At 33.0% G+C, this 72,089-nt stretch overlaps 2 protein-coding genes across 3 annotated transcripts; one reads left to right on the plus strand and one right to left on the minus strand.

Moving 5' to 3' along the window:
* Positions 1-1,519: 1,519 nt before the first annotated feature.
* Positions 1,520-33,706, minus strand: LOC140063595 (uncharacterized). Of its 2 annotated transcripts, none has more exons than XM_072109996.1 (11): positions 33,644-33,706; positions 13,940-14,124; positions 11,856-11,990; positions 11,468-11,673; positions 11,270-11,372; positions 9,614-10,526; positions 8,826-9,401; positions 6,699-6,937; positions 5,931-6,050; positions 4,541-4,675; positions 1,520-3,381 (listed from the first exon to the last, which is right to left on the minus strand). In XM_072109996.1, the coding sequence occupies exons 2-11, from the start codon at positions 14,068-14,070 to the stop codon at positions 3,363-3,365; spliced, it is 2,577 nt and encodes an 858-aa protein (XP_071966097.1). In that variant the 5' UTR covers positions 14,071-14,124; positions 33,644-33,706; the 3' UTR covers positions 1,520-3,362. The 2 variants fall into 2 exon arrangements, with proteins under 2 accessions (XP_071966097.1, XP_071966099.1); XM_072109998.1 differs by lacking the exon at positions 33,644-33,706 and adding an exon at positions 17,776-19,223.
* An 8,168-nt stretch (positions 33,707-41,874) lies between these two features.
* LOC140048603 (transmembrane protein 145-like) lies at positions 41,875-57,602 on the plus strand. The gene is made up of 13 exons (XM_072093357.1): positions 41,875-42,006; positions 46,827-46,904; positions 47,293-47,373; positions 47,534-47,641; positions 52,621-52,786; positions 53,991-54,062; positions 54,150-54,293; positions 54,680-54,758; positions 54,958-55,121; positions 55,314-55,467; positions 55,778-55,880; positions 56,080-56,160; positions 56,512-57,602. The coding sequence occupies exons 1-13, from the start codon at positions 41,902-41,904 to the stop codon at positions 56,587-56,589; spliced, it is 1,413 nt and encodes a 470-aa protein (XP_071949458.1). The 5' UTR covers positions 41,875-41,901; the 3' UTR covers positions 56,590-57,602.
* The last annotated feature ends 14,487 nt before the right edge of the window (positions 57,603-72,089 follow it).

Consider the following 72,089-nt stretch of genomic DNA (forward strand, 5'->3'; position numbering starts at 1 on the left):
CTCGAAAGTATGCAAATTAGTACAAGTTAAATTAAATATGCAAATAAGGGGATGAAATTACAGTCGTCCCATATCTCAAAAACCACTGATGCTAAAGACTTTTTTTTCACAGACGTATTCAGAATGTACATATTCTTATTTGCTCAAATAAAACATAATGACCAAAACTACTACATTTGACCCTCGACCTCAATTTTCAATATTGCATATTTAATGATTATAATGTCTGTAGAGACTTTTTTCGCCCTCAAATGACTAGGATACAGGATTCTAATAGTCAACATATGACTGTTAAGTAAAACTCAAAATCATATCTGTATCACTCACCTTGAAAGCATGCAAATTACTAGTACAAGTTACATGAAATATGTAAATTAAGGGTGTTAGGGGTTCCCATATATCGAAAATATTTTTCAAAAACTTGCTCAGAATGTACATATTTGTATTTGCTCTAATGAAACATTTTACGAAAAAATGAATGGAAGTAAAATTTGACCCTCGACTCCATTTCTCAATGTTGCATACATAATGCGACTAAAATGTCTGTAGATTGGCCTCAAATGACTCGAATACAGGTTTCCTATAGGCAGCGTAGGACTGAAAAAGGAAGGACTCAAAATAACACCTTCGAGGGTGCAAATTACAACGTACAACGGGTGAAAGTTGCTATATCTCTATCATTAGCATTTTTCGAGATGGCAACACTGTAATTTGCATATTTCATACAACTGGTACTAATTTGCATACTTTCGCGATGCGTGGAAAATGTGTGATTTTGGAATTAGAAAGCGGTCATATTCTGGCTTTAGGAAAACAGTATCCGATTCATTTAAGGCAAAAACGAAATCTCTAAAGATAATTAGTCACATAAATGCAAATATTGAGAAATGGGGTCAAATATTGTACTTTCTGTCATTTTTTTTAGAGCAAATACAATGTGTATACTTTTTGCATACTTTTTTCGAGGTGCGTGACAAAGGCGTGATTTTGGGAATTCCTAAACGGTCCTATGTTGGCCAAACCTGTATCCGAGTCATTTAAAGCCGAAACAAAGCTTGTGCAGACATTTTAATCGCATTATATATGCAAATATTGGGTCGAAGGTCATATGTAATTTCAGTCATTTTTTCGTAAAATGTTTTATTAGAGCAAATATAAATATGTACATTCTGTAAACTATTTGAAAAAATCACCTCTATAGCATTATCGGTTTTCGATATGCTGTATGGCAGCCTGCAATTTCAACCCTAATTTGCATATTTCATGTAACTTGTTACAGTCCTATATTGGCTATTAGAAACCTGTATCCCAGAAAATGAAATGGGATCGAGGGTCAAATGCTGTACTTCCGGTTATATTTTCGTAAAATGTTTCATTAATAATAATAATAATAATAATAATATTTATTCGGCAAAAGTTCTTAAAAGTACGTTTTACAATTCATCTTGCCAGGAGCAAATAATATTAGGGCAAATATAAATATATACATTCTGAATAAATACAATAATCAAACAAAATCTGCAGAATCTTAATTTATTTGAAAACAAAAATGATCATATGATTACTTACACAAGCAATACTAATATTAATAACTAACTTTATTATATCAAAACATACGTTTCTCCCATTATGGAGTACCTAGAATAAATCCCGTTTTAAGTAGTAAGTATTATCGTGTTTGATACAAACACACATTTTATCCTTAAAGCATATACTTCTTGCTTTTACATTTTTTATTAAACTAATAATTATTAAACTATTTATACTAATTATTATCTGCCCTGAAATGACGTGCTCTAAAAAAGAAAAAGTATTGTAAGTAAAAAGTATATTGTAATTTGTATATAGAAGCAATTTTATTGAAATAAAAACAATACAATAGTAGAAAAATGTATTTAAAAAAAAAGAATAGAAAAATTAATTAATTAACACATAAGCCTATCACTTGTAATTTTGCTAAAAAAGGCGATAAATACGATAAAAAGTTTGTTATAGTTTTAGGGCAATAGTGGAATTGCCATTTATGATTTATTTACATACTTACATGAATAAACTTTGATAAAACAAGCCTACAACTGACGGTACTACAGGAAAAGTGTCAGCACCAACATTTTATGATAATATACAATGCCAAAAAAAGAAAGTGTTTTAATTATTATGACGATCGTTTTTAATTAATAACCTGAATAGGGGTGTCCCCTTAATAATTTATGGTTTGGCCGTAGTGATAACACATATATTGCTCCTTGTTTCGCAGGAAAGTGTCCCCTTTAATATGTTGTTTCCTGAATTGGTATGTATTAACATAAATCCATGTCACACCAAACGTTTCCTAATAACAAATACAAAACTTAGACAATTGTATTATTAAATTCTAGTGTTAAATTGATGCTTTAAAACATAATAATATATATTTTAATGTTATAGTCATAATACCACAAGTACACTAATATTTATAATAGAAACTCATTCTTATACATTTCAATATTGTTTATGATTTAGAGAGTTCAAAGAACATTCACTTAATGTTTTTATGCTTTATTCTCTTTTAAAATATAATTATTTCAAATTAACTTCTTTTGTTTGGGATTAATCAATATTTATTTTTCTCTAAGGGTATATAATTAATCATAGCTTCATCTAATAAAATGAATAAGATTTTTTTAACTTTGTGATAATACATGCTAATTTCATCAATAAAAAATATTCATTCTGAGAAACCCACACAAATTCAGACAAATTAAGTGTAATATAAAGACTAAAAACCAGTTTCCCATGAAACTGAAATGAATAATAACAAAAAATATGCCTTTGTATATACACTTTCAATAATTTAGGCCTAGTATGTAAACAAGCCTGATTGTAGATTCAGTTTCTATTCAACACTTCACTTGTCAACTATTAAATATTTCAGAAATATAGGCTCATCATAATGTCAAAAATAAATATAAAAAAGTAGTTCATAATTTTATTGTAGCTGGAAGTGTGGGGTGTGCGCTGAATCCGTTCCTGAACTAACACATTGGTCAGATGTTTTATCCTACTCTGCAGTAGTTCAAAATCAAGTTATTACAGTTACACACACTGCTTCCCTGGGCATCAGCTCAAGAGTCCTATCCCACCTGAGAATTACTTTCAAATTTATTTGCAAAGTGTTCTCAATGTACGGAGTACAGAAAATGGTAGAATTACATCAGAGAGGCCAACAAATCTTACCAAATAAAATATAGACCTTATTCAAAATAGAATAATAGAAACACAAATCCATGGAACTGTACAGGCACAAAATATCATATAATATACATATAATGTTCTTCAGAATAGTTATATACACTGCCACCTTGTAAAATCTGTAGTACTACTTAGGTGTTTATTTCTTTTCTGTTGAAAAAAAAAAAGAGGAGATTTATTAAAACGATGAATGCTTATTTTAGAAAAAGCCTATGTTACAGTAAGACAGAAAAGTGATCTGAATATGCTAGACATGATATGTATTCACTATTAAGCTCAATAAGTACAACTGTGAGGAACCTAACCTTCTCTTACATCAAGTGGTTTTAATCAGTACTGAAAGTATGAACCACCTTTATATACCATCAATAAAACATTCTACAAGTTACTGAATTTTGCCCTTGCGTAAATTTATATATAGATACCGTGAAAATATGGGTTTTATACCTAATTTGCATATTTAATGCTCATTTGCATATGGAGGCGGTGGATGACGGAGGGTTGATTTGTTGTATGTGGTTTGACAACATATACATTCATTTAAAACCGAAAAACCTTTTCCTACAATTTTTTCCCATGTTCACCATATTTTTTAGCTAGATTCAGTAGACTATATATCTTTACTGTGTGTTATTGTATGAATGTCATATTTATTTACTTTGTATTATATGAAGATATCAATAAAATGAATTCTGAACAATTATTTGCATTCTATTTGGAAATTTTATAAAGTTTTATCTGTGATACAAGTAAAAATAATGACGATGAATATTGGATTGAAAACATAACTTAGTGTGGGAGCTGCATCAATGCCCAACTCAACAAATATGAATTGTTTGTTGTTTAAACCAATGAAATTAGCTAAAGGGCGGACTTAAATGTTATCACAGTGATTCGTCATGGAGACTGGCTAACAATGCAAACATTTGGTATGCCAGTCATGCACTACTACGTCTGTGTGTGTTGAGTGTATCAATGCCTAAACATATTATAGACGATCCTTGTTAATTAAAAAAAACTTCACTGTACTGTGATTTATATTATTATTTTAGATTACTATCTATATATAAATAATTATTTGAACAAATATGGCAGCAATTTCATTAGACAACCTCCTGTTGTAATCACTTTGCTTTCAGGATTTCGGCCTCAAAATTGCAGATATACAGGAAATCTAACTGTTATTGTACTATTTTAAGAATGGTTTTAAAAAATATTTTATTAGGTATTTGTTTTAGAAATACCTTGTGTATCCATACAATAAAAATATGTAGACTGTGAACTATAACCAAAAGTCATTTGTTATTACCTGTGACCAGACCTGTTTTGCAGACTGCAAATAAGTTGCCATAGTTCATTACCAGATACTTCCGTTAGATAATCTGTACGCAGTTCCCAATCAACAGCATGGGCTAATTCTTCTGTTGCCATGTTGTTACAATTCCTAGAATAAAAATATTTTAAAATAAACTTACTGTAGCTATGTGTAATAAACAAATTATAAATTGTACCACAGAGTTAAACAGCTTTGTTTGTACATGATTAATATTAGTTTAAAGTTTACATCCCATTCGAAGGATGGGAGACAATGGGAGTAAAGCATCATTCCTATATGGAAAAGACAGGCCTCAGACACATGCCTAATAAAATTCCTTTATTACTCCATACTTCTCTCTACCTGTGTGCCCAGCTGCTTCTGACCCATGATTTCCTGTTTACAAAAAGTGGGGTTTATGCAATTAAAAAAAAAACAAGGTTTTTAGTATGGATAAAATGATTAATACTTTGCTATTACATAGACATGTCTTGTGGCATGAATTATAATACTGTTTTAAAATCATATATGAAAATTAACTATTACACTAGATATTTCATAGTCTATTTCATTATATAATAATGTCTGCTAAAAACAAATGCTATGGCCAATATTTTTGCTGGCTTAGTAAATTTTCGTGATCTTACATTTCCAACTATTTCTCGACCTTTTAATTTCGCGATTTGAGTTTCTTGTCTTCTACAATTTGGAGAACCAAATTGCAAATGTATTTCGCCTCCGCGATGAATGTCAAACAATTGAATAGCGTCAGTAAAATGACTCAATTGTAAATTTAGGGATCTAAATAAATAAACATTTTGGCTACACAATATGCTCTTAGATAGTGAAAACCCCCATAAATAAATAAACAACGCCGACCGGATCATGAAGTGAGCAATCTCCACAAACATTACAGCGTATTAAATGATTTAAGTCAAGTAAGTACAGTATACATTTAATACAAAATTACCTAAGAAATGTCGTAAGCTTTTTTTTTTCAATTCAAACATAATTTTAGCGATCAATCCTCCACGGCGCAATGTTTCTTGATCGCTAAGAAATTTTTCATTTTGAGAGAGGCACAGGTTGAGTGGGGCCTAGAATTTTCGGTCGGTTCTAATTTATTAGTTATCTGCACATTGGCTTTACGGTATTAGTGATAAACTACACCAGATTCAGCTTTTATCTAAATCTGTCTATCTAAGTGGCTATACATTTAAAGAAGTTGATAAAAAGTTAACAAAATTGATGTGTTCAATTATTGTGGTTGAAATGATGTCATTCTTGGCCATCACGTAAAGTTACATTTTACTGTTGGTACACCACAGTATATTGTAACATAATATAGTAATTACTTTATTTCAAAATATAAATAGTGACTTACTTATCTCTTAAATCTGGTGTTTGGGAAACTAATCGTGAACACTGCGATATGACCCATACATCACAATCTTGTTGACTTTGCACTTCATCAACTTTTGGTCCATAAAGCATCATAGAGGTCCTAAAGAAAATAAATTTAAAAAGAATAATTCATATTAAGGTACTGAATTACAATTCAAAAGAATTCATTAAATACAGAAAAGTTATAGTAACTATTTAACTTATCATATTGTTATATATACTGGGTTAGATGTATACGCAAGTTAACGATCGGTGAAACACTGATTTTATTATTGATAAAATTAAGTAAATTAAAAGTATTTCAAGATTTATTTATCTCTTTGGCAATTCGGCTTCAAGAAAAATTAGTTAGAATTGGTATTATTAGGCCTATAAAGTATAGAATTATTGATGGAAATTCTTTTGTTAATGTACAAGGCCTAATTAAAAGTGAATATGTTATTGCCAAGGAATCATTAATATCAGTAATTATTTGCCTTTATCAATCATTAAGTAAAAAGATCTCCAAAACTTTAAATGAGTAAAATATACAAAATGAGTTGCTGACACACAGTGATAGGGTTACAGAATCTATTGTCAGAAAATCGGTAGAGTTTCATCTGAGATTATTTGCCTAATGGAAAATATGCTATAGATATGTTAATAGTTTAGATATTATAGGACTAATGCTCAATGTAAATTAAAGGCGTTAAAACATTGTTCTGAGATTTCTATCTATGTCAAGCTAATTCTATTCAATAATGTATACCTAAGTATTGCTTCTTTCACTGTAGGTCTATTCTGTGATTCCTTGGCAAACATTTCCTGTAGAAGATCAGTGAAAGTTTTGGAATATCCTCTTGGCACAACCCTCCAATCTGACATTAAACATGGATTGATCATATTTGGTGTAGACTGAGGTGCATGCATTTCTTGTTTCATCAGACTGAATATCAATCTTCCAAAGTTATAGATATCTGAGCTTTCATAAACTTGGCTTAACATTATCTGAGAAAACAGAAAAATTAATAACTTGATAGATATTGATTTTGTCCTGAATATGAGAACTGTTTCTATAATTTTACAGTAAGATTAATATTTAATTAACACAGTGCTACGCAACACAATTGATTTATATATTATATAAATTTGCCTTTGGATTTATATATATATATATATAATAAATAAATCCAAAGGCAAATATATATATATATATATAAATCCAAAGGCAAAATACTGAAAAAATGACAATGCTGTGGGTATCAGTAGCTAGATCTCAATGGTGATATAAAAAAAAGCGAAAAGCTAAATCAAAACAAAAGTAAAACAGCCAGAAATGTTAGTAGAGCTTTCGGGCAACACTAGCCCTTCATCAGTGCAAGTGAAGATACTTGGACAAGATAGATAGATATTGTCAGGCAAGCACTGCATGAGTGGACAGGAATAAAAGAAATAAAACAAAAGAGGCATAAGCCTGGTGAGTAGAGGGTGGAGATAGTATAGTAGAAAACAAAGAAGATAGTTTGACATAAACATTTTTGGAATAAAACTAAAAAAAAACAGCTTAAATGGTGGTTAATATTGAAACTTTTAAAAATGTTGGTAGTCAATGGAGTAATTTTACCGATCTGGGAGTATGTTCCTAATGTTAAGTCCAAAAGGTTTTGTGGATTTAAGTAGTAATTCCCAGTGGTTTTCTTTGTCTTGCGAGTTTTGGCACTCCATTTGACATCGTGGTCTATTGCAATAACTCTGAAATTTGCAATCGAGTGACCAGCTGAATTAAAATGTTCGGCTACAGGTTGATCAAGCTTTAATGTTTTGATATCTGATCAGTGTCATTCTCATACGGAGCAAGTTTTTTTGTTTCCCCGACGTACTGTTTAACACAAATATTACAGTATATGAGATGATGTTTTTCAGTTTGGTTTCTCTTAAATTTTTCAGTAGAGTCAACCAATGAACAAGTCAAAGGTGACTGCCCAAATTGTGGCTGTCATGAGAGTTAATTTCATTAATTTAAAATCATCATCACCAGGATTGCCTGCTTTGTGGATTTTAGGTAAGAAGTAAAAATCTGCCTGGAACTGGATTAACCTGTGCCAAATGAGGTCCAATCTTATGATCGATAGTGTTTTTTTACCATCACAGAAACAGACCTTATCCACAATTTCCAGGGTGGGATCTGTTGTAAGTTTACGATAATGAAGAGGATTGTTTAGCCGTCTTAAGGACTCCTCTTCGTAAAATTTGCGACAGTGGCAGAACCTTTATCAGCGGGCTTAATGATGATATCATTACGCTGATGCAATTTGGCAATGACCTGCCTCTCTTGTTTTTCAAGAGATTGTCACGTTGGTCTGGACCATGGGATGTAGTTTTGTATATTTTCCTCAATAGCTTGAATAAATGATTTTAAAGCTGGACAACAATTTTCAGGTTGATTCCAGGAACTTTTTGGTTTAAATTTATTAACGTTGCCCTCGTTTTGCGTGGTGTTGCTGTCTGAATCAGCAAAAAATGTATTCATGTAATCATATATATATAGCATTAAAGACAATCTAAATTACAAAATAAAGCTAATGAATCAACAGGAACATTCAAATGTAATAGAAATAGATGTTCGACGTTTTACGTTTCATGTTCAAACAAAATAGTAGGACCTTCTGGTAATCATTATTACAATTAATAATAATAATAGTAATTATTACAGATCATAGTACATGCACAACTAGAAATCTAGTTTATTGTATCTCGTATACTAAATGTAATATATATATAACACCTTGACATTTTTTACAATATAAATGGTGTATGTATGGTATGTTTCAAAATGTTTTTATTTTCAATTTTGATTTTATCGATAATAAGCCCTATGTTTTTTAATGAAATTTACCTTTCTTTCCCATGTTTTTGGTGGACCTTCTTTCTCCCACTTTTTAAGCTCTGGTGTCCAAGCCAGTGGGTTACCTGCACCAATTTGACTTCTATTAGTAAATTGAATGGGTTGTCCATTTTGTTCCGTTAATTTCATTGCCATTCGAAAACCACCAAGTACAACTTGTAAACTTTCAGTAATGTAAACGCAATCTGGTTTGATGTCTCTATGTGCAATATCATGATCTTGGAGATGTGACAGGGCTTTTAAAATCTGCAGAAGCACCTGTTGAAAGAATGTCTCGCAAAGTGCAAATGCTATGGAAGGATTCTGGTTCTGGACTTTCATTAGCTTGCACAATGTCATAAGATATTCAGGCATTAATGCCATCGTTGCTCTCTGATCTCTCAAATTACTGAGGTTTGGATCAAGATATCGTAGAGGCAATTCAAAGTAGTGAAGTACAGTAACAAGATTTGAATGTGCAGGAACATTTAAAAGCACTTCTCGTTCATTCTTTACTGCATTGAAAGAGTTTTTAGAACCATTACCAAGAAAATTTATATTTGGTATATCTGGCTGGATTGGCATTACCTAGAAAAAAAAATTTATATGAGCAACAACAAAAAAAGCAGGAAAGAAAATCTCTGCAATTAAATATAATTAAGATGCATTTTGTAGAATGTAAGTAACAACTTGTGTACCTACAGAAAGAAATTGGTACTTTACTATTAAATGATTTTGCACAGCAACAATAAATCAATTAAATCAATGAATGGTATTACTAAAATATAGACTATACAAACCTTCATTATATATTTTTTATCCTGATGAAGAATTTCAAATGCTACAGATATATGTCGAGTTAAAAGATAATTGACTGTTTTGGTAAATTGTGATTTCTGTACAAGTTTATACTGATGACCCATATTCCAAACCTGTCCTGGTCTGTCTAATCGGCAAGTGCGCCATTTTTTAAAGTTACACTTAACATTATTCAAATGATCTAATAGTTTCTTTTGATTTTGCTGTAGAGTCACAGAAGATATATCTGCCAATGTGTTGCTCATTATTGGGAATAAACTAGTGTCCCTTTCATTAAACATTTTTCCAATTTCAGAAATTGCTTTAATAAGCTGTAATCCAAAGTCTGGATGTTTTATTGCACTGGCTATGTTTCGTGGAGTTCGTGCATGATCAAAAGTAACACCTGACAGATTGTTCATAGGTGTTTGCATACTTGCCCTTTGACCTGAGATAGCATTTTCAAGTTGCTTATTTCTTTGTTCAAGATTACATAAAGCTTGTTTTGTTAGAGCAAGCTCACTTTTCACACGTTGTATCGAGCTGTCCTCTATACTTGCAGTTGATAATGAACTATCTTCAAAATATCTTTTTTCTGCAACCTTTTCAATCTTAGATTTGAGGGCATCTTTCTCAGATTCTGCCATAGCTAACTTTAATTGAAGATCATCAATGATTCCTTTTGCATCCTGACTTGCTAGTTGCATTGCATACACATAATTTCCAGGTGAACCGCCCTCTTTTGGTTTATATAAGTTTGATTTTTCTGATGGAGAGGGGGGTGCTGAAAATGTCTTGTGAACTGGTTGATTTCTTGAAGATATTGTGGGAAAAATATCCCTGGTGTCTCCAAATACAGGATCTGTTCTCGTTGGGACATCGCCCACACTCACTCCATACCGCTTTTTATCGGGCCTAACAAATACAAACATTTCAAAATTATTATGGTTGATGAATATAATGAAAGTACAAGCAAAAAATTATCATTATTTGACCATAAGAATTTTATGTTTTGTACAGCTGCAGGATGCAAACTGATAAAATAAATTGTTACAAATAAATACAAAAATATATAGGTCACAACACAATAGACTCATTGTGCTATTAGTTAATAGACACTACAGACACTGGAAATTTTTTTTTCCGATACTGTTGAACCTCCGTGAACGGCCACCTTCCGTAAACGGCCACCTCGCGTAAACAACCACCTCCCTTAACAGCCGCACTTTCAAAAGCCTTCTTTCTATCTAATTAGTGCATTTTGTAACTTCCATAAGCGGCCACCTCCCGTAAATGGGCGCGGCCACCTCCCGTAAATGGGTGCGGCCACCTCCCTAAAAATTAGATTTTTTGTATGGTAAATATGATATGTTGATATAGCTTTTCTTTTCCATAGCACATATGCCAGTGTTTAGATTCTGTTTTTATTTCATTTTTCCCACTCTATAGTATGCAACAAGCCCTCCCACTCTATAGTATGCAACAAGCCCTCCCTCTATAGTATGCAACAAGCCCTTTTTGGCCTTCACGTCAGATTTCACTTTTTTTTTTGCTTCTATACAGTATCTTCTGAAATCTATGATCTTCATCAACAAACATCATATTTGCTAGTTTATTCAGAAAGAATTTCCAACATTAACTACAGTATTTGAGCTTACATGATATTATACTTTTTCAATTCCTGATCACTACTGGAATACCCATTTGAAGGTTGTCTTTTCATATTTGGTTGGTACCGAGGATAAGATGCAGGCAGTCGGCCTAAAACAAATATAATAATACAATACAATTATAACAATGAAAATACATATTGCATTTATATGATTTGTTAGCAAACATGACAAATTAGTACAGACCTTTGGATTTTTCTTCAAGCATTTTAGCAAGTTCAAAGTGTTGTCCTGCCTGAGCCTCCTGCTTGGCATTCTTGCCTCCTTTATTTGGAATGGTAAGGTCGACATCAAAATCTAAGAGAATTAGACATGCTCTCTCATGGCCCCTGAATGCAGCAAGGTGAAGAGGAGTATCTCCATTTTGATTTTGGATATTTGGATTAGCATTGCTACAAATAGAAAACAGAATGGCATTATAAAATCTACAATATTCATATTAGAATTATTAGAGTAAGTTTTGTGTATCAGAGATTTCAGTTCCTAAAAGCTACTTCACCATTGTTACAGTTACAGTAGTTCAATTACCATAATACTACTCTGAAAAGTTTGAACATAATAAACTGTGTCTTACTGCTCAAGAAGTAACTTCATGCATTTTGTGTGTCCCCTGTCAGCTGCTGCGTGCAGTGCAGTTGACCCCCAGTTGACAGTTTGATTAACATTCGCTGCATACTCAAGAAGTATAGATACAACTGAAGAGTGACCACTAAAAAATGTATAACAACTTAAATTAGGGTTTGATGTTAAAATTATTGTTAAAGAAAAAGAAACTAAGGTTTAGAGAATCATGTACACCTTTCACATCAAACTTCGTAGTGATACGCTGGAAGAATCCAAGAGAATATCTGAGGTCGAACAACGAGAAACCCTGGGGGGAGACCCAACTCACATCGACCTAGTAACCCAGAGTAGTAAAGTAAAGTAAATACCGCTATTCTGTGTTTACATTGCAACAATCATTTGAATATTTCATTCAACACTAGCGGTTACACATGCTCCGCACAGTCTTTTTCTGCTTTAATACTGTATGTGGTTATATACTAATTCACATGGGAGGAGTAAGTACAATAAAAGCGCACTCTTCCCTGATAAAAGTACTTTGACAAATTAAAAAAAAAAACAATTTTATCAAAAATAAAATTCAGAACTATTTACGGCCATTGATTTTGTTATACACAAAGTATTTCTTCACTTTGAAATATGTAAGAAATGAAAGCAATACTGGACGCAATGTCCCCGAAACCACCGGTAGGTGGCACTGTACACGACTAAAGTTTTCATGGGACACACTTAATACTTTTGTAGAGAGAAATCAGGTAATGACCTAAAATGATACGTATGTTGTAGCCAACATTTTGACATTGTATCACATGGTTTTAAGAGGGTTGGGAACGCTGAAAACATACAAAACAGTATCTGAGCCAAAAAGTACCTGTGACGTCACAAAGAACGTCATCTTCGGCATGTCTTCGGAAGCAACGTCTTCGGAAGCAACGTCTTCGGAAGCAACGTCTTCGGAAGCATTGGGATGTTTGAAAATATCACCCAAACAAAGTTCTAAATGATCATGCTGATTGGTCAGTTAAAATGCTTACGTATATATTTTATTCATTCATATACAAAATAAAATCCGATTGAATCGACGAGCTGGATGGCTCAGTGAGCTTATATTTAGGGTATTGCCCAAGGCGTTGCAATAATTCTCTACTGGATAATCTTTCAAAATATTTTTTTAGTTTAAGAGAGATTATTAAAAGGGTTAGGTTTGAGGACAAGTTTTATTACTTATGTTTTTATAAAGAAAAGTTTATAGTTGATAAAACTAAGCCGTCAGACAGATAGATGCACTATTAGACTAAACAACGATGCCACATCCAATGTGAGTACAGACACAAAATCACAAAATCATAAATATTTTTTTTTTTTTGATAATTTGTCAGGGGCCGGGAAGAGTGCTACTTAGTCATTCTATGCGAATTACTATTATGGCAAACAAGACCGTGCGGAGCACAGGTTACTGCTAGACCACAATTTAATTTTAAAATAGCAAATAGGTAAAACTATCATATTATAACTATAAAAATAAAAATGAACACATACAAACAAAATGACTCCAAATGGTTTGATTGTTAAACATGAAAACAATTTTTTTAAAGTTGTTTTCATGTTTAACAATCAAACCATTTGGAAATTAAAATTTCGTGTTTCCACAGCAATGTGTTTTTCATTCGATTTATGTCCATTTTTTATTTATCTACAGTATATGTATCAAATAATTAATACACCAACACAAATACCAAAAAAAATATAGTTTGGCTATTTATACTTTCGAAAAGTGTTTACAAACATCATCTGATTTACACAGCACAATTTTTAGTCGCGACTGAACAGCTCACTATGTCGGTCGGTTGGTAAACACTAACTTAAATTTTAGCACGCGACTGCAGCCATTATGGCCTTGTTCTTTAGTGTTTTTTATTTTCGTAAAGTCTGAACAGTCAAAAGTTCCATATTCAATTTTTTTCTTGATACAAATTGTTTTTATTTTAAAAACTTGTCAAAGTACTTTTATCAGAGTGTGCTTTTATTATATTAAGGCATGAAAAGACCATGCAGAGCATGGGTTACTGCTAGTCTAACTAAAAAAGGTAGTACCTGCATGCTGCCCAGTAAAGAGCAGTGGCACCATCCTTTGAGTCGCAATGGTTCACATCAACTCCAAGTCCTAGTTGTTGTTTAACCTTCTCTAATAAACCATTCTTGGCACCAAATATCAGATCTGCCATCCTGACATTGTTCACTCATCTCCAATATTCCCTCTAAAGATAACATTAGGTATACTGAAGAGAAAAGAAATTATAAAATATTAAAGTTAAGAATAATTCACAGTAAAACCACAATTTAGAGAAAACAACAGAACAATATTACTTGGAAATATTTTTAACAATTTTGTGGATGATAAAAAAAACAGGAATAAACATTTTTATAACGAACAATACAATATGCTTATAACAATACAATATGCTTATAACTACACGGCTGTTTGTTGCATTTCAGCAACAAATTATCGCAATGATATTTATGATTAAATACAAAATCTTTAAAAAATTGGACAATTTTGATAAAAAGGTATTACCACTTTTAACAGATGTTATTTTGCCTTGGAAATGACGTGCATAGAATGAAAAGTCATTTCTGAGGCAAAACAACGTAACTGGAATATTCTGTGTTTTTCACGTGGTACTACAGTATCTCTAAAAATAAAGATCTTTGAAACCTGAAATGTTTACAGATTGTTCATAAATTTGCAATAATTCCCCAAATGTAAAAATCTCAAAAACATAAAATGCAAGTTACATGGTCTTGCCTTGGAATGGCTGCACAATACTATAATTATATATCAAGTACTACTAAATATATTGTTGGAAAAGGAAATACAAAATCATTATACTATTTATTCAAAATATATTGTATGCAGACATGCTATATCCTGAACTTGAGGACAACCAGATTAAATACTGAATTCATTTTGCAATTTAGTTATGTCCATTGTCCTTTACTTGCCAATAATGAATCCTTAAGAATTTAAACCAAAATCCTGAACTACACAAAAATATATAATTGATTCACTCAATTTTCACCATTTTTATATTTTGTTTATTTTTGTTGAGTTCGGGTTATCCGCGCAAATGTAACATGCGCATACGTTAAGATATGAACGGCAACAAATATTATGCCATCCTATGACATGAACTAAATATGTTTCCATGAGTGCTGAATTGTACCTATTTTGTGTCATAAAGCATAACAGTATTTACAGAATACACTGTACAGTATATGTAATATAGTGTAGCATAGATGAAATTACGAGACCCATCTTTTAATCCAATTTTTAACATGATGATGCCATCAAAATGTAACATAAAGATAGCAATTTTGGAAGATAATTATCTAAATTAAATTAATGAAAATTTGAAGAATTTTGGTCAGGAAAAACGCGGTGAATTTTTAAAAAAGAGATGAAAATCAAACTTTTTGAATTTAACTGGCCATATGATGACGTCATGACATCTGATAGACAAAATTTTTATATGAATTCATATCTGCAATCCAACAGCTTCCATAATAAATTTTAAAACCGAGGAGCTATAAAAGATTGAAATATACTGTATAGATGAAATTAAGCAAGTCACGTTATTCTAATTTTTTTATATTATATGATGATGTAATAAATATACAAATTTTTGTAACACATGTGAAAGAAAATTGATTGAGAAAGAACATATTAAAATCTAGGGCGAAATAGTGATGAGCATAAGCGCAATGCACTCTATTAAATGGGACTAAAGCGAAAAAAATCCTATTAAAAAAATTTGAGTGGCCATATGGTGACGTCAAAACATCCAGTAGATATACATTTTAAATGCAATGATATCTACAACTCATCGGTTTCCATAAAAAAGATAAAAGAGGGGTCACCTTTGATCCTATAAGGAGCTACAATCGATTCAAATCAATTATTTTGCAATAAAAATTTATAAAAAGTAATTAAATTGATCAGAGAAGGTATGAAGGTATGCATTTATGCTAAATTTGTGCTCTTAAATAACCTTAAATCAATCAGTTTGGTATTGGTAAACTTTCATCACACAATTCAAATCACATCACATGCAAATATAGCGGTGTAACAGTTAGGTCTACACGCCAGAGTTTCGTTTCGTCTTTCTAACTCTCAATGTAATTTTAAAAAGTGTTGTCTGTAGGCCTACATTATTTAAAGCTCTATTTTCTATTACACAACACAAATTCTAAAAATACATTGCAAGTCATGCAAGACCATATTTTTATTTTGTTCTGCTCATTATTAAGTATACTACTTTAACTAACTATTTTTATAAACTAAATAACTATCTATCTATAACAATCTCGTTTTGTTTTACAACTCCCTGGTTGAAACCAACCATGCAGGGAACTTGATACCGGAAATTACTTCTACCGCGCGTAGAGTTAAAATTTACCGATTGAAATCATAACATTTCTTATAAACCCTTTATAATAATATCTTCCTAAGATAGAAATATGGAACAATATCGTAATAGTGGAAACTAATGTTATCAAATCTACGTTTCACGGTACATCCGAGATAGATAAGGTACTGTACAGTAGGTATCCGAGGCGGAGATTAGTACCGAAGTTTTTCCATTGTGCTCGCTTATGTCAGAATTAACCATAATTTATATATAGATATGCAATTAATGATGATGTAATCCACTTTTTTTTCTCCTAATTTCATAATAAAAATCATAAATATAATACATACACTTGAAAATGAAATGAAAAATTGGGTTCACCGAGCATTCTGACGATCTATATTTATTTTTTAAATTAAGTGTATATTCATAATTGTTTTAGCTTACACGTGCATAGCCTGTCACTTTTGACGTGCTAGAATAATGTGAAAAGTGAATAAAATATGATAAAATTGCTAAAGAAAGGTTGTAAACATTTAATGCACAAAAATTTAATTTCATCATAAATAAATGTTGACAATTTTGAAAATTTCAAGTGCGCATATGAATGTATTATATTATACAGATATTGACTGCTTAGAGGTTAAATATAAGATTTGACATCCCCGAGGGAATGATATTATGTTCGAGGGAATATATATTTCCCAAAGCGCCAGCTTAGGGATATATAATTCCCCGAGAACATAATATCATCCCGAGAGGATGTTAAATATTATATTTTATCGATATAAAAGGCAATATCTGTTATACATAGCCAACAACAAGTAGAATATCTGCTGGGTCGTCGGGTAGCTAGGCTAGGCCTCCTTTTTGTATTTTGAATGTAAACAAGCTGCCCAGACACTTTACCTTGCGAAGAATAATATACAGATAATTACTAATTAATGATTCCTTGGCAATAAAATATTCACTAGCCTAGGTCGTTTAAATAATAACAGAAGAATTTCCATCACTAAGGCTACATTAATATTATCAGGTAGGCCGAATAAATAATAATTTGTCTACTTCGAGCCGTTCCGAATCACCGGATGTTCACCGGTTACTGCTTGTATATATGCACTGATGAAGGGCTAGTGTTGCCCGAAATCTCTGTTAACTTTTCTGGCTGTTTCACTTTATTGTTTTAATTTAGTTTTTTGCTTTTTTTTTTCGTATCTCCATTGAGATCCAGCCACTGATACCCACAGCAGTGTAATTTTTTCAGTAATATATATTTATAAATCCAAAGGCAAATTACTGGAAAAATGACAATGCTGTGAAATAGCGAAAAGCTATTAAATCAAAACAATAACGTAAAACAGCCAGAAAAGTTAACAGAGCTTTCGGGCAACACTAGCCCTTCATCAGTGCATATATATATATATATATATATATGTATACAAGCAGCAGCTTTTAAAGTTAATTAATTAAATTATTAAAAAATTAAGATTAATAACAACCTTCTAATTAAAAATTACTTACCAATGGTAATGGTACAACTAGCTACAGTGTAAGTGGCAACTATGTACAGCACATATTAGTATGTAACTACCAGTGCAGTGTAAGTGGTAACTTCCAACAGTGTTGGATAACAGAATTTGATGTACCTTGTGTAAAGTCCACACTTGTCACTGTGTGCAACTCAGCTAATTTTCTGGCTATAAACTATACAATATTGCTTGTGCACAACAAACAATGCTGTTTGTATGGCCTGATAAAACTGCCATGTGTGGTTACATCTATTAAAAGTTGCAAACCTTTTACAGTATAAACATGAATACTGTGTTGAGTGTTTGCTATACAAAGACATACTTATAAGGAAATATACAACAAAGAATTCATAGCAAACACAACAAAAGACTAAACAGCAACAACCCAATAATGGGCATAGACAGTTTTGAATAAAAGGAAATACTACTTTCATTAACAGAAAATATTTTAGAAAATTCCACTTTCAATCACAACAAATTTGGTGATTGTTTGTCACTCGAAAGTATACAGGTGTGGCAAACAGCACACTTTGTACATTTACAGTAGCACTTTTTGATTTCAAGTTCATTCAACACAGAACACTTAAAGACACCTTCCCTACAATTTGTGACGTTTTGTAAAAATAATACATATATATTACTTTAAAAACATTAAACCATTCCTTGTCTTAAATGTACGTTTTATGGTAAATTTTGCCAGACTCCGTTGATAAAAATTGGGGAAAACCCGGTATTTTCGCTGAAAAGTTAGGTTTCCATTTGTTTTAGCCTCACGATCGATCGAAAAGTGGATGAATTACCGAAGAAAAACAGAAATATCAATCCGCGCGCAATGCATTTTGGGATTTATAGCGGGCCGCTATAATTATTAGAATCAACTTATTTTTCACATTTTAACCATTTAAAGACGAAAAAAGTTATCACAATAGGATCATATAGTATTATTTTTACATTAAATATAGTTTGTGATCTTAAATAGATCTAAAAAACGTAGGGAAGGTGTCTCTAAATATCATAGATCATAATATTAATAGCTTTTGATTTTTTTTAAATAGTAAATAAATTATTATATTTATCTCATGTTATATTGTTTTGGCCGTATTTTGCATTTTAAATTTTACTTTTGCTGGAACTGTACGGTATTTTTTTTGCCATATTTTATTTTTTTAGTTTACTAGTGAAAGTATTATACCCTTTTACACTGCCAAGCTTAGAACAAACCTGTGTCATGTCCAGATAAATTTCCATTTCACACCTGATTCATTAAACCTGGAAATTACACTGGTTGCATGTATTTACACTGCAAAATACCCCAACCAGTGTCAATGTTCTAGATTCATCAAAACATCACCATCTCACGACGCATGAAGAGACACCCTTAAATGGTCTGCTTAAGAGACACCCTTAAATGGTCTGCTTAAGAGACACCCTTAAATGGTCTGCTTAAGAGACACCCTTAAATGGTCTGCTTAAGAGACACCCTTAAATGGTCTGCTTAAGAGACACCCTTAAATGGTCTGCTTAAGAGACACCCTTAAATGGTCTGCTTATTCCTAATTTTGTATTTATGGCTATACAAACAATTTGAGTCTACTCATGAAGACTAATATTTCTTTACAAAATGGATAACCAATAACCATACATTTTATTTATTAAATAAGCGAATAAACAACATCTTAAGTGTTATCTTAATTGTATAAATTAAATACTATAATGAGAGAGGATAACAACCAACCGGCGAAACATATGCAAGACTGTTTACACCACGGACAGGCAACTACACACAGGTTTGTCCCGGGTTGACTTTCTGCATTAATTACCCAGGTGGTTCATCAACCCGGGTAACTTTTTACATCTACACTGACATACATTACCGTATTCGGGGTACAACTCGAGTTACACAATTCCAAATCAACTCCGCATAATTGATGGCAGTGTAAAAAGGGTACTATTCTCAATTTCCTCACAATAAATAAAAAACAAAGAATTAAGTTTAGTTTAAGTTTAATCATTTTATTATTACCGATACTGTACATTGCAAAATGCCACAATGTAAAAACTGTAGTGTAATAAATAATTATTTATTGTCAATTAGTATCATTCTGTTTGCATACATATTTCTGAAATTGTAGTACTACAACAACTATTTAAATAAAGCTGCATTTTAAGGTTGAGAATCTTTCAATTGAGCATTTAAGCTCAATATCTATAAATATAAAGTATTTTGTTTATGTTTAATTTTAGCATTGCAATATGGATTGTGCATTTAAAGCATTGTCTTTAATCTTAATTTATCTACAATACTGGATAGTAATATTGCTATATGATGCTAGATTAGTAAATTATAATTACTGTCCTCATTATCACTGGTTCCATTTATGGAAAAGTATACATTAAAAATAGTTGATATTCCATTGGGACTTGGGAGGTTGCCCTTTTCAACCGTTAAAAAGTCGTTCACAGTCATGTTACTACAGTAGTCATGATTTTCTAAGTTTTGATTGAAAATGGATGATTAATTGTGCCCTCATTCTGCTGGCAATATTACAGTATGAATCCTGATAATGACAACAGTGATGCAATAAGTTTTATAATAACATCATAAAAATTTAATGTAATGTTCTTTTTTGCCATTAGGTCAATCTGCAATGTTTTTTAAAAAAGGAAATAAATCATAATTTAGGCTTTAAGCGTGAGAATGAATTAAATGCGTAACACTTTATTCTATTCTACCGGGTATACTAGATTTCATTTCTCCATATGTACAGTAGTACACTAACATTATTCATCAAGAAGTACAGTACTGTATTCCAGTACTATTTTTATAAAACTGCCCTGGAGAAGATGTCAAATGTCATCCGTGAAATGATTGAATACAATCAATTAAAATATTAATCCGAACCAAAAACAAAGCCTTTTTCATTACAGTACATCAGGCCTATAATCTTATAATCTTATACCTTAAACAAAACAATAACAATATTTTTACTAAACAAGGAAGCATGAGGTAATTTGGCTTCACACAATTAACATGCTTTACATAAAGAAAAGAATAGGGGAATTCCCTTTATATCTCCCTTTGACATCATTTGTCTATAAAGCTGCTGATATTTTACTTTTTATTACAACTCAAAGGGAAGCTTTCCAGGGATACTTAAAGTCTTTTACAGAAACACATTATTGCTGGTCTGGGAATCTATTTATAAAAGGAATTTGAATTTTTTTTTTCAAATAAATGTACGTACATATCAGATACACTTGTCTTGTGTTGTATAACAAATAAGTATTGAAATAGTTACTGAAGTTACTATTACAAACTCATCAATGAAAACACAAATATGTATATGGTTATTCACTTATTTATGAAAACGCATACAGTACTACAAAGTTTCCTCTGTAAAATTATGTAATCAAGCTGTTTACAGGAGTAATTAAAAAGCAAATTGTAGTTAGAGAAAAGAAACTATGAAGCATGTTTATGTTATGTTGTGTGCCGTTATGTTTTCACCATTGACACGACAGCCATTTGGAGTGTAGCTGTATCATGGAGGTTGGTGTTTGCCTTTTAATCCCAAGGTCCGGGGTTCAATCCTGACTTAGTGCCATATATGGTTATAACTCACACTCTTTCAACTGCACTCCCTAAGCCTGAAGTGAGACTGCATGTTTTAATTGTCAATAACTAATTATCGAACTCAATTTAATTAGTAAACAGGATTACATCAGGTGGTTAAAATTAGTACCAAAAATATGAACCAACTTTATATACCATTGAGTAAATATTCTAGAAATAACGCGCGATTTACCGAATTTTGCACTTACGTAAATTTATATATAGACACAGTATGCATTGATTTAAATAAAGATAATTGATTTTTTAAAAGATATATTGATTTTGTCATGATATTTAATTAATTTAAAAAAAGCAGAAGCCAGTATCACTGCACATCAAGTCACTTGAATAAAAACAACCCGCTCAAAGATCCCTCGGCGAATATATGTCATAACCACCCTTGTTACATAATAATAAATACATAAGTTTCACTAGATTTCATTATAAATCAGGCGTATAATTAATTAATACATTAAGAAATAAAATTTAACAAACAAATAGGAAAATTTTAAAACAGTCGTCATTCGTTTCGTTTCACAAGGCAAAAATCCTATATTTTACATTTGTGTGGCCATAACAATGATGTCACAACATCTGAGTGGTAAAGATTCTACATGAATTCATATCTACAACATATCTGCTTACATATTAAGTTTCAAAAATTGGGGGTCATCACCATTGTATAATAGATTCAAAATAGGCATAATTTTGAAGATAATTTGTAACTTTTGCAACTAAAACGCACGCAAATAGTCTAAAAATCAACGTGTTCATATGACATAATTTTAATTTAAAATGATGTCAATCTTTTTATAATTGAATAGGAAAGGCTGGAAATAACAATTCATGAGAAAAAACAAGATTTTTATGCTCTGTGCGCACTGTATGCGTAAAATTGTTTGCTCGCAAAGGCATTTTTGAAAAAATGTCATGAATCGCATAGAAAGTTGATTAGAAATTAATTTTGCGCAATTTGAAACTTTAAAACGGCGTGACCCTTTACTGTAGAAGTGCAGTACAAAAGTTGAATCAAATCCACAATGGCTCCAACCTTTATGAAATTGTAGCTATTTAATATGTAAGTCTACAGCATCATAATGTTGAAGATAAACCAAATTGCTTTAAAAAATACTATTTTGATAGATTTAATCAATTCCTATACGTTAATATACAAACGTAATGCTTGGCGATGAATGAATATTCTGTCTCCCTGTAAAGCAAATAGGTAAATTCATGGGCCCTTGGGGAATAAACTTAAAACCTTTAAATATAGTATATTGCAATACTGTAGTTAGTTATAAGTATTGTGTATAACCATGGAAGAAAACATTTTTTTCCTCCATAGTATAACATAATTTAAACAATACTGTAAATACATGTATTAACCATTTTGATCGCCATTTACTGTACGTGTGGGTACTGTTAGATATCATATATATAAACACATATACAAATAAACTTTATTACTGACAGTTGCTTCTCAACGTTTGTATTAATTAATAATGACAACAAATATAAACTTCGTAGTGGTGTATCGTGACAGTGACAGTTTCGACAAAGTATTAAATCGCAAATGTTTTATTAGTGGTAATGGTATATTATTTTATAAAACATGAAAACAAATATTTCAATACTGAGTGGATAAAAGAACACATTTAAAATGTGTTCCTCTTTGCACCCATCATCTTCTCCATCCCTCAACCATAATGTTACATACAAAACACAAATTGGGTTTATTTAAATTTGACTCAAAAATTAGTTTTTTTCGAAAGTAATTCCCAGGGTGCTATTATTTTAGTTGAATACATATGAATCATCGTGTCTATCTATTCGTTCCTGTAAACGACATGTCTTGTGGTACATACATTTGAAATAGCCTTTTTTTTTTACGCAGAAATTACTAAGTGTATCCAGGAATTATCTGTTATCTTATTCGCTCACGTACCATCTATTTTAAATTAATTCAACTAAAAGTAGGTTTACATATTTTAATACATGTTTACACTGACTAAATTACATTTTTCTGTAAAAAAAAAAATTCTTAGATAGAACATAGTTCACTGGACAATTTATAGTACTAACGATTACCCATGAATTCCCCCCATTAATGTTTCTTAAAGATGTATTGTCCCTTTGACTATTCCAAAAAAAATAAAAAATAAAATGTTTCGAAAAAAAGTGGGTCATTTTGAAGTATCATAATACCGTATATTTCGGTGTATAAGTCGCACTTTTGACACGCAAATTTGACCTCTAAATTAAGGGTGCGTCTTATACACCGAACATAAATGCCTCACCACACAGATTGTACATAGGCCTAGGCTATCGTCACCTCGTTTTCTAGGCCTGAGTAGGCTAGGCCTAGCTACAGTAACTAACTAACGTAACGGCAACCTGCTTCTGCCTAGGCCTAGTTTTCAAGTCATTTTAGCATGATTTTATACTAAATATGATGAAAAGATTTGTTCATTATGGCGCTCCGATAAAATATCATTTGTAAACGTTTACGTCGTACGATTGGAATAGTATTTATTTATACAGTAGTTATACGCACGATCGCCGTACCCCAAGCGCAAGCCCTTCTTTTGGTGGCACATGGTGTTTACGGTATTCGACTAGTATATTCTCCAGGTGATTATAGCATGGACCATGGAGAAATCAGTTAGCTAACTGATTTCTCCATGCATGGACCTAGCGTACACACTTCTCGGATACATAGATACTAATCGAATACGATTGTCCGTGAAAACGTGCGCCTTCTCGAAATGATCGAGCGAGGCTAGCCCACACACGTGCGTGTTACACACACGGTCATGCACTCGATGTTGCGGCGAAACTCATGAATAACAAGTTAGAAAGAACTTGTTGAGGCTGGGCGCGGCCGAGCCTAGGTAAGAAAAAACCTAAATAAAGGACGCCGTTGTAGATATAACAAAATATATTATTACAATAATATTGATTACAATTTAAAAAAACATTGTTTTGATGAAATATAAGGTGCGTCTTATACATCGACGATATAAAAAATACCAATATTTTACTCTCAGTTGGGGGTGCGTCTTATACACAGGTGCGACTTATACACCGAAATATACGGTAGTTATTAACTTTCAACAAAAATTAGTCGAAAAAAAAATCATTTAACTGAAATACAGACGTTTTTTTGTTCAAAAAATAACTTTGACTTCCAGTCAAAGTTTTCGATCAAAACATAAATGCAACGCGCTTGTTTGGCTAATCTGTATGCATAATCATAAAACTTCCTCGCAATCTGTGTGAGAACACCTTCTCAACTGTGACGAGTTGTAAACAATCCTAATTAGCATCATGCATAATGCATACTCGTGGTTTGAAATCTTTGTTTACCTTCGTTCGCGACAATTTTCAGACGAAATGTAATCAAATTATTATTTACCTGTTAATTACAGTACGTAAACTTGTTGTTTTTGGCTCAAATTTTCGACTTAAAGTGAATAACTTTAATATTACATTGATATGGTCAATTTAGATTTAGAATATTTTGACTTTCATTTTTGTGTGTTTCAAGGGACAATACATCTTTAAGTACAGTATTTTGGTCATCTCTTTTTATAACAAGAGTTTAAATATTAGATATTTAACATTCTATCGAAGTTGAACATATGATTATTTTTGGTTTCTTCTTGTCTAGTATACTGTAGTTCATATATTCTTAAACTATACCCTTACAGTAAACATTTACCCTTTAATACGGTTATTGTATATGAAAATAAAACACTAAATTCTTGACTACTCACAAAATTTAACAAAAGTTACGATGGAATAGCCCATTTGCCAAAATATAGCCTTTACCAGTGCTGTACTACATTTTCCACATTTTTCCATAAATTTCATACATTTTCCCTTCAAACAGTTGTTTTTATTATATCACAAACCATTATAAAAACACAATTATGTTGATTCTTGGGAATTTCCCCAGCAAACACCCAAACAATACATGACATTGTTCTTTTGATTATGATTTCCAGGTGTGTTCTATATATAAATTATGGTTAATTCTGACATAGGCGAGCACAATGCAAAAACTTTGGTACAAATCTCCGCCTTGGATACCTACCTTATCTATCTCAGATGTACCGCGAAACGTAGATTTGATAACATTAGTTTTCACATCGACGCTATTGTTCCATTTTTGTCTTTTATAACGACAAAATTTAGCGTTACCTATCGAAATTTGTGGATATCACAGGGTTATTTTCACACACTCGCGCTGTTGTTTAACTGGCTTACGGGTCCGTCACTTCCGGCAAAATGGCCGTTGGTGGCACCATTCAATATTACTAAATACAACAAAATTTTAGTGGTTCAACGTATAGTGAACTAGGCCTACTGCAATTACAGTAATTTGTTTTAGATATTCAACTAATCAATTAAATTGATTAATACAGGCATTTACTTTACGTGAACTACAATTTGTTTTAGTAATTTAACTATTATTGAAGGCCTTTACTTTTACGTGCTAAAATGTGGTTTTAGTGATTCAACTGAATCGTGAACTACAATTTATTTGTTTTAGATATTCAACTATCAATTATAAAGGCCTTTACTTTACGTGAAATACAATTTGTTTTAGTAATTTAACTAATTAATTAATAATAATGCTATTTATTAATCATTTTATCAAATTTAGGTGCGATTCAATGTTACTATAGGAGGCTAATTGAACTAATTATTTATGCTATTTATTAATCATTTAATCAAATTTAGGTGCGATTCAATGTTGGTGTCCACTACGCTACGAAAGTTGTTATTTGATCATTTTGTTCAAAAATTTAACAAAATGCTGTTGTCATGATATTATTGTGATAAAAATGCCCCGCTCACTGTCACCCACTTTGATAAACTATGCTTTTGGTCTCTTGGTACAGTCAAGTTAGAGACTGTTTCGGTGATTTATGACCCCTATTAACGGTTTCCTCCTGTGTGTAACATTCAGATAATATATATATTACTATAATATGTATATTATATTACTATAATATGTATATTATATTACTATAATATGTATATTATATTACTATAATATGTATATTATATTACTATAATATGTATATATATATTACTATAATATGTATATATATATTACTATAATATGTATATTATATTACTATAATATGTATATTATATTACTATAATATGTATATTATATTACTATAATATGTATATTATATATACTATATTATGTATATTATATTACTATAATATGTATATTATATATACTATATTATGTATATTATATTACTATAATATGTATATTATATACTATATTATGTATATTATATTACTATAATATGTATAGTATATATACTATATTATGTATATTATATTACTATAATATGTATATTATATATACTATATTATGTATATTATATTACTATAATATGTATATTATATATACTATAATATGTATATTATATTACTATAATATGTATATTATACGTATACTGTTTACAACTATTATTATTTGCATCTTACGTTCTTATGATTAGTACCAATTATTCATCAGTCTATGCATAGGTGTCAACCGGGCCTCAATTTTCAGAGGCGTTGGTCATGTTTTCGAGGACCAGTCGGGTACACCCACTAGAGGGTGCGCGAGCGAAGCGAGCGAATCCTCTAGTTGTAAGAATTGAAGGAATTGCCAACAATCCATTGATTGTTAAATGCTAAATTCTACTATGGCCTTTAGTCGAACGTGAAAAGTAGCCTAGAACAACATCCCGTGCCTCATCAAAGATAATACTTTTTGACACCATAGGCTGTTAATAGAAATACCATAATGCTAAAATGATAGAGTTCCACGAAAAATACAAACATTTGGTGAAAAAATAGCCTCTAAATCAGTAAACTTTCTAACGTTTGTTTAAAATTTTAAGCCAGAAGGATGACTGAGGGCGTCTATCATATATTTTTTTATCAGAGAGGGCTATGCAATACATCATACCATCAAATTATTGTCTATATTAACCCTTTCACTGCGTATACCCGGTACAACCGGTGTCACATCACCTTCACCTCAGTGAAAGCGAGGGAAAATCGGACCTAAGAAGAGAAGGAGAATAGCAAATACTATTTGGGAGAAGTTTGAGGAGCAAGTAGAGCCACAATCGAATTTCTGTGTCTCAAGAATGTATCTTCAGAAACTAAAACAACAACCGGGTGAGTCGATTGATGACTACATTGCTAAACTTAAATTCCATGCAGAAAAATGTGCATTTACAGCCGCAGAAAAAGAATCAAGAATCATAGAACAAATGACCATAGGAACCATATTTAAAGATCTCCAAAAAAAAACCAAGAATACAGACTTGAGGAGGCCATAACCCTTGCTAGGGGACATGAGGCATCCCTCATGCATCACAAGCAATTAGATGAATTTGATACACAGCATGCAAAAATAAGCTACAGTGTACGTGTCACATGCCAAAAACAAATGTAAAGCATGTGGACAAATGCATCGCCCTCGAGAATGTCCAGCATATGGCTCGACTTGCCACAACTGTGGTAAATTAGACCATTGGGCTAAAATGTGTAGATCATGAAAAAAAATTATGAATCCTCATAATGATCATAGTACAGACCGTCATCAACAAAAACGAAAATCAAAAAGGCATGGAAAAGGCAAACTAAAATCTAGAGGTGGAATACACTCAATGAATCAATATGAATCTGACTCGGATGACTTACTTGAGCACAATATGGAAAAATTGACATTTGGTTCAGTGCGCATGAGCAGCATCAACGCTTTTATTCCCCATCTCACTGACTTGACAGAACCTTTTCGTCAACTGCTAAAAAGGATACGCAATACAGTTGGACACCTGCACATACAAATGCCTACCAACAGACAAAACAGGCAATCTGCAGTGAAATCCTACTTTCATATTTCGACCCGAAAAAAACCTGTAATATTATAGGTGGACGCAAGTAAAATTGGACTCGGAGCAGTGTTGCTCCAACCAAATGACAAAAATGAAGAAATGCCAGTAGCGTTTGCCAGCAAGGCACTTACAGACACTGAGAAACGATACGCAAACATCGAACGCTAACTACTTGAAGCAGTTTTCACACCTACGTTTATGGAGGAAAATTCATAATATACACAGACCATAAGCTGCTCGAAAGAAGGGGAATGATGATGGACAACAACACTTGAACTATAGAATAATAATTAATAACTAGATTTGAACTCGTCACTACGGATGAGTTAGGTTATCCGCAGCGTAAACGCCACATGCACGTCATACGTTAGAATATTGCGCACAGAAAAACACTTATGACATTGGAAAAATGTTAGTGCGCTCCCTATTTTGTGTCACGTCTAAGTATATACGGTTTACACTATATACTGTATACGTACTACATACAGTGCAGAATAGGTGAAAATAAGTGACCCAAGTTATTGACGCTTTTGGACATGACGACGTCATCACAATTTTTAAAATGGTATATATATTCCCAAGGCAGCATGTAAATTAATGAACAAATACACCTTGTACTAAAAAGGAGGGATGTCACATCACCTTCACCTCGGTAAAAGCTAGGGCAAATCCGACCACTGGACAGCAACACCTGTTTATAACAGGTAACTCTCATTAGAAATCCCAATAGAGCAATTATAAATTCCACAATATACTAACTCAGTGAACAGTTAATAGATTATCATATTCTATCCAGTCTTCGAACAAGCAACATTAGTTCAATTCAATAGCTCATATACTCAACAGTATAAGTGTATTACTTGTTTTAATGTAAAATTTTATAGTTGTATTATTGTCTTGAAAATCATGCACCCTCTATAAAGTTTTCTATCGCTCGACTAGTTATTTCTATCTTGGAAATTTGTATTGAGTAGCGAAATGGTGCAACAAAGGCTATACGATGTTAGTGAAGTTTTGAATCAGATATTTGCTGATTCAGACAGTGAGGATGACTTTGATGTCAATGATTCAAGTCAATCGTTCCCGTCTGATGACTATAGTTCCGATGATAGTGATTCTAAGATGAGTGTTGATTGTTCGTTGGATGTGGATAACAAACCTGTAGGCCATGGATCACAGGATGAAACTATAAATATGTCTGTGGACAGTGATGGTGAAGCGGGCGTGGACAGTGACGATGAATCGGTGAGTTCTGATCGTTTATCAGTTGATGATGATGAGCCAGTGCCAGTTGTGCGTGGTCGTGGTAGAGGAAGACGTGGTGCACATGTTCTTGATGACAATATAGATCGACGTGGTGTATGCAGTGGCAATAGAGGAGGCAGACGTGGGCCATGTGTTCGTGGTGGTATACGTGGAAGAGGAGGTCAGGCAAGAGGTCAGAGGGGCCGGACTCGTGCTAGAGGACAGGGGCCTGCAAGAGATCAGAACCCAAAGATAAATTGGGACATTGATCCAAATGATAGTTTTCAACCAAAGCAAATTCCATTCTCTGGTGGTGAACGACTCAAAGTTAGAATTGGTAGACGTTTTTCGGTTTACTTGGACTGATGGGTATTATTCACAAGCCTAGGCTAGAAATGTATTGGAGCACTAATGATTTGATAGAAATACCTATATTTGGCCAAATAATGAACAGAGATAGGTTTTTCCTGATAATGAAATTTCTACATTTTGCAAACAATGAAGACCCTGCACATGACCCCACGGATGTCAATAGGGACAGACTCTACAAAATTAGGCCTCTCATCAGAATGGTTCGAGAATGAATGCAGCGTGTTTATTCGCCATCTAAAGAACTCTGCGTAGATGAATCCTTGCTTTTCTTCAAGGGGAGACTGCTGTTCAAACAATGTATTCGAACAAAACGTGCATGTTTTGAAATCAAGTTTTATGAACTATGTACATCCGATGGTATATGTCTTGATTTTATTGTATATTCAGCCGAGAATATTTTCAGAGACCATCCAGACCCTCATCCTCAAATGCTTGTTACTGAGCGTATTCCTAAACATGATGCAGCCTTTTCTCGACCGAGGCCACACACTGTATGTTGATAATTTGTATACATCATCTCCAGCTCTGGCTACGTACCTTCTTGATCACGATACATACCTTTGTGGCACTGTCAACCCAAAGCGTTCCGATTATCCCAGTGATCTACGGACAAAGGCACTTGACAAGGGAATATCATGTTTTATGAAGTCGCAAACAGGAAACATGTTAGTGGTAAAGTTCCGGGAGCTAAAAAACAAATCTAACAACAAACCAAAAGAAGTGTGCATGCTGACCACAGAAGGCAGGGCCGCTATGATCCCAACTACAAAACGTGACAACAATCTTATTCACAAGCCATCATGTATAATTGCGTATAATTACAACATAAGAGGAGTTGATATGGTGGACCAACAGCTGCACAGCGCGCCGTGAGCATTGTAAGAAAAACATACAAGTGGTATAAGAAAATACAGTAGCTCTCAGAATGTTCATGCAGTGTGCTCTAAGTGCCCACAAACTCCATCAGAAGTTCACACCATCTACCAAAGATTTTTTGGCTGATGTTAAAGATCTTTAACAGTACTTGTGTGTTCAAGCCCTAGATTGAACAAAGATGTAACACGTCATGAAGTAGTACAAAGGTTAATTGGAAAGCACTTTCCCGTGAAAAGAGAAAGTAAAGACGGCAACACAAAAAACAAGAAAGACAAAATGTGTCGGGTGTGCTGGGCTCGTGGTCACCGCACAAGTACTGGAAAAGAGATCAAGACAGTGTGGATTTGCAAAGAGTGCCCAAGTAACCCATGTTTGCATGCCGATAAAGATTGTTTCAGGGCCTACCACACAAAATTGGACTATTCTAAAGAGGATGATGAGTATTAGAGAAAACCAAAAAACCATGACGTCATGCCGGCCATTTTGAAAGTAACAAAATTCACCCGCCCCAATAGAACAACATCGTGTATCACAACACGCAAAAAAAAAAATTTCAAAACAATAGTTAGTTTTTGTACTATAATAGTAGTATATTTTTGCAAAAAGTTCATTATTTCCTCAATTTTACCCCAAAACTTACATAGAAAGTTGGATAGAATTAAGTTTGAGCATTTTCAAATTAAGTGCGTGTGCGCATAACTTAGGTGTGAAACATGCCTTTTTTAATCCACAGAATTAAATTTTTAAAGTGTCAATACAAAATGACTTTATCTGGTTTTTAATCTATGATAAATTATTGAAATTCATAAAATTGCGTGTAAGTCATTGCGTTATTCTGACGTTTTTCAAAAATACTGTCAATATGTTGACAAACTTACAAAATGTTATGTTTATATGTTTTAGAGAAATGCGAAGCACAAAAATAGGGTGGAAAGAAAGAAGAATAATACAGAAAAAAAAGTTGATGATGATCTCATACAATCACAAGGAGTTATCTGCGGATAACTAATAAAAAATATACTGCTTTAAAAAACAACATCCTGCAAGCATAAAATTCTAAGGAATCGATTATTTTTTATTTATAACTATTTTTAATCAATTATTATTGAGCACCCTTCAGAAATCCATCGTCAACTTAGCTTCGTGAATATCATCGCTAGGCCTGACGATAAAACTACGGAGGCCTCACAGGACATTAACATTGATAGAGTAAATTATTGCGCTCTATAGAGGGCGTAGTTACTAATGTTTAAAACACGCACTAAATAATAATTTGCAATAGTCCGACATGAGTTTTGTATTTTTAATAAAGAAATAATAATATTGTATTGTTGTATTCATCATTGTGTGTGTATCAACATCATGTTAATTTTTAATTTGTTCTTTCATTTTAATAGTAGAATTTTACACAGGAAAGAAGATAAATGGGACTGATGACTCTTGAAGATATAAGTACTTCTTACTGACCAATTTTCTTCTGTTCTACTTTATTTTACTATGGTTTGTAAGTCAAATAAACAAATGAAATGAACTAAAAAGAATTGAAATGTACCATAAATGTATACAGTACTTTGTTCAGTCCTGATATACAGTACATTGTTATAACACAATAAACAAGAAGCTTTTGACAACATCATTGCTTTAGTAATGTTATCACTGTACTAGAAACGCTCATGTTATGGTTTCCCAATTTTAAGATTTGTATAGCATATATATAAATTACCATTTTTTATTCAACTATGAAAGTACTCACATGGAATTACAAATGGAACAAAAACAGAAAGATATAATTTATTGAAATGAAATGTACGTATCAATGGATATATTTATAATAAAAACGTGATATGAAGCATTCTCCATCTATTACTAGAATAATCAATTTATTTTACTTATGATGACACTGAATACACCATTTCATGTCTTTCATTTTTTCTTTTTGTTTATCTTCTCTCCTTTTGTGTAAATCTACTATTTATTAACATAAAAACAAATAAAATACCTGTATAACATTAAATAATGATTCATCTATTCATTTATTTATTTCAACAATATTTACGAGGGTGGTCCATCCAGCCGAAGCTGATCATTGGGACCCTCACAAAAATACAATTTGACAAGACAAAAACATACACCAATTATTTACCTTAAATTAAAATAAATAGAATTTATAAAAATTAAAAAAACTAATTAAACACAAAAATATTTCTTTATAAAAATTTTTTTATTCATTTCACGACGAATATGTAAACAATATTATTTGTTATGGCCACATAATATGACCATACCAGCGTCCTCTATAGATTGCCAACATTCTTGATGCCCTGTGAGGCCTCCGTATTTTTATGGGCAGGCCAAGCAAAGATATTCACGAAGCTAAGCTGGCGATGGATTTTTAAAGGGTGCTAAATATTACCGTAATTGATTAAAAATAGTTATAAATAAAAAATGATCGATGTTTTACAATGTTATGCTTGTAGAATTTGTAGACAACTCGTGAGACAGTAGGTTAGATGAAGTATTGAAACAATTTTGAGTAATTTTAAGGGGTGGGTACAAAACTGCATTAGCGCCAAGTTGTAATTAATAGGTATTTGCAACATTCTGAGTCTCGTTTGTTTCCGTTTTGTAGTACGTAGGACCAGTAGTCTAGCTAGGCCCCTAGTGTATAGTCTAGTGTAGTGGGACTATACTAATACTATTACTATACTTTATAGGAGGTCTAATAAATAGGCGCATAGTCTTTCTACAACCAAGGTAAAGGTAGCTAGATGGAGTAACTGACAGGTGATATTACTTAAATATAGGCACACAAAGAAGGAATAGAAATCACCAACCTTATAAAGCCATCCGCGTTTCCACAACACACAGTATGGATAGATTCCTGGTTGATACAAAACAATGCCTCAGCTCTCAATATTAATTCCGGTTTCGAAAATTATCGGGGATTCCCCCTTTGGTTATACAGATATTAGAGGGCGCTGTTTTGAAATAATAAAAAATGGAATTTCTATTATAAACAATCAACAAGATGATTTAATATAGGTAGATTTTTTGGGAATTTTGCGCCTCTTATTTTAATCAAATTATTGTTAATTTTTATTTATTATGAACTTATAAGGGAAATAAATGTTACTTTGATTGATTGTTGATTGATTAAAACAGCCCAAAGTGACAAATTGCAAACAGACATTTTTCTTTTTTAAATGTTCACATATGAGACCGACAAAAACATAGCTGAATATGGTTTCCAAACAGAGGATCGTCCAAAAAGAAGAAAATAAAATTGCAAATACAACTATTAGTTCTTTCATCGTAATAGACACACCATTAATTCCCAAAACAAACAGCTTTCAAACTCTACAAGAACTCCAACCGAATGCCCCTAAATTCGTTCCATCTAATGATTCTCAAACCAATAACCTTATGGATCAGAGAAATGTACTCAACTGTGAACAGTAATCTAGTAAATTCAATGCTTAAGAACATTAAAACGCATGTTCTAACCAACACATCAGGGAAAACTTTCCGGGGTGCCACTGTCAAACGAATTACCAACAATATTAAAGAATGACCGTCATGTATCAAACATTATAGTTCATGTTGCTACTAATGATAGTAATTCAAACTACGAATTGGCCAATGATTTATGGAACTTATCTCGCATCTTCGGTTTCAGGGGGCGTATACATATCTGGTATATGGCCGCGACTGCCAACTACATATTCGAGTGCTTGAAACGAACGAAATGTTATTCTCTACTTTTGGACACTTCTTTATCGATCACACAAATTAATGATTTCCTCTTAACTTTTGGACTTGACGCTTCAATGTTCACAAACGATAGATTACATCTAAGCCAACGTTGAAAAACTACTATTTATTTACTTGATTTACTTGATGTTGAGACTTATAAAGCCGAAGCTTGTGTGTCCCTCGACGTGTTTCTATATATTATATTATCTTGTCTACTATAGGGGGCAAACTTGCTGTTTTTCCAGCCTTGACTTGAACTGGTTGATTGAGTCAGATTCTATGACCGTTGACGGTAATTTGTTCCACACGTTGCATATGTTTTGAGTGAAGAACTTTTGTCTAATTCTTTTAGATGAGATATGTCTTTATTCATTTTCAATTTATGGCCTCTAGTTCTGGACTCTCCTACTAAAGTGAACAGATTTCTGGCATCAATATTATCAATATGACTGCAAATTTTAAAAAACCTGGATTAGAGCAGATCTTAACCTTCTGAAATAAAGAGTAGGTAGTTGTAGTTGTTCAATCTATCCCGATAAGTATCTATTCTAATTCCTGGCACCAGACGGGTTGCTCTTTGTTGCACTTTTTCAAGCTTGTCTGACTCTTTATGATATATATGTTGCCAAACAGGACTGCAATACCCGATTGACGGCCTGATTATGGTTTTATACAGCTGCATGACAGAATAGTTATCCAGCTAATGAAAAACGTTCGTTTTATCATTCCTATTTTTCTGTTTGCCATAGAAGCCTTACTGTGCAACATGTAATCCAAAGGACAATTTATTATCAAGTATGATTCCCAAATCTCTTATTGATTCCACTGCTTGAATTGGAATTCTTCTTTGATCAGTAGGCCTACACATGATAGATAACTTTCCTATTCTTTCTTCAAAAATGCATAATTTTACATTTCATTAAGTTGAAAGGAAGTTGCCATTTCTCAGACCATGCAAATAATTTATTCAGATCTTCCTGTATTCCATTTGATTCTTCCACACTGTTCACAAAGTTGTACATTTTGGTATCATCTGCAAACATTTTTACTTTTGAACTAACTCCGTCAGGGAGATCATTAATAAATATACTGAACAGTGCAGGACCAAGCACGCTGCCCTATGGGACTCCACTACTAACTCGCAGGCTTTCTGATTGAACTCCATTTAACACCACTTGTTGTGACCGTCCAGAAATAAATGCTCTAATCCAATTTAATAAATTTCCTCCAGTGCCGTACGCCTGTAATTTGTTTAACAGCCTCATGTTGTATACTGTCAGACGCTTTTTTGAAATCTAGAAAGATGCAATCAAAACATTGACCCTCTTCAATCCATTTGGTCCATTGTTCTAAAACTTCAATCATCAAAGTGGTAGGCCTACATGAACGACCTGATCTAAAGCCATGTTGATGAGTAGAAAAAAGGTGATTAACTTCCATATGATTCATCAAGGCATTTCTTACAAACGTCTCCATGGTCTTGCACAATATAGATGTAAGGCTGACTGGTCTGTAATTTAGGGGGTCTGATTTTTTACCCTTCCTAAAAATTGGCACTACTTTAGCTTCTTTCCACGAATTTGGTAGGACTCCATTCTCCACTAATTTTGAAAAAATATCTTGTAAAAGAGGGCGAAGTTCACTACTTAGTTCTTGAATGTAATCCATCGGGTCCAGATATCCAGGCGCCGTAAAAAAGATTCTATATCTGTTTTTGAGAATGTCACAGTAACTAGTTCAGGGCCAAGCGGGATGGTAAGTCAGGAATATTAAGAACGCCCTCTAACGTAAAAACTAAAGCAAAGGCTTTATTGAACACTTTTGCTTTCCCGTAATCATCTGACACCATCTCACCTAGATTATTCATCACACAAGCAATATCTAGTCTCGATTTCGTTTTGCTTTGTACATATTTCCAAAAGTTCACTTTTATTATATTTTTGTGGCAATTTTAGTTTCATAACTCTTTTTTTCTTGCTTTACTAATCCTGTAACAAAATTTCGTTGCTTAGCATAATTATTCCATGAGTTTTCATCTCGCTTTTTTTGGAATCGGTTCCACAATTTATGTTTTAGATTGATCTTCTTTTTCAGCTCGATATTTACCCACTCCTTCCTATTTAATAGTCTCTTTTTCCGTAATGGCACATATTTCTCAACACATATATTAATAGCTTTTTCAATCTTTTGAGATAACTCTTCACCCGTTGCGTCAAGACATTCCTCCTTGATATTGAAATTTGAAAACTCTTCTCTTCACTTATTTTATCGTAATTGGCTTTATAGTAATTCCTCATATAAGGTATTTTACGTTCCTTTATACCCTCTTTAATCCTTAATTTAAATATAATTACAGCATGGTCGCTTTTACCAATATTTTTACTATATAGCATAAATTATGGACTCAAATAATACCAATGAGAAGGAGCAAGAAGAGATTGGAACAAATTTCAAATGACTGGTGTTATTTCTGTGGTGAGAGTGGCTATGTCCGCCATCAATGTACACATGGTAAGTCGGTTATTTGCTTTCACTGCAACCAAGAGGGCCATAAGGCGAGGTTTTGCAAATACTGAGATTTTGGCAAAGAGGAAGCCAGAAATTAATCTGTAAGACTAAGGTAGGGCCTACATAAAAATAAGAACAAAATGTCTAAATTAGTTACTGGTAAATGTGGTGAATGTTTAAAAAACATACTTTCTTCAGACCTGCTATGAAACATTGTACGAAAAAATGACCGGAAGTACAACACTTGACCTGTAGTACTATTAGTACCCCTTTCACAATAAAACTTCGGTGTGCAACACCGGGGTTTATAAAATAAAATTGTAAATGTCGCCCTCAATTTTGTTTGTTTACCTAGCGACGATCATTAGAATCATTTTAATTGATAATATTGTATTATATAATGTTTTATTAATACTACTTATTATTTTCTAGACCCGCTATATATTTTTTACCAATATTTAAAGTATTTTTAAATAATACTAAAGCAATGAGTGATCGTGTGAGGATGACCTTTTTTTAGAGCAATTAGTATAAACAAATATATATATACATTCTGAACAAATCAGTGAAAAAATCAGCTCTCTCTGAATAGCAGTTTACCATGTAATTTCACCCTAATTTGCATATTTAAGGTAACTTGCATATCATCGAGATGAGTGATATAAGTGTCATGCTCAAATCTTGATCTCCTCATCATAATGTGACCATTTAAAGTGAAAAATCTCTGTTTGCCATTTGTTTCACTCAAAATGTTAGATTGCCTAGCTTAAGGGTATACAATGGTGATCTTTTTATTGACATGTCTGCGTCAAGGATTAATTGATTTTAATTTCAACAAGAGTGTTTTTACTCTAGGTCTAGGACTAATCCCCGTATTCTTAAACCGGACTTTAGTCGTAGTTCGAGCTAAAACTTTAAAAATGACGTCATTTTAATTCATAAACCGAACTTCAACTAAATCGCCGACTAATTCAGGCCAACCTCGACTAAATCGAGACGAATTTTGATCGATTTTTTTAGTCCTGGAGGGGGCAGGCTAAATGGTCGACTAAATGGTTCATTTTTTAATCGAATTTTAAGTAGTATGGAGTCGAGTAATTTGCTTAAAAAATTTATAACCAAAGATATATTACTATTAGCTATAAAGATATATAGCGGCGCTATACAATCTTTGGTATAACATTCACAAGGCTTTTATATCGAATTTAATATCAAAACATGGAGGTATATATAATAGTTAGCTAATTCTCGTTGTGAGCGGACGTGTTCATATCGAGCTCCGCTAGGCTACCCATTGTGTGGATACTAGGCCAGTCAACGTAGGCATACTGTAGTCTACATGATGTGTTCGACCGGGCTACGTGTGCCGCTACTTATTTTGAACTTATTTCTTGGCCTCTATTTTTCAAGTTTTAATATGGGATTTTCATCCAGAAATCAATGGCTAAGGCCAGTCGATGGATACTCTGAGCCGGTAAGCTGCAACATTCCTAGCATCGTTGTATGTAAATGTTGGAATTTGTATCTATGCGGTCAAAGCAGTACGACTACGAGTGTTGTTGCATTCCAACGTAGCAGCAGACCGTCAAGGAAGATCTACAGCGCACCACGTTTGCTCTATTCTAATTCCACTGTTACATTCTGTATTCTTTTAAGTGGCGATGTTGAATCGAATCCAGGTCCAGGTAATACTCCAGACATCTTCAGTTAAGGTATACTATCAAAACGTACGTAGCCTGAAGAATAAAATGGACGTATACAACTCAGATCTGAATGCACACCTAATTCAGAGCAATTTGGATATTGTCGCACTTACGGAAACATGGTTAAACTGCAACGTGCTCGATTCTGAACTTTCCGTTTCTAATTACACTTTATTTCGACGCGATAGAGATACTGATAAACGCGGTGGTGGTATCCTGATGCTAGTGAATAACAAATTTACCTGTAACCGAGTGGAACGCCTAGAAAGTGATTCAACGGAGTTCATGTGGATAGAGATTCAGCTAAAGCGGCGTAGTAGCCTACTTGTTGGATTATTCTATAGACCACCAAACGCTACACCCGATGTCCTCCGTCGTTTTACTTCGTCTGTGGAAATCGCTATGCTCTACTACAAAAACAGTGAATTCCTCATTCTTGGAGATTTCAACCTGCCCGAAATTAATTGGAGTAGTAACCCTTATTCTGCTCCAGCTCAGTCCATGGGAGAACACTTACTTGATGTATTGCTTTCTAGCTGTGGCCTATTTCAATGCAATACGTACTGTACAAGAATGGATAAAATGCTTGATCTTGTTATTTGTAGTAAAAACATTTCCGACAAAGTCTATACTGCTAACGATATTTTTTTATCTGACCACTCATCTTTGAGAATTGATTTCCGTTTAAATTTTGATGTTAAATGTAGTAATGATAATTTGAATCGTAAAAGTATAATTTACAATTTTAAAGCACTTGATGTCAATAATCTATGTAATACTCTTAACTTTGTTCCATGGAGTGTCTTAATTGATTTTGAAGGTGATTTAAATGAAGCTTTGGATATGTTTTATAATTTGTTAAATGCTGCCGTCAATGACACAGTGCCTAAAATTAGAAAGCGCAGAAAGCTTCCTCCGTGGTTTGACAATGAGTTGAGAAGTGCGCTTCAACTCAAAGAAAAGTATTATAGATATCTGAAAAAAAATAATAATCGGTTAGCCCAAAGTAATTTCAAATTTGCTCGCGCGTCTTTTAAAAAAATGTGCAATAAAAAGTACAAAGATTACTTGGACTCTTTGGCTAAGCAAATTGTCACTAACAGTAAAAGATTCTGGAGCTGGATGAAAACTAAATACAAGTCAAATAATCTTCCTTCTGTCATGAGTCACGATAACATTTCATTCCAGTCTAATTATGATAAAGCTACCACATTTAATTCTTATTTTCATTCTTTTTTCAGTGAGCCTTCTCCGGATGTTCCCCGGGACTATCCAGGTCTTCCTGACTATGCGGTGGATAACTTAAGTTCTCTGTCTGTGAATCAGCATTCTGTGGAAAAGGCACTTAGTAACATTGATATCAATAAAGCTACTGGCATTGATCAGATTAGTAACGTTGTCTTAAGAGGGTGCCTCCTCCTCACTCTCTTATCCGCTTTGCAAATTGTTTCAGCTATCTATTAATTCTGGGGTTTTTCCTTCATCTTGGAAACACGCTAATATTGTCCCAATTCACAAGAGTGGTCCCAAAAAACTAATCTGTAACTATCGTCCTATTTCGTTATTGCCGACTATGTCTAAGATTTTTGAGCGCATTGTGCATGATGGTTTGTCATCACATGTTGCTAATGCTTTAAGTCCTAGGCAGCATGGTTTTGTCTCTGGGAGATCATGTCAAACCAACCTCGCACTGCTTCTTGCTACATCATACGATGCAATTAACAGCAAGAAGCAGTGCGATGTGATTTACACTGATTTCTCTAAGGCTTTTGATTCCGTTTCCCATGATTTGCTTATTTTTAAACTTTCAAAATTTGGTTTATCTGGTTCACTGTTAAGTTGGTTTAAAAGCTATTTAACTAATAGACAACAGCGTGTTGTCATTGGGGGAGAGACATCTGATTGGCTCCCTGTGTTATCGGGCGTTCCGCAGGGCTCGATCCTGGGCCCGCTTTTGTTTAATTTATTTATCAACGATCTTCCTTTAAAATTTAATCATTCCGAGTCTCTTTTATTTGCTGACGATCTGAAATTGTTTAAAGTGATTACCACTCCACAGGATGCTTTTTCACTTCAGGAGGATCTGGATGGTCTCGTGGAATGGACGGAGAAGTGGGGGATAAAACTTAATGCTAATAAATGCAAATATTTATCTATAACACTTAAAAAAAGGCCTGTGCTCTTCAATTATAATCTGAGTGGACATGATCTTGAGATGGTTTATGTATGGAAAGATTTAGGTATTTTTATTGATAGTAAATTAAATTTTTGTTCACATATTAATCATGTGTTGTCAAAAGCTAATAGAATGATGGGCTTAATATGGAGAAATTGTAGGTTTATGAACGACGGCAGGGCACTTTTATCTTTATACAAATCTATTATACGTCCTCACCTTGAATATTGTTCCGCAATTTTCAATTCAATTTCTCCATGTCAGGCCCGTCGAATCGACACTGTTCAACGGAAGTTTGTTCGATTCCTGTCTTATAACTGTGTTAATTTTGCCTTTTCCATTGATTCTGTCAGCAATCGTCGAACGATATCTGATATGGTTTTTTTATATAATATTTTAAATTCTAAATATGACTGTTCATTAATTTCACTATTTAGTTTAAATGTTCCTGGTCGTACACGAAATAGACATTTATTGCATATTCCTTTTAGCCGTGTCGACTGTACTAAGAGGGGACTTTTTCATAGACTACCTTATACATTTAATAATCTAAATAGCAATCATATCGATATTTTTAATGATAGACTTGGTTATTTTAAGAGGACGATGATGTGTTCACTTCTTGAACAGTCTGCATAACCTGTTTTAATTGAAATTTTTTATGGCATGCCAATCTATGTTTTATATATATATATATATATTTTATCTGTATTTTATTGTTAACCGTTTTTGATGTTGTATTGTTTTATGTTTCAAACCTGTTAGTGGCGGTATTTATCGCTGTTGGTTTTGATTGAATAAAATAAAATAAAATAAAATAAAAATACCTCCATGATCAAAACAATCAAGAGAGCATACTGCGCGTGCACCGAATCGAGTTTTACGCGAACGCGATACTACTGTCTTAACGCGTAAGAAGAAGGCCCTACGTAAAATATAAACTGTAGCAATTATGAACGTGTTTTTTATGTTTTCCCTGTCACTGCTGTTTCTAATAATAATATCGCTATTATCAGGGAATGCAAAACATGTAGAAGGAGTTGTTAATTCTTTCAAGGTACAGTATAGGCCTAAACCTATTTAGTATTATTAAATAGGCTATCCCTAAGGCATCAGGCCTAGGCCTAGGCCTAGCTAGGTAGGGCTAGGCATAGCCTATAGGCGGCTAGGGCGCCTAGGCCTAGTTAGGCCCTATCTATACTATTACTATAGGCCTACTACACTAGGCCTAGGCTAGCCTAGGCCTAGAGAGAGGCACTCTAATATGGTGTTCACATAATGTCCGACACACATATTGATCAAAGTAAAATGGCTGATTTTTTAACAACTATGAGACAATGTTTTTATTTATTATATCTGTTTGTTTCATTGATATTTAAGTGAAAATAATCTTGTTTAACTGTGTTTTTAGTATTATAATATTATTATTAACGAGCCACCGGCACCTGCTTCGAGGCGGCATTTTAGCCTCTCAGAAAATAATTTTAAACTAGGCCTAGTAGAAGCCACCATAGCAAAAGTTATAAATTACTAATTAATACTGGTTGATAGGTGACGTGAGCAATTTAAAAGTATTTATTGCAAAAAAATTTAACATGTTTAATATTGAAGTTTTTCATGTCCTGTTTAATATGTCCAAAAATTTTCCACTCCAAAACCTATTAAAAATTATTGTTTTAACGACATCTTTTTATTTAAAGTGAGGACCAATATGATTATGACTACAGTAAACTTTATAAGTGCCAACTGGTGGTTTTATGGTGTTTGGCTATGATAAGACCATTATTTTTTATATTTGGATAAAACGTTTGTTAAAATTCTCTGACAAATTCAATTTTGTTTTACTCAGATGATGTTTTGGACATGGTCATGAGTGTTATGCTTGTACATTTTTTTGTGACATGTACTAATGCATAAAATAGCAAATTCAATTCATTGAACATGCTTAATATTAACAAGTTTTTTATTATTTATACTTTTTATTCATGTCCAAAAATGGCCACTCCGACACAAATTAACAATCCTTGTTAAAAAAAAAGACAGTTTTTATCATACTAAAGCTTAAAAAGTACAAAATGTTAACACTGTACACTTTAGAAGTGCCAACTGGTTGGTTTTAATGTGTTTATGGAATAGTAAGACCATTATTTTTTTAATATGGATAAAACGTTTGTTAAATTCTCTGACAAATTTAATTTTGTATTACTCAGATGAAGTTTTAGGCGTGGTCCTGAGTGTTATGGTTGTACATTTTTGTTTTGTGTCAATTGGTGTCATGTACTTATGCATAAAATAGCAAATTGAATTCATTTAGCATGCTTAATATAATAAAAAGTTTTTAATTTATTTATACTGTTATTCATGTCCAAAAATGTCCACTCTGACACAAATGAACAAAAAAAATGTCTCTGGCGGGATTAGAACCTGCGACCTCTCGCTTGTTTGGGCGATCTCTCGTTTACAGGGCGAGTATCATACCACTAGGCCACAGAACCATATATGGGCAATTTTTGGACAGTTTATATCATGGTAAAGCTTAAAAAGTACAAAATGTTAACGCAGTAAGCTGTAGAAGTGGCAATTAGTTGGTTTTATGGTGTCTGTAGCTATATAATACCACCATTTTTTTATTTGAGTCTAATGTTTGCTAATTATTCAACATTTATTGTTAAAATTCTCAGACAAATTCAATTTTTCCACTCATATGATGTGTATAAAGCGCGAGTATATTTTTTTAATTGATACTCTGTACTAGTAATTAAATATTAGCCAAATAAGCAGTGGGGCAATTCCATGGTCACTCGCATTACACATTACAGTCATTTTTGTTAGTCTAAGCTTTGTACTTTCTATACTAATTGGATTTTTAAGTCAATGTTTTATATGAACATACTTTAGGTGCAAGTCTTTAATAAAATACTATAAAAACAATTGTATGTCTTTTACTTTGACAATGACGCCATTGCGAAATTCTGTCACACGCATTACACAAAAAGGACACAACAAAAATTTGATTAGATTTTATAAGAACGTGTCCTTAAACTAAAAATATATGAATCAAAAGATCTTATATTTTTAATTGCTGTACTTTTAAAGTATAAAATAGGATAATAAAAAAATTCAACATTACATAGATTTTAAAAATATTTTACATTTTAACAAAAAAGTCCCGTCACCCGCATTACTGTCACTCGCATTACCGTAAGAAATGAACTTAGTATTTACTAAGCAAAGCAGAAAGAAAAGTAGACAATAATTAAATAATGCCACATTAAACCACCCAAAGAATGTTATATCAATTTTCAAGTAAAAACTTTTATTTTAACTCATTTGGATGAAGTTCTAAAGGACATCATCTATTTTTACTAACAGAACATCTTGTTTTTTACAAACACAGTAACTAACAGAACACTTATACGGTCACTAAAAATGAAAATAGAAAATTCAAACAGCCATTTTACAAATTATGGAACTCAAAGTTCTTCGCAAACCAGCATCAAGCATTCTTTTTGCCCTGGTAGTGGCTTTAGCAAAGCCATAGCACTTCTAAAAGGTGATGGCCCGTCTGATGCCAAAGCAGCCTTCTTTGCTCTGAACTAATAGCCACAGGTTTTCTATTAGCAACTTTAAGAGCATCAATCTTCTGCTTCTTCAAAGCTGGTGGCAGAGCTAGAATTTTCTCTTTTCTTTTACTTTTTTACTTCTTTTCGAAATTTCATTTTGTTTGTTTCTGTATGAGGTGTATTTTCCCTCGGCTTTCAGTTTTTCTAGGTACTTTCTCTGTCGTTCGGCCATTTCTAAAGGCAGGATGCAAATGTGAATGATATTTTAAAATTATTTTTAAATAATAAGCAATTATATATTTTGTTTTTAAAACTACAATGTTTTAGACCTGGTGGTGTAAAGTATGCCTAGTAAATAATAATATATAAATAATAATATATAAATAAATTATTATAGCCTAGGCCTATATGCGGTGTTTTCAAATTATAGAATTTGAAATAATTAACACTAACAATATAAGAAAAAAAAACTTAAAAATTGTGATTAAATATAAATGTATACTTATTCTTACCTTCTTATCTTCACAAAAGATTGTACCAAATTTGTTAAATCTCACCAGATTTAGTGTTTTTTATTTAATGAGCTCTTATAATGATTGATTTTTCAAATGATTTAACTGCAAAAAGGTCGTTGCTAGGGATTGTGCCCTCAACAAACCTAATGCTATAATATATATTATATAATTATTATACTGTAGTGCCTCCAAATAAGGGCCAAATCACACATTGTATTATGAAATTAATAATTAGAAATACTAATTCTGGGACTAATTCATAACTAATGATAGATTAATTACTATTTTACTTTACAAAAAAAAGAGTTTTAGTAATGTCACTCGCATTACATTGTCCATTTTTGAACGTCACTCGCATTACATGTCACTCGCATTTCACTTTTCAATGTCTCAACAATTTTGTATTTACGGGGATTTTTTATTTTTATTTGTCAAATTTTAATTGTTCAAAGTAGTATAGCTAAATTATAAAATTTCATTAAAAAAAATTATCATCATGATGGTATAAAAAAAAAATCATTTTTTTTGTCACTCGCATTACATACCCTAATATATAACAGAATATACACAGCACTCCTATATGGGATATTCAACATTTGTAGTTATATCATATTTTCCATACATCTTAAGTGTACTACCGTATTACTTAGACATGTTACTTTATAAATATTGCTTTGTTGGGAAAATAATAATCAGTTAACGTAATTACCTATTTTTCACACCTAAAAAAAATATATATTCAACATTGAATAAACGTAATTTTTTGGCTGCAAAAAGTCATAAATGAATTGAAAAAGTTAAAAACCTAGTTCCCACATATTCAAAGAGTAACATAAACACAAATTTTGAGCTGACTAATTAATTTGAATTTTTTTGGTCATGTCCATGTTTGCATGGAATTGCCCAGTGGCTTTTGTGTTATAATAAAAAATATTGAGATGTTGATTTCCAAATTTTTCAATAAAATTCTTCCAGTTACTAAATTCCTACTATTACTGTGAAAATGTCCGGATAGTTGTAGCTTTAGAATATTATTTTTCATTAAATATGAACCTGTATGTTTCAAAATTAATTGAAAAATATGTAAAAAAAGAACTTTGAATGTTTGACCCTGTTAGACACTTGCGGCCTAGGTTACTGTGAAATTGCCCATATATGGTTCTGTGGTCTAGTGGTATCATACTCGCCCTGTAAACGAGAGATCGCTCAAACAAGCGAGAGGTGGCAGGTTCGAATCCCGCCAGAGACATTTTTTCATACAACTAAAAAAATACGACAAACTTTCGCCAATGATCTATGCTTGACGCGATTGTGAGATCATGTTCCGAATATGAGCACTGTTTCTATAATTTGACAGTATGATTTATATATAATTTACACAGTGCTACGCAACACAATTGATTTATATATATCACTACCTAGCCTAGTCAAAGGGCATCCTATTGGTTAACGAAACCGATCAATGTATCAACAGTAACATTTTTATTTTTAGAGACAGTAACACAATATTTAAATTGAACGTGATTTTACCAAATACAGAGTTCTTATTCTTAGCTCTCTATTAATGTTGCTCTTTTGGAGTTCCATAGAAACCAAAATATTGAGTATGCGAGATTCGCAAACAGTACGGCAAGAAAAGAAAAACGTCTGTAAAATCATCAATTTAAAGGATGTATTGTAAAACAATGCCTCGCATAAATCCTTGACTTGCCTCGCGTGCCTCGTAATCTTGTTCTTGTTGAGTACTGTATAAGAAATATTTAATTTGATAAATTATATAAATGAATATTTTGATATAGGATTTCGTGTTTCTGACCGGATTCGTGTTCCAACCTGGAGAATACGGTGAGATGGATTATACGTTTACATACCAAACAGTAAGATTAATTGTCTGTTGTTAATTCAAACAACCTTATTGTCCACAATGGAAATTATTTTGATCATAAAACTCATAATAAAGGCATTACAGTAGTTTTAGACAAATGTTTTAAAAATATGTTTAAAAAACCCTTGGAAAATCATTTCATTAAAACAACAGTATTGTAAATACCACCGGAACGAATTATGAGAGACGAGTATTGTCATTTTAAAAATGGATAATGTATTGTTATTCAAAAGAGTTGTTCATAAAGACCGTTGGTTTATGCATGCTCCTCCTCCTAGGCTACCCCTTTTCATGAAAAGAAATCAAAGAATGTTCGAACTGTGCGAATAAAGACTAGTGGCACCCGAAAACAGACTTTAATTTAATTTGTATATTTGTAGAGCAAATGTTGTTATCAGATGCTAATTTTCAATGACGAACCAAATCAGTGGCCGTATATTCAAGAAAATGAAGACTTTCTTGTAACTATGATTTCGACTTGTTTAGTGATTGATTTATATGCTGCTGTATTTCAACAAATCATTTATCTAATAATGTGCTTTATATGAATAATTTTAGTTCGAGCACATAACACATTTCTCTGTGAATAAACTAAAACTGAATAATTGTGTATTGTTTTAGGATTGCATGACGAAGAAATCATTAATTCCGAGCCATTATAATGGTAAAGTTACTCTCAGTACTTCACATAACTGTATCATAAGAACAAATTCCGACACAGAAGAAGAGGTAATAGTAAGACTAACATTATTAATATTAATTAGTATACAAATAATTAATGTTTATGAGTGGAATGTTAAAAAGAATGGCATAAGGTGATGAATGATTACATTACATTAGGCCTACTTGTAGGCCTACCATTCCACGAATATAAAACATTCAGGTCTAGGCCAAGCAAAGAAAGGCAATGATGATACCATTACGAGACTTTGCCAGGCAACTGAGACTGGTTAGTCTAATTTTGTTTTTCCAATAATTCTACGCCTTGTAGAGTTGTCCCCATTATTTAATGAAAGTCATTTAAACAGCCTAAAGCTAATTAAAATTTTGGTTTTGTCTAAATTTGTACTGTATCTCTCCAAAAATTCCGTCGCGATACGAACGAGTGTTCAATGTTATTGATTTAAGAAAAGGCGAAGCTGTTCAGTTCAGAATTACAGTAACTGTCTTTGTCTATACGCGAAAACATTTTTTTTTTCATACTACAGTTTTTAACGATCGTTAAATAGTGTTACTATTGAACGCAAGGTGATCCATAATCAAATGACATGAATTTATTTATCATATAATATATAAAAGCCAATAGCAACAGTTAAACATCCCATAAGCAAACACAAAAGTATTAAGTATAAATATTATCCAATTACGATGTCGAAATTTTGACTTACTTTTTCAAATTTCGACAAAACAAAAACAATTTAAAACAATTAAATACAGTGCACATTGACTGCCGTTCAAATCCCAGTCGGCCATCAATGTTTAATGATAGTGTTCAAAAAATTTAAAATAAGAGGTTGTCTGTTATGGCCTAGTAGCAGAATTGACCTGGCGTGCGTGAACATGAATTATAATGTGCACTGTAATTTTGTGTTATTTTTAATTTTTTACTATTTCGAAATGGTAAGTCAAAACTTCCACATGGTTATTCGAAATAGCTATGTCGAATTTTAACAAATGTCAAAATGTGAGTCAGCATAGCTATTAGTCAGAGAGCCCGTAACATATTAGTTCACCCCATACCACCCAGAAAGTTTGACCCCTTAATGCCTTAATGTTGTTAATACTATCAAAAACATTCCAAAAAAAGGTTGTCAGTCTGACTCCGGTCGTCGGTTATAGTCTCCAGACCCTCTTGAACCAAAATTTGTAAAAACATAGAAGTGTGTCAGGACATAACAAAACAAAAAACAAAACTTGACAAAATATCAGGTCGGAAAGGTCAGCCCCCTTTAAAGTTACCCTCTACCAAACACGTTAATTTCACCCCATCTCACCCATGAACCAATATTAATTTGTACAAACATTATATAGTGTGTCAATAAATAACAAGGCCAACAGCCATTAAGTCACGTGCTACAATGCATAGTGATACCGGACCGACAGACCGACAGACAGACAGACCGACCGACTGACATAGTGAACTATACTGACCGAAATTACTGAACATGTTTAAAAATGTTGAAATGTTTAAAAACATTTATATTTGTTTAATTTACACGTGCGTAGCCTGTCACTTTTGACGTGCTCGTATAACGTAATTTCGAGTTGAAAAGTAAGTCAAGAAAACAGAAATCGGGCAAAAAGAGTGCGCAATAACATTTAACGCGCAGTGCGCGCGCAAAAATATGCGCACTCATGGCAATTTTGTAAACGCTTAAAATTGCCTGAAACGTACTCTTATTTCATCGAAAATAAATTTTGAAAATTTTAAGCGCGCGTACGCATGCGTTACATGCGCTACGCACGTAATTGTATTGCCATATGATGATTTATGCCCTGAAATTTATGAGTACCAACTTTTATTTAATTGTGATTCATGGTTGTGAAGATATGATTACAAATGTGATTTCGTTAAATCGTGCGTAGACCGCGTAATTTTTTATTGCGCACCGTGAAAACATAACCACATTGATTCCTGGCCATAAGGAATATACTGTGAAAAATTGACCTAGCTAGATTAAACTGATATCAAGATAAGGTCAGAAAGCGATAAAACGCATAGTGATACCGGACCGACAGACCGACAGACAGACAGACAGACCGACCAACCGACCGACATAGTGAACTATAGAGTCGCTTCCACGCGACTAAAAATTGTACGCTAATCCCCAACTATTCAGACACACATTCTTTTAGCGTCGTACGCTATAAAACGGTCTAACGCCATGGGTCTGAACAGCCAATAGGTTTAACCTTTCAATGTTTCCATAGTTTTTAGTCGCGTGGAAGCGACTCTATAGTTCAGTCGGTCGGTTGGTTGGTCTGTCTGTCTGTCGGTCGGTCTGTCTGTTGGTCGGTCTGTCGGTCCGGTATCACTATGCGTTTTATCGCTTTCTGACCTTATCTTGATATCAGTTTAATCTAGCTAGGTCAATTTTTCACAGTATATTCCTTATGGCCAGGAATCAATGTGGTTATGTTTTCACGGTGCGCAATAAAAAATTACGCGGTCTACGCACGATTTAACGAAATCACGTTTGTAATCATACCTTCACAACCATGAATCACAATTAAATAAAATTTGGTACTCATAAATTTCAGGGCATAAATCATCATAAATGGCAATACAATTACGTGCGTAGCGCATGTAACGCATGCGTACGCGCGCTTAAAATTTTCAAAATTTATTTTCGATGAAATAAGAGTACGTTTCAGGCAATTTTAAGCGTTTACAAAATTGCCATGAGTGCGCATATTTTTGCGCGCGCACTGCGCGTTAAATGTTATTGCGCACTCTTTTTGCCCGATTTCTGTTTTCTTGACTTACTTTTCAACTCGAAATTACGTTATACAAGCACATCAAAAGTGACAGGCTACGCACGTGTAAATTAAAAAAATATAAATGTTTTTAAACATTTCAACATTTTTAAACATGTTCAGTAATTTCGGTCAGTATAGTTCACTATGTCGGTCGGTCGGTCTGTCTGTCTGTCGGTCTGTCTTGCGGTCTGTCTGTCTGTCTGTCGGTCCGGTATCACTATGCATTGTAGCACGCGACTTAATGGCTGTTGGCCTTGTTTTTATGGATTTTGATTTTCCATACAATCAGAATGAAGAATTTTTTTTACTGGACGGCTGCGTAATTAGCATAGACAAAATTTTTATACAAACATATTGAGTTAATTTTGACGCCAAATTGTTCACAATGTATATATTTATATTAGCTCTAACAGATTTTTCTTTTGTAAAATTGACCGGAAACCTCATTTTTAGCAATGTTGATCTTTGATCTAATTAACGGCAGGTTGGAGAGAATTAAAACAAGATTTAAATTGTTCCCAAGGTATATATTTAGTCTATATTCAGTCTAACAGAAGATCTTGCTTGAAAATGTCCAGAAGTGTGGTTATTGACCTTTGACATAAATTAATAAATTCATAGACCTAATTCAATAAATATTTGTCGTAGGTGTCAAATTGTTCGCAATAGATATGTTTATACTTGTCATAATGCAACATTTTTTCAAAAAGTGACCGGAACATGCATTTTATGTGTATTAACATTTGATCAGCTTTTCCCATCTAAATAACATCGAAAATATGTATAGGAAAGGGTGCCTTCTCCTTATGAAGTAACCTATAAAGTTTTTCAGAATAATCTTACATGCCTTATGGGATCGGTTCTGTTCTCTATGGGCCATACCGGCTCTGTAATGGAAAAGGGTCAAACATTTGGTATCAATAGGCTAGCCCAAACAGTAAAAAGTTGCCTGTACACACAGGATTCTAAAATAACCCATATGGATTTGCCCTAATGAAACCTCTAAGGCCCTTTTGGGATCTATGTTTGCTACTTAAGGCCCTGTATTAGAAATTAATATGGGGTAATAGTTCATATTTATTTATTTATTTGGTGACCCATTCACCTTTGGATCGGTGGCACTCACTACATGCGGTGCGGTCATGAGTTAATTTTGGTGTCAAATTGTTCACAATGTATACGTTTATATTAACTCATGTCCAGAAATTCCTGAGATATAGCATGTTTCTATGAAAATAGCGGCCAGTTTGTTTATGCTAATTATGCAAATTGCTCAATGCTGACACAGCCGTCCAGTAAAAAAAATGCTTCATTCTGATGGTATCGAGAATCAAAATCCATCAAAAAAAACTATAGAAAACATTGCAAGGTTAAACCCCTTGGCTTCCGGAGTATGGGGCGACATTAACAAGTTCGCTTCGCTACAGGTCCTGTCGACGGCCCTGGACAAGCACATTTTTCAGCCGTGCAAACGCTGACTAAAGCAAAATAGGTCTATGGGGGAAAATGTCACCTTTTAATAGGCTAGTACCTCAATTTTCATATTTAAAATATCAATTTTTAATACATTTATGAGAGTGTCATTACCGACCATCTAGAGAGGTGTTATATTTTCAAAATCGACTCAACTCAGCCCCAACCATGGTGGTATGGGGTGAAAATATATGTTACGAACTCTTAGCCTATATTTTATATTCAGATAGCAGGATTAGGCTTTCGCTTTCGTACAAACTGAATAGGCTTTTTTCATTACGTTGTTCCAGTTTACGGGATATTGCCACCCAGGCTAGGGAGATGCAACTATATTGATAATGTTTGATTTTAAAAATAACTACTGCACTATCACATTCTTTCTGAGGAAACGTCATAAAAAGAATATTAACATTTTATAAAAATGTTAAACTATATAAAAAGTATTACAATTCTTTGGCCTATGTACAGAGAATTGTTACACATCTTTCATCTACCTAAAATTGAATATGAAAATATAATATTAAAAGGTACTGTACAGAGTTATAAAGTCTTACACATTAATTAAAATAAGTAAATATCTTTACCGTCTTTTTAAAATTGCCCATGATTAATAATTGCATGCGATCTTGGCAACAAAATAAAATATGGAAGTCATTTTACCCTTTGTTTTGGAGACATGAACCTTATTATCCTCTAGTGGAATAATTTTGTGTATGTTGATAATTGTTGTATAAATAATAAATATATTGTTGCAGGAGTTTTATTGCCACGGAACACGTCATTTCAATGTCATAGAGGAACGATGGTGGTACATTACCATAGTACATTGTGGCGGTGATGGAATTCATAACTTTCATTATAACATGGAATTTATCAATGGAAAACATAACTTTGACAATCATTTCTCAGCAGATGAAAGATGTAGGTACAGTATTCCTAAACTAGAAAACAAAGCTTGTACCAGATATAAAAAAAAAGGTTTACGGCCATTTTGGAAAGTGTAGATCTACATTTTGGCATCCATTTTGTTTTATGAAAATTAGGAGCTATCATTTTTTTATTAACTACCATAAAATGCACCTATTTTTTAGAACTTAGACTTAAATCGCTACGTTTGTGTAAGTGCTGTTTGGATGGTGGTTGAACATGAGGTGATATAAGAAGCGGCTGGAGATGCGGTGTATTAACAAACTTTTTATATTTGTTTTCATTTATTTGTTCGACACAAGCGATCAAGGGGTTGCGACAGCAACACGCGCCATGACACGTAAGTGTTCGCAACCCCTGTGTAAGTGGTGGTGATACGTGCGTCTTGTTGAGGTGAGGTGATTTCTCATCGATGGCAATGATTCATGTCCAATTTATGGTACAGTATTGCGCAGGGGCGGATCGAGTAATTTAGTGGGTGGGGTGTACCTTGCGAGCGGACCAAGACGCTTGGGGGTCCAGGGGTGAAGCCCCAAAAATGTTGATGTTCTAGCGTATTATCAGTCGTTTTAAAACGATTTACGAAAATCTCGTACCGTCAATTTACATTATTTTGATTGTGCGCTACAACTCTTATGTCATGGTTAAATAATTAAAATGACGAACAAATTACTCGATGGTCTTTATTTATTTTTGTATTTCTTCTTCGACAACATAAACATCACTTTGCTTCAGTTCTAATTTTTGCAGGTTTTGCTGAAGATGTTTTAAGTAGGTATACTACGGTGAACGAAAAAGACAGTTGACCTAATTTAAAAGACCAATGGTAGTTGTAGAACATGTTCTGTTCTGTTGTGTTATACAAGCGATGTATATATATGTGATATGATGTTAAGAGCTAAAACACATAAGCTATCCATTAGCTTCGTATTGATCGGAATTTTTGTTTACTGTTTAACAGTTTCAAAATGAAGTCATAAACTGTGCTCCATTAGGTTGTCAGGCGGAACGTTAAATCGACGGAATGTAATCTCAATGAGCGGAATGGAGTTTAGTGGACTTATACGCATTCGTATTTTAATCTTTTGTATAAAATTACCGTCTTATATGATTAATTATAATGTTAATTTTAATTCAAAATCACAGAGAAACATAAATAATAATTGCATGCATTATTTTATTAACTTTATTTGTACAGATATTCTGCAAACTGACACAGTATTCCTTGGACTTTATCTAATAGTCTGTAGCTGCCTGTTGAAGTTTAGAAGTTAGTAGAGAAATTATTTATCAAACACATGTTTTTTCTCAGAATGTAGTAAATACTTACTTTAATAAGCTACTTTTTTTATTTCAGAGTTGATGCTCAAACGTCAAACCACCTACTACCAACTATTTTCATACTCATGCTATCTACAAACTATTAGCCTCTTGTTTCAGACAATTGCCTTTTGGAATTATGCGAGTAATGGTGTTGGATTTGAACCTTTAAAGAAACTTGGTAAGGTTGTCTAATCTATCTATGACGAATATGATGAGTATAAATATAAACAAATTAAGGTGGCCATTTGATGACGTCACAATACCAGATATGCCATAATTGTCTCGGAAATAAAATTGGAATTTTAAACAAATTCGATTATAGATAATCGAGATACGCTCTAATGATTGACCAACTATGACAAAAACAAGACAAATTATGATGGCCACAGGTGGAATGTAAACGAATAATATCTACAACTCAGTAGCTCCCATAATAAGTATAAAAAAGAGAGCAGGTTTGGTCACCTTTCATTCCGAGGAGTTATAGATTAAACATTAAAATGTTCCACTGCCATGCACACGACGTAAGTGTTTATAATTTTACCAAATGTGTCGATCTTTTAGGCAAAATGATTTCATCGACATCTGCCCTCCTGTTTGCCCTCCTACTAATCGGCATTGCTAAAGGATACACCGTCACACGGTTTGTTTTTTTCTAACTATACTATTTCTATCCATCCTACTATAAATGTAAGTTTGTACAGTTTATTAAATATAAGAGTAGAGAATAGAACTCATTTCTATTTCATTGTCTTTTAATCATACATTACAGTTGTGATAAAGTTGAAATAAAGCTGTAGGCCATATCATACTACTGTACATTAATTTTTTTCATCATAAAGAGTTCGTTTAAAACTAATCAAGCATCTTAAGATCACCGTCTTTGCCTGCGTGTACTTATTTGCTGCCTTCGGACTTTACATCGTGCACGAATTGGTATACGACGCACGTAATGTCATCAGCAAATCATTTCTTGCACTTGCAATTGTTGTATTGCAGTTTATTGGTAAGTAACTCTGGTTGTAATTGCTACAATTCAAACCGCCCCAGCCACCAGTCAAATTAAGTATCATTAACTTTATCTATCCGGTCGAGAAGTAACCATCCCTAAAATAAAGCTGCAGGAAAGCACTTGAATATGAATACTCGATATGCCACAAACAAACAACATGTACAAAGCCTTTATTATATATTTCAGGATTGGCTTGGATTTACTATGATTGTTACTGTACTATCACACAAAAAGGTATTAAAATCACCTTCTGTGTTCCTTTTGCTATTGGATTTACGCTGTGGTTTATTGGAATTCCAACCAAAGTTTGGTTGTCTGAACACTTCGTAAAATGGAAAACGTGAGTCAGCTGTGTTATTAATATTACACTCCTATTTTCAATACTTTTAACAAGCTAGCAATTTATTTTCAGGATGGACCTATAAATTGTCCATGGTCAGGGTAAGGTTTATCTTCAATTCCCTGGTTCTTGAATGGTCACATCAACAACAATCACATTTATTGGAAATTGTCAGTCGAACATAATACATGTCACAAATTTAAGCTTATAAAGAAAGACATTATTTCAAATCTATAGAATACTAATCGGTTTTGTTTGTAGAATATTGCGACATGCGTCGAGAATTACACCATTAACCTTTTACTTTTAGGGCCAAAATTGTTAACGGTCTGGAAGTCGCCACTATGTTTTATGGGCACATATTATATCTAATTTGGACACATATTGGCTACAGGTTCCAATCAACAAACATTGTAAGAATTGATATCTTCATTATTTACTATCCTACATTTTTGTCAAGTTTGATTCTACATAATTTAATAATTGTTACAATAATAAATAAACTGTGTATATTGTAAAATATATATTATTTCTATTCAAATACAACGTATAATAAATAACATATCTATTATTCACGAAATGGTATAAGTCAAATGTTCTAATACAAAATAGGTTGATATTGTGAACCATGATGATAAAAATCAAAAAGAAAGGCATTATCTGTCCCATGTTGGCACAACGGAAGCTAAATATGTAAGACATTTACATTAATTAATTGTAATACTTGTCTAAATAAACCGTTATAGGCAAGTAAAAAATAGTTTGATTATTGATAGACCTACAGCTTCAAAAGGAATATTACCTATCATTATTTTGCTAGAAATAGCATTGAGAAAGAGCAGTGTGCATAATCGTAAATTTGGTGGCATATATTCCACTAGTCCTCCACCCACTGCAGTACTGCTGTAATTTCCTTTTCTGATCATCTCAACCATTATTTCTATTCTTGAAATAAATCAGCAACATTGTCTAGCATGTTCAAATAATATATACTTGCTTACTATTCAAATAATAGTAACTTATTTATTATAATTTTAATTTCAGGTGACAAAATCCGAATATGACGAATCGTCGGTCATAGCAATCAATGTTGACATAGTTAATAAAGATGGAGAATTATAAAATGAGCAGGATTTTATGATAAAATTTTCAGAACACAGATGGGATTTAATGATCAAAATTTCGTGGTCGCAATTTTCGAAGCGGGCAAGTCAATCGTAAAAAAAATCAAAAATCTTGAAAAATTCCCATTCAAATGTTATATTTAATATAACATTTGAATGGGCATTTTTCAAGATTAAAAAATAACGCTAATCCCTAAATTTAGCATCTTATATTGCTGTCATAAATATCTGCCATTTACAATAATTGAATTTTAAATGAAATTTCAATAGTGAAAATGTTTCTGTTTTCTGTAAGGTGTCTCCAATGTAATGTACAGCTTTCAAATAATGTTTTTAGAAAGGTCATTTAATACACGTTAAACACAAATTTCGTTGGAGACTAACAATCTAAAACCAAGGGACCACTGTCGTATTTGACATAGACAAATATTTCTGCCTTCGTATAATGAAGCATAATTATTGAGAGGTAAAAATGAACGGTGAATAGCATAAAAGAGGTAAGCGTTATGTTTACTGACTTTAGGTTAGCGAAAAAGGTTACACATACTCAAGGACAGTGGTCACCGTTTTAGATGTAGGCAAGTCCATCGCTAAAAGAAATCATTTATATTATATTGCCATCTCTTAAATACCATGTGTGTTTATTGATATTCTGTAATACATTTTTACTGATAATGTAATCCTTACCTTTTATAATTATCTCAAGAGGGACAAAAAAGGGTGTATTGTACTTTATTATTAGAAAAGAGGTTCTTTCATCCTTTAAAACTTATTGTCAACCTTTTATTGTGGATGAGGGGTCCCCGCTAACTTCGCATATTTATTTTCTTTTATTACTAAAATATATTCATTTCACAGAGTGGCATTTCGTAATCTTGATAATCTTAAAATATTCATTAACATATTCTTTCTTAATATATTCATTTTCTTAACATATTCATTTCTTAACATAGGTTATAATTTTAGCAAATTAATTTCTTAACGTAATCATATTTTTGCATATTCATTTTAACATAATCATATTTTAGCGTATTATTTGTTGTATATTAATTTCCTTGTCATAAACATATTTTTATCATATTCATTTCTTAACTTGTTCATTTCTTAAATCATTTTAATAATTTCTTATTATAATTATAATTTTAGCGTGTTCATTTCTTAACATATTTATTTCTTAACGTAACTGTTCATTTCTTAACACATTCTTTTCTTAATACATTCTTTTCTTAACGCATTCATTTCTTAACGTATTCATTTTCGAAGTATATTCATTTCTTCTTAACATATTTATTTCTTAACATAATTATAATATTCATTTCTTAACTATTCATTTATTATCATACTAACTTCCAGGGAAGTGTGAAACTAGCGTAATTTCACTCTTTTCTTTTAATTTCATAGTATACAGCATTCATTTCTTAGCATATTAACTTGATATCATTTTTAACATGTTTTAAGATGTTTATTAAAGTATAACTGTGGGTCAAAATTAACGTCCACTTGAAATTGTTCTTCCAGATATTGGGAATATCGTAAATCTTCTAATAGTTACCCACACTCTAATAGTAACCCCCGTTCTAATAGTAACCCACCTTATAAGTCAATATAATAATAACCCACTACTCTATTAGTAACCCATGGGGGTTACTATTAGAGTCACAACAACTTATAATGCAGCCGTATTTTGACAATGCATGTTGATATCGGGAGTGGGGGAGGGTTGAGTGTTTTTAAGTTAATAAAATGTTTTTATTCGTACTGTTTTATCATTTTGCTATGCTATGTCAATATTGGTTGCTTCAGGACTCGTCCAGGGACACAAGTAAAGAAATTTATCAATTGTGGTAGCCCAAGATATGTTACAATAATTAATATAGGGTAAAACTAAGGTGTTATATAAAGATAAAAGAATGTGCTGTGGGAGATAGTGCTTTAGTTTTTCATTATTCCAATGTTTCTAGAAATTATATTTGAAATATGAGTAATATTGTTATTGTTCCAAAATGATTTCGTTGATAGGATTAATTGTTTGCTCTATGTCAAAACATTTATTATACTTGAACCATATTCGTATTAAATTAGCATACAAATTTAACATTTGATTAATTTTGGTCTGACAGTATTTATTAATATCTTTGAATGATGCATTACATTTAGGCAAATTTAAACCTAGATATGTTTTATTAGAATTGTAAAGTGCAATATTTTTCCATAGTGCCTTTTCATTGTGTGTCAATTTTTTGATCCACGATAAACTAATAGATTCTAAATACGAGCCAAGGTGGAACACTTTTAATCCACCTAATTCATATTCGCTGATCGTTGTGCCTCTTTTAACACCCTCGCATCTATTCAAAATGAATTTTAAAAATATTGTGTTTAATTTTTTCGCGAACTCATCAGGTAAGACGATGATTTGAAGCAATGTAAGTTAGTTTGGATGCTAACAAACTATTAGATTTCTGCCAATTATTTATAGGTTTCTACTCTTCCATGCTCTAATCGAAGATTCAAATTTTTCCATTATACTTTCCCAATTAAATTTTATTTTTGGAGGTAGACTTTGGCTAAATTAAATTTAGAGTACTTTAATATAATTGTTAGGTTTCACATCCCATTTAATTTTCAAATTTCCGATATGTTATCCGTCAGCGAACCTATCCACACCGCTTTACTTTTATTACTATTTATTTTTAATCCCGTTATGAGAAAGAATTATTTTAGTGTATTAATTGCGGTATTAAATGATTCGGTTGAGTCTAAGAAAGTGTTGTGTCATCTGCAAAACAAGTAATTTTTAGCACGTTCCTGTCGTGTAAATTTATACTCTTAATTTGGTCAGACTGTCTAATTTTGCAAGCAAGTGGTTCTATAACAAGTACAAAAGCGGAGATTGGACAGCCTTGTCTTACTCCTCTTTCGACATTAAGAATTTAGATACATGTCCGTTATTGATAATGCAATTGTTACAGTTGCTTAATATTGTAGTGCGCCACCAAATGAAGGATTTACCAAAGTGTAGTCTTTTGAGAACCTCTATTAAATATCGCCTATTCGCATATGCTACACACACCCTGACCCATCTAAAACTGAAACACGCAAGGCATCGACTCAATTAAGGTCTGCTTCGTCGTTGTAAAAGCGTTACGTTTGCTAAATATTGAAATTAGGTGAGGTATTAAACAAATTACGATACGTAAATTATTAAAAGAAAACAATAAAAAAACAATAGTCAAGCGTATATACTTATAACAACTATGGTACGGTATTTTAAATATCTAAACACCATTTTGATAAGGTAAAAATGTGGCAACTCGTGTTCGTTTAAATTACACTATTACTTTACGGCTTCTGCTTACTTAAAGTTCATCTCTAACCTACACACATAGGAGTATCATTATCATTCATCAATGTTTGTACTTTTTCCGTATGCTTCCATCTCATGGGTCATCTTTCATTGGCTCAAGAACATATTGACTGGCTAAACAATGGTTGTTATTGAATTAGGCAGCTTACAATGAACTTGTTTTGTCGATCGACATTTGGTGCCTTTTCAGACATTCCCCTAATGTATTATTAATATTGTTGCCAACGATATCATTTTATTTCGTTAATAATGCTTTATATAAACCAATTGACGTTCCTATCAAAACCTCGTTTAGAAAATAATGCACTGGTAATCCAATATTACTACAGGATGATTGGCTCTTTAGAGAAGCTCAATTATAATCCATAATGGCTCCAAAATCCACACGATGGCGCGAGTTGCAAAAGTGAAAACAAGATAACAATGAATGTTGAGTTTTGAATATTAAATATAATCTGTTCATCAAAACAGCCTTAGAAAATATAATTTCTTTAGTTTGAAATTCAAATTCTATATTTAGCTTCTTATTTTTGCTGTAAATTGCGACAATTACAATAATTCAAGTTTAAATCAAAATTGAATGGTGGAAATTGCGATGCTCGCATTTTTTTTTTTTTTTATAAGGTATACACAATCGACAAATGTTTCATACTACTGGTAATGTACGGTACAGCTTTTAAATACTGCGTTGAGAATGACTGGCCAAATGCTCTCGACATTATCATCCTTGGAAACATTGGATTTCCACAGAAGCTCTCGATGATAGTCGTATAAAGGGCACTAACTCTAACTTAGTGCCTCGCAGTTAAAAAGAACGGCTAATTTCGTCATGTCACTGAAAATTATTGTCGTCTATTCAATGTCGAGATGCGCTCAAATTGTGCTAAACTGAGACAAAGTGCACATTCGTTGACGATTAAAAAGGAGCGCCATACCCTACTTTGCCCTCTGATATACCTTGCAATAAGAACGGAATTGAAGACGAAATTCATTTTTTAATCAAATGCTCATTATATTGAGATTTACGTTATGATTTGTATAGCAATATTAAAGAGGGGCTAATTATTTTGATTATTTAAATGACAATGACTTATGGGCGTGCGTGATTTTATTATTAGTTTGGTTGTTATCAATTATTTTATTAACTCCGCCATTGTTAGGAGACTTAATTAATTGTTTTTATTGTGGTAAAAGTTCTGATGTTGTTTATTTGTTTGTTTTGTTGCTTCTTAATGTTTATTTTATCAAATTTGTTTGATGTATTAATAAAAAAAAATTATATTTATGATTATGCATGGATCTGTAACATGCATTAATTGCAGTAAGTTCACGATAAGGAGTGGAGTAAAGCAGGGTTGTGTGTTGGCGCCTACACTCTTCGGTATGTTCTTTTGTTTTCGTTTGTCCTTTTTCTTCAATGCTCCTAAAGTATTCTTTCAGTAATGACATGGAGGGTGTCTATATCCATAACATAATAAGTTCCTCTTCGGACAACCCGGACCAAAGGAAGAGGCAAGGGCGCCCTTTATCGTACCTAACGACCTAATATCGGCATGGGTTCGAGGCCGACTCGCTCCTCCTAGTTCTGGTGGTAGAACAAGTCTTTTCGGATAAGGACTATATAAACCGTTAGTCCAGTGTACACAGTTTTTCCGGTTGCACTTTAAATAACCCAGTTCGAGAAGGGGTTACCTTTGTGACCTGATTCACAAAATAGCCCAGGTTAGGAGAATTACCACCTATCTGATAGGAGAGTGATATATTAATTTGCTATTGGTAATCCTTGACCACATGTACCGAAATACATAAAATAAATGCGTAACAGGTCAGATGCCTGTGAACAATTCTCACTTATAATTAATGTTAAACAATGAATCTCATACTGTAGTGAACAAATTGGTCTACCTTTGAGGTTCAATGCTAACAGAAAAACATTACTCGATGATTATTTCAAATCAGAATTGGCAAGGCTGCAACACATTGTGGCTATCGTTCATGAACAACAAGCTGACAATGAACACAAGAAGTGTATTTTAAGTGTCCTCCTTTATGGAAGCCATTGAATGCCTACAAGATGAACAAGGCCAACAGCCATTAAGTCGCGTGCTACAATGCATAGTGATACCGGACCGACAGACCGACAGACAGACCGACCGACATAGTGAACTATAGAGTCGCGTCCACGCGACTAAAAAGGCATAATTTTGACGAATTTTTGAACTTTTTCATCAAAAACGTGCGCAAATTATCCAATTCGACGTGCTCGTATGACGTAATTTTAAGTCGAAATTTTTTAAAAGTTGGTAAAATTATTAGAAAAGGCTGCAAAAACATAAATCACGCGAAAAAAGTATGTATTTAACGCTACGTGTGCACCGCGCGCGTAAAAATTTGCGCGGGTATGGGAATTTTTGACATGCTCAAAATGACAAGAAACGCGTAGAAAGTTGATTAAAAATTGATTTTGCGCATTTTAAAACTTTAAATGCGCGTGCGCGCGTAACTTTGTGTAAAACACATTTTTTTTTCAACAGAAAGTTAGCGCCTGATATAAATTAAATTTTTGCAAAGTTTCAATTTAAAATGTTATTTGGTTTTTGACCTATGTTAAATACGAGAAAATCGTTAAATCGCGCGGAAATCACGTTGGGCAACTCTAACGTCATTCACAATAGGAGGTGCACAATTTCACGTAAATGCCCACATGTTGACACGCCTTCCATTTTCGATGTCTTCTTCGTATCTTGGAAATCATCTGGAAGTTTTCATTTCATGTCACGTCTCAACAAAAACAACAAGAACAGTACAAATATACAAATATAAAACTACATAAAAACAGAGAAACACGAGAAAGGGAAAACCAAAAGTGAACTAAATTGTGGTAAATTGTGGTAACAATATCGAGAACAGTGGAATCAATTATATAATCGAGCTTATTGTTAGTATGCGTATGCCGTGTAGATATATTCAATCGCATAGATTTACACTTACTAGAATTTAAACTTAAGTTATTGATCTTACACCAGTGGGAAATGTTATTTAAGTCATTCTGAAGGGAAACATAAAGGATCGTATGGCCCTGTACATGACTGTATCATCAGCATATTGAATAATAATATGTGAATTACAATCGTGGGGAGATCCAGAACATGATGAAATGAGATGTTAAATAAAATGGGCCCAATCACCCAATGGTAAGTTGCCCCTCTGAATTTTACTGAGACAACTACTACACAGAGGGTGGATGATGGTCGCATATAAAAAGATCGCAATTTTCGGTGAAAATTATTTAATAAAGAAATCTAAATTAATGATAAAATTAGCCCTGAAATTAGTAATATATAAACAGGATGATAATTATTTAATAATAATATTCTCAAAATGTATGCTGCAAATGTCTTGGTCTGGCGAAAAAAAGACGAACGCCCTATACAGTATGGACACGAATAAAAACAAGACTCCAGTAATATTTGAAACTAAAAATCAGTATTGAACATTAAGCATTTTAATATGAATAACCTAAAAGGGTTTAGCTAAGCTTTGCTTTACTAACTTTAGGTTATGTAAAAAGGTTACACTTACTAGATTGTGACTGTCAACACTGGTGTCTGTGTCTCAGTCATTTCTTCCTCCTCCTCGTGGAATCGTTTAATAATGCATATTTTCTGCGGAGAGGCCTGTGTTATAGTGATTTTAATCCATGCGAGTTTATATCTATTATTTTTAAAGGATTTATAATGGCCCATAGCGAATCCGTTTGTCGAGGTACAATGTCTCGATAATTCGATGGTTTTTATCAAATAGGCCCTATATTAAAAATCCTCACGAGAATTTATCTCTTACTTGCTTTCGGAATTTCGTTGCAGATACAGGCAAGTTGTTATCAGCCTGTGACACTAAGGATTATCATATGGGTATTATGGAGCCATTTCTTTATAGTTTCTAGTTGTAGACAAATATGATTGAGGCACATACACGATTAAGCCTATTGACAGCCAGAATATAAATAGAGTGTAACCTATTTTACGTTAACCTAATGTTTGAAGATAACCATTAGACGAAGGATGGGGGTTAAATCGACCAAATACCATTCCGGGACATAATGTGTTCTTCTGTCCATCGTCGCGGTACGAAAGCTCGCTACATTGGAGACACGATGGTCTGAGGTAACTAGACTACCAGGCCTTTAGATCTTGAGGGGCATCTCAGCACGAATGTTTAAAGTCCCATTCCCTAAGTTTAGATCTAATTTAAGGTCACAAAGTACATTTAATGTAAAAATAAATACTATAATATTGTCTTATTGCGATAACTTCCTTCGTCTTTGAACGTATATTTATCGAGATGGCTACAGACAGTTTAAAGTTGTAAACAGGGTCATTTTCATGTAAAATACATTTTTTTACAACTTTAGTTTCATTTAATCACGTTGCTTTCAGTAAAAACAAGGCCAACAGCCATTAAGTCGCGTGCTACAATGCATAGTGATACCGGACCGACAGACAAACAGACCGACAGACAGACAGACAGACCGACAGACAGACGGACCGACCGACATAGTGAACTATACTGACCGAAATTACTGAACATGTTTAAAAATGTTGAAATGTTTAAAGGGGGGTTCCGGGTTTAAAATGAATAGTAAAAAATGTAAAATATATTTGTTTGTCTCTTGAACGGTAAAAGTTTCAATTTATATAAGCGCCCAGTGAAGCAGAACGAAGGCTGTGAAATGAGGCCAGATTACAAGTGCAGCTACGGCAAAATCACACTGTGGTTACAGAATACGAAATTCGTGAAATGGTCAATCTTCCGACGACTCGTTATCAATAACCATATCAATTACTTTTGTAAAATTATACTTATCTGATGTAATTTTAGTCGGTCTTCCCATTTATAAAATCAATTTTCTATGAAAATCCATCAAAACAGTGAAAAATTAGATAAGTTTGCACTTTACGTTTGCCGATTTTCGCACTGACTTAGGGAAAGCCTTCAAAATCAATGAAGCGTAACGTATACATTCCTGCTGAGGAGCGAGGAGAGCGAGACGACGATACACGTGCTCTCTCTGCCCATGCCTGGCATCGTCACGTGATAAGCAGATACAGTATACAATACCAAACTGGTCGGGTCGAGTATACCCCGTCTATATCACAACATGAACGATGTACAGTATTTGATTGAAGGTCGACTCAACCTACCGGAATGGTATAGATAATATAGCTCGAATGAGAGAGTTGGAATATTTGTAAACATAAGTACAGTATTGCTAATTTTAACAAGTGTAGCCTATAGTAAAAGGCCTGGTAGTATCAATTCGCATAGGGTCTACTACACTAGCTAGCTCAATTTTTAACTGGGCCGGATCGGCTAGGCTAGGCTAGGCTAGGTCTCCTTCCTACTACCGGTCTACTTGCTTGATGCAGTATACGATTTTTTGGAGAGTAAACTAGGCCTACTTATTAGACCATACGTGCGGACGGCGATCGGACCTTGTTTTGCCTCAATATTTACAGCCGATTTTTGTAGAACGTTTTAGGTTTAGATTGTTTAGGAGTTTGGTTGATAGGATGGGTTTGGAATCCACTGAGTTTTGTTATTTATGGGCCAATCGTTTAGTAATAGGCTAGCTAGGCCCATGAATGATGGCCATCGTGGCATGGAATCCCTAGTCAGAAATGGCTCTCACCCCGGCATGAATAAAATGATTTAGTCTAGGCCTAGCCTAGTACGTGAAGCCGATATACGATCTGTTACTATTAATTCGAGTTATAAAAATAGTATAATTTATGACTCCGTAATCTGTACTAAATTTTGTATTTCATTAAATGTCAAATAAATATATGCTACTGTTATTATTACACTTTAGGCCTAGCTTCTTAGCAAATCTACAAAAAATGTATTTCACAATGATCGGGTGGTCGTCGTTTGACAGAGGAGAGAGAACACAACGTACAAGCTTGACGTCGCGAGTTTGGAATCCACTGATGACGTGATTTTGTGAATATCTCATGAATATTAATGAGCTTCCCTAAGCTGCTGAAAAACAGACTTTCCATGAATTTACCCTAAAATGTATATGAAATTTAATTTTTTTAATTTCTCGTTATTACTTCTTCATTCTGACATGTCTATATTGTTATAATATTTTTTATTTAATAAATAAACGATATTTAAAAGCAATTTTAAACCCAGAATCCCCCTTTAAAAACATTTATATTTTTTTAATTTACACGTGCGTAGCCTGTCACTTTTGACGTGCTCGTATAACGTAATTTCGAGTTGAAAAGTAAGTCAAGAAAACAGAAATCGGGCAAAAAGAGTGCGCAATAACATTTAACGCGCAGTGCGCACGCAAAAATCTGCGCACTCATGGCAATTTTGTAAACGCTTAAAATTGCCTGAAACGTACTCTTATTTCATCGAAAATAAATTTTTAAAATTTTAAGCGCGCGTACGCATGCGTTACATGCGCTACGCACGTAATTGTATTGCCATATGATGATTAATTTTATGCCCTGAAATTTATGAGTACCAAATTTTATTGAATTGTGATTCATGGTTGTTAAGATAATGATTACAAACGTGATTTCGTTAAATCGTGCGTAGACCGCGTAATTTTTTATTGCGCACCGTGAAAACATAACCACATCGATTCCTGGCCATAAGGAATATTCTGTGAAAAATTGACTTAGCTAGAGTAAACTGATATCAAGATAAGGTCATAAAGCGATAAAACGCATAGTGATACCGGACCGACAGACAGACAGACAGACAGACCGACAGACAGACCGACAGACAGACCGACAGACAGACCGACCGACCGACATAGTGAACTATAGAGTCGCTTCCACGCGACTAAAAACCTATTGCATAAAAGCCACTAATACATGTAACATGTTTATAGCGTAACCTAATAATAATACATGTCATCAGCCAGATTTAATTAATCTTTCTGAATTTAACTTATCGGCCGTATACTTTAAAATGTATTTAAAACTTGTTAAGATCAATAATGGGATTACTTGATTGGCCACCCTAGGCTATTAAATGTGATGATAAAACTATATTGAAACAAAGATCGGGAAACTTTAGAATTGATTAAATAGAAAATAGTTCTGCGTAAATGTTACGCTTAAGCGTGGTTCCCACTAGCGACGCAACACAAGGACGTAACGCAACGCAAGTGAATTGACCAATCACAAGCGATGGCTTATTCGCTTGTGATTGCTAACTGTCTATAACTTCACTTGTCATTGGTTAAAACGCTTGCGTTGCGTTTACGTCCTTGCGTTACGTTCTAGTGGGAACCAAGCTTTATGAATGACATATATGGATTCAATCAAATCAATTGTTATTATTTCAATACCAACGTATTGGTTTATAGCTCAAATAACTAATCCATCTTTATTCCCCTTTACATTGCTATAATCTTGTGCTATCATCGCATTTATCAGATGATGCATATTATAGTCAACATCATCGTAACTAGTGCAACATCAACGTGACTAATGCAAAATACAAACACCCACACACAAATAATTGTCTTTGTTAGAAACTCAAGAACCATCGCGCCAATTTGACTACCAATATTTATGAAATGCTTTTTGTATAATAGTTTTGTCGATTGAGGATAAAATTCTTAACATGTTGAACTGTATATTCCTAATTATGTGCATAAATAGTACATATACCATATGCTATTATCCAGTACCTTTAATCGCTTTAATCCCTAAATAAATTAAGACTACATTTAAAAAATCCAGTTTCGCAGTTGTTGCTTTCGTGTTTAAGCCTGTTGTGGCATTACCTCTTCACCAACTACCTCATAATGAACTGAACAACCTAACCATTGTTCGATTTTCAGACACCAGATCATCAATCAGACAATACTAAACAATACGGTGATATTACTATGTATACAATATCTTTTTCCGAAAAAAAAAACGAGCATCTGAAAAGTAATATTCCTATAGAATGGACTGTCGAATGAACTTTGGTTTGGTGGCATAATATTGGAGTTTTTTTTTTATGTAATATGAGATTCCCAGTTATTCTTAACTGAATGAATGTGGAAATGAAAATATCAAAACATTAATACAAAACAATTAATTATAACAACGTAGATTTCATTGTATTGATCGGCCACCTTGAAATAAGGTATAAAATTAGGCGTCATTTATTCGGAAATAGAAACTTGAGACCAATTGTTTGAGTCAAATTTAAACAACCTAATTTGTATATTATGTTACATTACGGTTGAAGGATGGGAAAGAGGACGCGATTCGTTCGCGTACCATATAGATGGTTCTTGAATACGTAGTAATTTCAGCGTAAAAAACTGGCGATTTCAAATGTACGTACCGCAGGACTATATTATACATGTCGTTTACAGGAAATTACTAAATTAAAAACACCTCTGTTTGGGGCAAAGCGTAAATTCGCTTAAATCGTCAATAAATAATTAACTAACTCAACTTAATTAGTAGGCCAATTCAAACATAAGTTGGTTCCTACCCACCAAAGTTGTTCTGCGTTAGGGCATGTCCTAATTTGTGTAGTAGCTTAGAGTTTATATGGTACGTTATTTACACGGGTAAGTTGGTTCCTGGGGCAAATCGTTGCCCCAATACAACGAGACGGGACACAAAATTAACACGTTAGATATTGCAATGAAGATGAAATATTACAGACAAGAGATCTACAATTGATTTAAGCAATGATGAATGCGAAGATGAGACAAGTACCCTATTTCAATCAACTTCTGGGACTCAGGATGGAACATCGAAGACAGCGATGTTAGTGACAACGATAGCACAGACAGGGCCAAAGAAGATACAGAACAAGTTGCAAGCAGAGAAATGGATACAGTACAGACCAGCATTAAGCACACTACTTACATTGCTTCATGCTCTACAAATGCCGATAAACAGCAAAAAGAAAACGAAACAAAATCAAGCAAAGATGACACCATAAGTGAGTCAAATAATGTACAGTAGATACAGACACTGGAAGTCCTGTATAAAGAAAAGGGAAAAAAGAGACGACGAATGAGACGCAAGTCAAAGTAAACACGATAAGTACTGTACTTGTTGCTAAAATATACATCAATTGTACCCTATCGTAAATTAATTAGTATACTTTAATATTATAAAATCACAATATGGGTAAAGAAAACAATTTAATAGAGCGGTTAATATCTGCCTGTGCTTATAAGTAAAGCTAGCTTATTCATGTCTTCCATACATTTTATTTCACTAAATGTAAGAGGTCTAAGAAATAAAGATAAGCAAAGCAAAATTATAAATGTGCAATGTCCAGAAAGCCAATATGGTTCTACTCCAGGAAACACATTTCACAGCTGGCGTTACTATTAACCATTTTGTTAAATTATGGGATGGTGCATGTTACCACAGTTGTGGAACATCAAAGAGTGTAGGTGTTTTAATTTTAATTATACATTAAAACACTTCATAACAAAATTAAAGTTAAAATATGCATGGGAAAATAAAAATCCAAACAAAATTCAATGTACATGGCGAAGAAAATGCCACCAAGTATATAGACGACTTGACTTCTGGCTAATCTCAAACAATATTTTTGATCATGATGGAATAAAATCTTTTGACATAACCCCTGCAATATATACATTTTATTGATTTAAGAAAAGGCCCTAGCTACTGGAAACTGAACAATGAACTATTACAGAATATCTAATATCGAAATTCTATTCGGAAAATAATGTTAAAAACACAAATAGGCCTAAATGAATATAATCTTGACCCTGAAATACTATGGGAATTAATCAAAAACCAGAATTAAGAATATATCAATTCTATATGGAAAGAAAATAAATAAAAAGAAAAAAAACAAAAAGAAAAACTACAGAAAGAAATATGCCTAAAACAATTAAATGATGCATTATTATATAGTTTCTCTAAAAATCCATAGAAATAAACATTGAAACAAAAACTAAAGAGTTAGAAAACATTTATGATAATAAAACAAAAGGTGCATACGTACGTTCAAGGGTAAAGTGGATAGAAGCACAAAATACTTTTTAAATTTAGAAAAAAGAAATGGTAATAAAAAGGTTATAAACATTCTTGAAAAACTGAACGGCGAAATTATAACAACATCAAAAGATATTCTTCAAGAAGAGTTAAGTTTTATAAACAGTTTTATGCAAAGATTCCTCTTAATGAATAGAATCATTTATTAACAAAACAGATATACCATGTTTAACAGAAAAAAAAGAGTTTATGTGAAGGTATTGTTTCGGGGTATCATTAAACTATTGTACAAACAAGGCTATATATATATATTACATCAAGACAAGGCCATATACATAGTGTCTACCGACCAACCGACCGACACAGTGAGCTGTAGAGTCGCGTTGCATGCGACTAAAAAGGTGATAAAGAATTGTTAGACAACTAGCGGCCTATTATATTGCTTAACACAGACTATAACATTCTGACTCGCATAATATGTTCTTCAAAACGTAATTAAGACATTAGTTAATGAGGACCAAAACTGCTATATTAAGGGTCGATTCTCTGGCGAGAATATATGGTTAATGATATTCTTCATTACATTGAAGAAACAGAAATAGAAGGTACTATAATATCACTTGATTTAAAAAAAGCTTTCGTTAGCAGAAAGTTTATGTTCAGTGTATTAAGAAAATGTAATTTTGGCGAATCTTTTAGTAAATGGGTAAACACATTGTATAGTAACACAGAGTGTATCATTGTAAATAATGGATGGATATTGAATAATCTTAAAATGGAAGGTGGAATAAGACAAGGTTGTCCGTTGTCAGCTTTGCTATTTATCCTTGCAACAGAAGTACGTGAGTAATGGCTTGTAATATAAGGAATGATTTATTCTATAGAGGAATACCGGTTCCTAAAAAAGATTGTAGTTTTGAAGAGGTGCGTATTGCACAGCTTGCTGACGATACGGTGTTGTTTGTCGGAAATGACAAAAGTATAACTAGGAGTGTAGAAATTGTAGAAGACTTTTGTAAAGTGTCTGACGTGTGTTTAAATGGGCATAAAACCAACGCTATGTGGATATGGAAAAAAACCTGGTAAGCTGAATTAGGTAGATAAACCAATTAAGATATTAGAGATCTATATTGGATACAATACCAGATTGTGCAAAGAGTTAAACTGGGATGCTAAAATGATCAACTTTGAAAGACTACTGAATACAGTACTTAGAAAATGAGAGATCTAACATATTATTATGGTAAGGTGACAATTTGAAAAGGTCTCGCATTGTCAAAATTGATATACAATGCTTCAATTATAGAGGTACCTAACCATGTTATCGCGAAAGTAAATAAATTGTCATATGAATTATTATGAAATGGAACAAAAGAAAAAAAAATATGAAAAACAATAATTTGTAAACCGTTAGAAGGAGGCATTGGCATGCCTGATTTCTCACTACATGTAAAAGCATTTAAAATTAAATGGGTGAGAAATCTCCTATCGAGAAAACATGTAAGGTGGAAATTGTTGCCTTTGCATTACATCAATAGAATAGGTAATAAGAATATTTTATTCAGTATGTCATGCATAAATCTCACTAATCAGAGGATCTTTCAAGGTAAAGCATTATTTTATTTAAAAGTTATTGAGAGTTGCGTCGATTTCAACAATGTTGACGTTGAAACTATCAGTAATTATAAACAGATTGTTGACCAATATTTATAGGGAAATAAGAATATTAAAATAAATAAAAAGGCTTTATTTTATAAAAAAAATTGTGTTTCATCAGGCATATTATATGCCTACTGAGTCGCTCATGATCGGTATAGTGCTTCCGGAGGACAAACAGGGTTCATCCTGTTTTTTGTCCTTTTATACCGCAAGTAAAGGGTAATTTTCCGCGTATTGTTTTGTTTGTTTGTTTTGACCATTTTTAATGAGGGTGATCCATCCAGCAATTGCTGATCATTAGGGACCCTCAGAGAGAGGTTCCCAAGACAAACATATACACAAGATGCTCTACATAAACAAAGTCTTATTACAAGTCTTTGGGAGAGGAGTTGAAATTTTGTCCTTAGAAAAAATCCTGACATGTGACGGGACTTGAACCCAGAACCCTTAGATTGG

Source organism: Antedon mediterranea, chromosome 1, assembly GCF_964355755.1.
Source record: "Antedon mediterranea chromosome 1, ecAntMedi1.1, whole genome shotgun sequence".
Classification (NCBI taxonomy): Eukaryota; Metazoa; Echinodermata; class Crinoidea; order Comatulida; family Antedonidae; genus Antedon; species Antedon mediterranea.

Bases quoted from the DNA above. Each gene is read 5' to 3' on its own strand.
- LOC140048603 (XM_072093357.1), top strand. From the start codon at position 41,902: ATGAACGTGTTTTTTATGTTTTCCCTGTCACTGCTGTTTCTAATAATA. The intron at 42,007-46,826 runs GTACAGTATAGG...ATTTTGATATAG, and splicing joins GAGTTGTTAATTCTTTCAAG to GATTTCGTGTTTCTGACCGG. The intron at 54,294-54,679 runs GTAAGGTTGTCT...TCGATCTTTTAG, and splicing joins TGAACCTTTAAAGAAACTTG to GCAAAATGATTTCATCGACA.
- LOC140063595 (XM_072109996.1), bottom strand. From the start codon at position 14,070: ATGGCAGATCTGATATTTGGTGCCAAGAATGGTTTATTAGAGAAGGTT. The intron at 11,991-13,939 runs GTACTACCTTTT...TACATTTTTTAG, and splicing joins CTTTACTGGGCAGCATGCAG to TGGTCACTCTTCAGTTGTAT. The intron at 6,938-8,825 runs GTAAATTTCATT...CTGTTTTCTCAG, and splicing joins CAAAAACATGGGAAAGAAAG to ATAATGTTAAGCCAAGTTTA.